Source organism: Bufo bufo, chromosome 5 (assembly GCF_905171765.1).
Source record: "Bufo bufo chromosome 5, aBufBuf1.1, whole genome shotgun sequence".
Taxonomy (NCBI): Eukaryota; Metazoa; Chordata; class Amphibia; order Anura; family Bufonidae; genus Bufo; species Bufo bufo.
Window position 1 is genome coordinate 419,571,555 of NC_053393.1, and position 72,089 is coordinate 419,643,643.

Sequence of the window (72,089 nt, forward strand, 5' to 3'; positions counted from 1 at the left end):
TGACTGGCACAAACCACTCATCGGTCTGTTGTTCAAGGCCCGTCCACAGCTCCTGCGTGGTGTGGGGTTTGTCCCCCAAACAGATAAGTTTTAAAACTGCCTGCTGTCGTTTACCCCTGGCTGTGCTGAAGTTGGTGGTGAAGGTGTTATGCTGACCGGATGAGGAGCTGGTAGAGGATGAGGAAGCAAAGTAGGAGGAGGAAGCAACAGGAAGCAAACTGAAGGGCCCTGCAATCCTCGGTGGTAGAAGGACATGCGCCAAACTGCTATCTGCCTCAGGCCCTGCCGCCACTGCATTTACACAGTGTGCTGTTATGGAGATATAACGGTCCTGACCGTGCTTACTGGTCCACATATCCGTAGTCAGGTGCACCTTGCCACAGATGGCGTTGCGCAGTGCACACCTGATTTTGTCCCCTACTTGGTTGTTAATGGAAGGGATGGCTCGCATTGAAAAGTAGTGGCGGCTGGGCACGACGTACTGTGGGACAGCCACCGCCATAAGGCCTTTAAAACTATCTGTCTCCACCAGACGGAATGACAGCATTTTAAAGGCAAGTAATTTAGAAATGCTGGCATTCAGGGCTAGGGATCGCGGGTGGGTAGGGGGGGTACTTCCTCTTCCTCTCCAGCGTTTGGGATATGGAGAGCTGAACGCTTCCGTGGGACATTGTGGAGATGCTTGGTGACCCAGGTGTTGGTGTTGCTGGCAGATCCTCTGTTTGTGGGGTGCCAGGTGGCACTGTCACTCCAGAGGTGGATGAAGAGGCAGTGACTGTAGCAGAAGAGGAAGCAGGAGGAGCCAGAAACCTTTCTTGGTTTTTGAGGTGTCTTCACTGCAGCTCGTGCTTTGCACTTAAATGCCTGGTCATGCAGGTTGAGATTGCTCGGGTTGAGAACGTTTATGCCTCGCTTCAGGCTCTGATTGCACAGCGTGCAAACCACTCGTGTCTTGTCGTCAGCACATTGTCTGAAGAACTGCCATGCCAGGGAACTCCTTGGAGCTGGCTTTGGTGTGCTCGGTCCCTTGCTGCATTGGGCAGTAGGAGGTGTACTGTCTAGAGGACGGCCGCTCCGCTTTTGCACCCTGCTCCCTCTTCTGCTGTGCTGGTGGCTCTGTGGGACCACCGCCTCTTCCTCCGAACTACATCGGTCACTTGCATGACCTTGATTCCATGTGGGGTCGAGGACCTCATCGTCCTCCACATCATCTTCCACCCAGTCTTCACCCCTGACTTCCTTGTCGGTTTGCACACTTTCGAAAGCCCCAGCAGTTGGTACCTGTGTTTCGTCATCATCCGAGACGTGCTGCGATGGTCCTCCCATGTACTCATCTTGAAAAATTAGTGGTTGGGCATCGGTGCACTCAATCTCTTCCACTTCTGGGGCAGGGCTAGGTGGATGGCCCTGGGAAACCCTGCTAACAGAGTCATCAAAAAGCAGAAGAGACTGCTGCATGACTTGGGGCTCAGACTGCTTGGCTGATTTGCAAGGGGGTGAGGTGAAAGACTGATGGACATCGGCTGCAGGTGCCAACTGTGGTCTTTCAGCAGGAGACTGGGTGGGAGAAAATGTGAAGGAACTGGATTCACTCTCAGCAACCCAATCTACTATCGCCTGTACTTGTTCAGGCCTCACCATTCGTAGAGCTGCATTAGGCCCGACCAAATACCGCTGCAGGTTTTGTCGCCTACTCGTACCTGAGGAAGGGGTTTTACTTGTGCGTGTAGCTGGCACAGATCGACAATGTCCTCTCCCTGCAACAGGAGTTCCACCAGCAACACCACGACCTGGGCCACGTCACTTAATTGACGCTCTCCTCATATTTTTCAAATTTAGGATCTTACCCTAAATGGGTGTTAAATTAATAGTATAATAGAACGACAGTATCTCAAACGGTCTGAACCAGTGAAGGCCTAAATTAAATATTTCTTTGCCCAAAATGGCTGTATTTCAAATGGCTGTATTTTTCAAATGCCTGATTCAAACCTCTGTATGTAGAGGGGGTATCTCACAGGGTCTGAAGCAGTGTAAGCCTAAATTAAATATTTCTTTACACAAAATGGATGTATTTCAAATGGCTGTATTTCAAATGCCTGCATCAAACCCCTGTATGTAGAGGGAGTATCTCACAGGGCATGAACCAGTGTAGGCCTGAAGTAAATATTTCTTTGCCCAAAATGGCTGTATTTTAAATGGCTGTATTTCAAATCCCTGATTCAAACCCCTGTATTTAGAGGGGGTATCTCACACAGTCTGAACCAGTGTAGGCCTGAAATAAATAAATCTATGCACAAAAAGGCTGTATTTCAAATGGCTGTATTTCAAATCCCTAATTCAAACCCCTGTATCTCACGGTCTGAACCAGTGTAGGCCTGAAGTAAATATATATTTGCACAAAATGGCTGTATTTCAAATCCCTGAATCAAACCCCTGTATGTAGAATGAGTATCTCACATGGTCTAAACCAGTGTAGGCCTGAAGTAAATATATCTTTGCACAAAATGGCTGTATTTCAAATGGCTGTATTTCAAATGCCTGATTCAAACCCCTGTATGTAGGGGGGTATCTTACACGGTCTGAAGCAGTGTATGCCTGAAGTAAATATATCTTTGCACAAAAAGGCTGTATTTCAAATGTCTGTATTTCAAATGCCTGATTCAAACCCCTGCATGTAGAGGAAGTATCTCACAGGGCATGAACCACTGTAGGCCTGAACTAAATATTTATTTGCCCAAAATGGCAGTATTTTAAATGGCTGTATTTGAAATCCCTGAATCAAACCCCTGTATGTAGAATGACTATCTTACACGGTCTGAACCAGTGTAGGCCTGAAGTAAATATATCTTTGCACAAAATGGCTGTATTTCAAATGGCTGTATTTCAAATGCCTAATTCAAACCCCTGCATGTAGGGGGGTATCTTACACGGTCTGAACCAGTGTAGGCCTGAAGTAAATATATATTTGCACAAAATGGCTGTATTTCAAATGGCTGTATTTCAAATCCCTGATTCAAACCCCTGTATGTAGGGGGGCATCTCACATGGTCTGAACCAGTGTAGGCCTGAAGAAAATATATCTTTGCACAAAATGGCTGTATTTCAAATGGCTGTATTTCAAATGCCTGATTCAAACCCCTGCATGTAGGGGGGTATCTTACACGATCTGAACCAATGTAGGCCTGAAGTAAATATATCTTTGCACAAAATGGCTGTATTTCAAATGGCTGTATTTCAAATGCCTGATTCAAACCCCTGTATGTAGAGGGGGTATCTCAAAGGGCCTGAACCACTGTAGGCCTGAAGTAAATATTTCTTTGCCCAAAATGGCTTTATTTTAAATGGCTGTATTTTAAATCCCTGATTCAAACCCCTGTATGTAGAGGGGGTATCTCACACGGTCTGAACCACTGTAGGGCTGAAGTAAATATATCTTTGCCCAAAATGGCTGTATTTTAAATGGCTGTATTTCTAATGCCTGATTCAAACCCCTGTATGTAGGGGGGGTATCTCACACGGTCTGAACCAGTGTAGGCCTGAAGTAAATATATCTTTGCACAAAATGGCTGTATTTCAAATGGCTGTATTTCAAATGGCTGTATTTCAAATCCCTGATTCAAACCCCTGTATGTAGAGGGGGTATCTCACACGGTCTGAACCAGTGTAGGCCTGAAGTAAATATATATTTGCACAAAATGGCTGTATTTCAAATGGCTGTATTTCAAATGCCTGATTCAAACCCCTGTATGTAGGGGGGTATCTTACACGATCTGAACCAGTGTAGGCCTGAAGTAAATATATCTTTGCACAAAATGGCTGTATTTCAAATGCCTGATTCAAACCCCTGTATGTAGAGGGGGTATCTCACAGGGCCTGAACCACTGTAGGCCTGAAGTAAATATTTCTTTGCCCAAAATGGCTTTATTTTAAATGGCTGTATTTTAAATCCCTGATTCAAACCCCTGTATGTAGAAGGGGTATCTCACACGGTCTGAACCAGTGTAGGCCTGAAGTAAATATATATTTTTGCACAAAATGGCTGTATTTCAAATGGCTGTATTTCAAATCCCTGATTCAAACCCCTGTATGTAGGGGGGCATCTCACTCGGTCTGAACCAGTGTAGGCCTGAAGAAAATATATCTTCGCACAAAATGGCTGTATTTCAAATGGCTGTATTTCAAATGCCTGATTCAAACGCCTGTATGTAGGGGGGTATCTTACACGATCTGAACCAGTGTAGGCCTGAAGTAAATATATCTTTGCACAAAATGGCTGTATTTCAAATGGCTGTATTTCAAATGCCTGATTCAAACCCCTGTATGTAGAGGTGGTATCTCACAGGGCCTGAACCAGTGTAGGCCTGAATTCAATATTGGTGCACTAAATGGCGGTATTTAAAATCTCTGAAAGTAACCCAAATGTATTAAGGGTGTATCTCACAATGACATCTGCAACAAAGGCTGCCAATTAAATTTTTTGTGCCCAAACGAGTGTTTGTTTAATAACTGAATTTGACAGCAGAAAATGATGGGTGTATTTCTAGCTTAAATTACACACTGACTAATCAAGATGTTGTAGATTGCCAAAATTGTGTTTTTTTGGTAACAGAAATATGAAAGATGTATATATTACACTTGAATTTAACACTTGCAGATCTGGAAAATACTGTTTTTTTTAAAAAAAGGTGTGTTTTTCATACCCCAGAAAATGATGGGTGTATTTCTACCTTAAATTGCACACTGACTAAGGCCTAGTTCACACGAATGTATGGCTTTTATAGTTTGTTGCGGTCCGTTTTTCACGGATCTGTTGTTCCGTTTTTTGTTTCCGTTGTGTTTCCGTTTCAATTCTGTTTTTCCGTTCCGTTTTTCTGTATGGCATATACAGTATACAGCAAGAAAATTTAGACTAGAACTTTCAGAATAACAGGTGCATATCCATGAAGTAAACATAATTACAAAAAACAAAATGGCTGCACACCGTTATATATACAAACAATAGAGCTAAGAAATGGGGGTCATTCTAGATAAAAGTTGTACAATACCGACTATAAATGAATAATGGAAGCTCTTAGTGCACATACGTGTCTGGCCCATCTACCAGGCGTCAAGGTGGCTTCCTCAGATGGGTCCCTAACACTAAATATACTGCCTCACTTTGGACTTACTTAAGCCTACAATATTCAGGGCAGTGTAGGAACCAGCTACAAACGTTCTCTGCTCAGAAGTCCCAGGTAGATGGGCGTGTGCAGTCTAAAAGAGGTGCTACCCTCAATATATTGCAAGAAAATTTAGACTAGAACCTTCAGAATCACAGGTGCATATCTATGAAGCAAACATAATTACAAAAAACAAAATAGCTGCACACCGTTATATATAAAAACAATAAAGCTAAGAAATGGGGGTCATTCCAGATAAAAGTGGTTCAATACTGACTATAAATGAATAATGGAAGCTCTTAGCGCACAGCTAACAGCTTCCATTATTCATTTATAGTCGGTATTGTACCACTTTTATCTAGAATGACCCCCATTTCTTAGCTTTATTGTTTTTATATATAACGGTGTGGAGCTATTTTGCTTTTTGTAATTATGTTTGCTTCATAGATATGCACCTGTGATTCTGAAGGTTCTAGTCTAAATTTCCTTGCAATATATTGAGGGTAGCACCTCTTTTAGACTGAACACGCCCATCTACCTGGGACTTCTGAGCAGAGATCGTTTGTAGCTGGTTCCTACACTGCCCTGAATATTGTAGACTTAAGTAAGTCCAAAGTGAGGCAGTATATTTAGTGTTAGGGACTAGGGATGAGCGAACCCGAACTGTATAGTTCGGGTTCGTACCGAATTTTGGGGTGTCCGTGACACGGACCCGAACCCGAACATTTTCGTAAAAGTCTGGGTTCGGGTTCGGTGTTCGGCGCTTTCTTGGCGCTTTTTGAAAGGCTGCAAAGCAGCCAATCAACAAGCGTCATACTACTTGTCCCAAGAGGCCATCACAGCCATGCCTACTATTGGCATGGCTGTGATTGGCCAGTGCACCATGTGACCCAGCCTCAATTTAAGCTGGAGTCACGTAGCGCCGCACGTCACTCTGCTATGATCAGTATAGGGAGAGGTTGCAGCTGCGACGTTAGGGCGAGATTAGGCAGATTAACTCCTCCAAAAGACTTCATTCTGTGATCGATCTGCAGCTGTGGATCATTGAAGTGCTATTATTGACTTGCTCACTTTTTTGAGGCTGCCCAGAGTGTTTTTAGATCACTTTTTTTCTGGGGTGATCGGCGGCCATTTTGTGACTTGTGGTGCGCCAGCACGAGCTATCACCAAGTGTATTTAACCATCGATAGTGTGGTTATTTTGTGCTATATCCTACATCAGCTGCAGGCTGAGCCTGTGTCACGGAAGTGCATTTAACCATCAACAGTCTGGTTATTTTTTGGCCATATACTACATTAGCTGCAGGCTGAGCCTGTGTCAAAGAAGTGCATTTAACCATCAACAGTCTGGTTATTTTTTGGCCGTATACTACATCTGGTGCAGGTTGAGCCTGTGTCACCCAAGTGCATTTAACCATCAACAGTGTGGTTATTTTTTGGCCATATATTACATCAGGGGCAAGTTGAGCCTGTCACCCAGCGCCTAAAAAATAGACCTGACATTTCTATTCAACCAAATCTGCACAGTTTTAGCTGGTCAAGTTATTTGTAGTGACCGTAAAAGCAGACTTTTTGTTCTGGGTTGAAAAAGCATTCCCAAATTTGCCATTCTCAAAAGAACTAGTTTGTGGTATTTGAGGCCTACTTGAAATCTATCCCAAAAAGAAAATCTTACATTGAAGGTATTGATAGTGTCATTCAGAAAAACCTAAGACACACGCTAGCGTGCTGATAGAAGTGTCATTCTGTGATTAAACCTATAACTGTCACACAGCGCAAAAAAAAACAGGTCTCACATCTCTATTCAACCAAATCTGCACAGTTTTAGCTGGTCAAGTTATTTGTAGTGACCGTAAAAGCAGACTTTTTGTTCTGGGTTGAAAAAGCATTCCCAAATTTCCCATTCTCAAAATAACTAGTTTCTGGTATTTGAGGCCTACTTGAAATCTATCCCAAAAAGAAAATCTTACATTGAAGGTATTGATAGTGTCATTCAGAAAAACCTAAGACACACGCTAGCGTGCTGATAGAAGTGTCATTCTGTGATTAAACCTATAACTGTCACACAGCGCAAAAAAAAACAGGTCTCACATCTCTATTCAACCAAATCTGCACAGTTTTAGCTGGTCAAGTTATGTGTAGTGACCGTAAAAGCAGACTTTTTGTTCTGGGTTGAAAAAGCATTCCCAAATTTCCCATTCTCAAAATAACTAGTTTCTGGTATTTGAGGCCTACTTGAAATCTATCCCAAAAAGAAAATCTTACATTGAAGGTATTGATAGTGTCATTCAGAAAAACCTAAGACACACGCTAGCGTGCTGATAGAAGTGTCATTCTGTGATTAAACCTATAACTGTCACACAGCGCAAAAAAAAACAGGTCTCACATCTCCATTCAACCAAATCTGCACAGTTTTAGCTGGTCAAGTTATTTGTAGTGACCGTAAAAGCAGACTTTTTGTTCTGGGTTGAAAAAGCATTCCCAAATTTCCCATTCTCAAAATAACTAGTTTCTGGTATTTGAGGCCTACTTGAAATCTATCCCAAAAAGAAAATCTTACATTAAAGGTATTGATAGTGTCATTCAGAAAAACCTAAGACACACGCTAGCGTGCTGATAGAAGTGTCATTTTGTGATTAAATTTATACCTGTCACATAGCGCAAAAAAAAAACAGGTCTCACATCTCTATTCAACCAAATCTGCACTGTTTTTGCTGGTCAAGTTATTTGTAGTGACCGTAAAAGCAGACTTTTTGTTCTGGGTTGAAAAAGCATTCCCAAATTTCCCATTCTCAAAATAACTAGTTTCTGGTATTTGAGGCCTACTTGAAATCTATCCCAAAAAGAAAATCTTACATTGAAGGTATTGATAGTGTCATTCAGAAAAACCTAAGACACACGCTAGCGTGCTGATAGAAGTGTCATTCTGTGATTAAACCTATAACTGTCACACAGCGCAAAAAAAAACAGGTCTCACATCTCCATTCAACCAAATCTGCACCGTTTTAGCTGGTCAAGTTATTTGTAGTGACCGTAAAAGCAGACTTTTTGTTCTGGGTTGAAAAAGCATTCCCAAATTTCCCATTCTCAAAATAACTAGTTTCTGGTATTTGAGGCCTACTTGAAATCTATCCCAAAAAGAAAATCTTACATTGAAGGTATTGATAGTGTCATTCAGAAAAACCTAAGACACACGCTAGCGTGCTGATAGAAGTGTCATTCTGTGATTAAACCTATACCTGTCACACAGAGCAAAAAAAAAACAGGTCTCACATCTCTATTCAACCAAATCTGCACTGTTTTTGCTGGTCAAGTTATTTGTAGTGACCGTAAAAGCAGACTTTTTGTTCTGGGTTGAAAAAGCATTCCCAAATTTCCCATTCTCAAAATAACTAGTTTCTGGTATTTGAGGCCTACTTGAAATCTATCCCAAAAAAGAAAATCTTACATTGAAGGTATTGATAGTGTCATTCAGAAAAACCTAAGACACACGCTAGCGTGCTGATAGAAGTGTCATTCTGTGATTAAACCTATACCTGTCACACAGCGCAAAAAATAACAGGCCTCACATCTCTATTTAACCAAATCTGTACTGTTTTAGCTGGTCAAATTATTTGTAGTGACCGTAAAAGCAGACTTTTTGTTCTGGGTTGAAAAAGCATTCCCAAATTTCCCATTCTGAAAATAACTAGTTTCTGGTATTTGAGGCCTACTTGAAATCTATCCCAAAAAGAAAATCTTACATTGAAGGTATTGATAGTGTCATTCAGAAAAACCTAAGACACACGCTAGCGTGCTGATAGAAGTGTCATTCTGTGATTAAACCTATACCTGTCACACAGCGCAAAAAAAAACAGGCCTCACATGTCTATTTAACCAAATCTGTACTGTTTTAGCTGGTCAAGTTATTTGTAGTGACCGTAAAAGCACACTTTTTGTTCTGGGTTGAAAAACCATTCCCAAATTTGCCATTCTCAAAATAACTAGATTCTGGTATTTGAGGCCTACTTGAAATCTATCCCAAAAAGGATATCTTACATTGAAGGTACTGATAGTGTCATTCAGAAAAACCTAAGACACACGCTACCGTGCAGATAGAAGTCAGATTCTGAGATTAAACCTTAACCTGTCACACAGTGCAAAAAAAAACAGTTCTCCCATTTCTATTCAAGCAAATCTGTACTGTTTAATCTGGTCAAGTTATTTGTAGCGACCGTAAAAGCCCTATTTTTTTTCTGGGTTGAAAAACTATTCCCAAATTTGCCATTCTCAAAATAACTAGTTTCTGGTATTTGAGGCCTACTTGAAATCTATCCCAAAAAGGATATCTTACATTGAAGTTACTGAAAGTGTCATTCAGAAAAACCTAAGACACACGCTACCGTGCAGATAGAAGTCTGATTCTGTGATTAAACCTTAACCTGTCACACAGTGCAAAAAAAAAACAGGTCTCACATTTCTATTCAATGGTCTGCCGGGTGTTCACTCCAAGGTCATGGAAGTCACGCCTGCGGCCACCCCGTTCTCCGAGGGATATGTCCTGAAATCCAGCTGAAAGCTGCAGAACATCAGTCGGAGGTCTCTCCACTACTGGCGGGCCTCTCTGGTGCCCTCTTCCCACAAGCAAAGGCTCGGCTGGTGGCTGCTGGGGTCTTTCAATGCGTCTAGGTTCTTGAGCCTCTTGCTCCTGTCCAGGCTGTCCTTGGCTGGGCTGCCCCCTGGCACGTGCTCTTCCGCGGGCTCTGGCTCGTCCACTCATCTTCTATTCCTGAGAGGATATAAACCGCTAATAAGGTCAATCTGCCGCCTAGCAGCTCCGCCGTGGCACAATCACCTCAGAACTCGCACACTGGTGACTTTAGGTATCTTCACTGGTCACTTTGAGCAGAATGATGACATCCGAGTCACGGCACCAAATGTAACCCTCTTTTCCTTGCACCATCTGCGACACCTCCAGCTTTCACACTCACTCGGTCACCAGCTCCTCCAGGCATAAACTCTAAGTGGACTCTAAGGGACGACACTCAGGTCTTCTGTGGTTTAAAGCTTTATTGAGGTGTAGTGCACTTGGCTGGAGCCTGTAATACAACAGGGAAAAACTGCCACTATGTGGTATACAGCCAGGTCACCAGCCCACCTATATCATAACAGGCATTCATTATATTACATTCCCACATACATGTTACAGGATATAACAAAGCATACAGAAAAATGAACAAGAGAAAATCATTTACAAAGATATTGCAGCAGGGTGACCTGGAATACAGCATGTCTTGCAGCCATTTTAGGAAGAACACATGTCTCTTTAACTGTACATCATCTACTCAGCCTAGCATGTGCTGCAGGGTTTAAAGGCTGCTAAAAAACATACAGTCACCTCTTTACATTCTACAGAACTATTATGGGTATATATTATAACTTTTTACAATAGATAAATGAACTTTAGCTTTAGAGAACTTAGACAGAGATCCTACCTACTTCACAGTAAATGTCTTCACTGAGGAGACCAAACCAAGTAGCAGAATACACAGGGGGCTTTCTGGAAGAGTCCACTGTAAAGACTCTGTCTGTTAAAACTTTCCTCAGTTATCTAATAGCACATTTGAAGAGGTTTATTTAGCATGTCCTGACTCTCTGCTAACAGCTTATGAATATATGGAACTATATTTAACAAGTGATCATTGCTGCAGCTCCTGTATATTGGTATGACCCTATTGCAAACCTGCAGACTGGATATTTGGTGAAACTTCATGTGGTTCATATCGACTGTACTACACCACTGACTTGGTGCCTGGGCCTAAATATGTGACAGTGGCCTGTTCCAGTGGTGGATGACGTGATGCCTGATTCTCTGCTATGACATGAAGACATATTCTGTGCTGACATAAGGCCAGATTCTCTGTTACGGGACCTCTCTCCTCTGCCTGGGTGCCTGGGCCTAAATGTGTGACAGTGGCCTGTTCCAGTGGTGGGTGACGTGAAGCCTGATTCTCTGCTATGACATGAAGACAGATTCTGTGCTGACATAAGGCCAGATTCTCTGTTACGGGACCTCTCTCCTCTGCCTGGGTGCCTGGGCCTAAATGTGTGACAGTGGCCTGTTCCAGTGGTGGGTGACGTGATGCCTGATTCTCTGCTATGACATGAAGACAGATTCTGTGCTGACATAAGGCCAGATTCTCTGTTACGGGACCTCTCTCCTCAGCCTGGGTGCCTGGGCCTAAATGTGTGACAGTGGCCTGTTCCAGTGGTGGGTGACGTGATGCCTGATTCTCTGCTATGACATGAAGACAGATTCTGTGCTGACATAAGGCCAGATTCTCTGTTACGGGACCTATCTCCTCTGCCTGGGTGCCTGGGCCTAAATGTGTGACAGTGGCCTGTTCCAGTGGTGGGTGACGTGAAGCCTGATTCTCTGCTATGACATGAAGACTGATTCTGCGCTGACATAAGGCCAGATTCTCTGTTACGGGACCTCTCTCCTCTGCCTGGGTGCCTGGGCCTAAATGTGTGACAGTGGCCTGTTCCAGTGGTGGGTGACGTGAAGCCTGATTCTCTGCTATGACATGAAGACAGATTCTGTGCTGACATAAGGCCAGATTCTCTGTTACGGGACCTCTCTCCTCTGCCTGGGTGCCTGGGACTAAATGTGTGACAGTGTCCTGTTCCAGTGGTGGGTGACGTGAAGCCTGATTCTCTGCTATGACATGAAGACAGATTCTGCGCTGACATAAGGCCAGATTCTCTGTTACGGGACCTCTCTCCTCTGCTTGGGTGCCTAGGCCTAAATGTGTGACAGTGGCCTGTTCCAGTGGTGGGTGACGTGAAGCCTGATTCTCTGCTATGACATGAAGACAGATTCTGCGCTGATATATGGCCAGATTCTCTGTTACGGGACCGCTCTCCTCTGTCTGGGTGCCGGGGCCTAAATTTGTGACAGTGGCCTGTTCCAGTGGTGGGTGACGTGAAGCCTGATTCTCTGCTATGAGATGAATACAGATTCTGCGCTGACATAAGGCCAGATTCTCTGTTACGGGACCGCTCTCCTCTGTCTGAGTGCCGTGGCCTAAATGTGTGACAGTGGCCTGTTCCAGTGGTGGGTGACGTGAAGCCTGATTCTCTGCTATGACATGAAGACAGATTCTGCGCTGACATAAGGCCAGATTCTCTGTTACGGGACCGCTCTCCTCTGTCTGGGTGCCGGGGCCTAAATGTGTGACAGTGGCCTGTTCCAGTGGTGGGTGACGTGAAGCCTGATTCTCTGCTATGACATGAATACAGATTCTGCGCTGACATAAGGCCAGATTCTCTGTTACGGGACCGCTCTCCTCTGTCTGGGTGCCGGGGCCTAAATGTGTGACAGTGGCCTGTTCCAGTGGTGGGTGACGTGAAGCCTGATTCTCTGCTATGACATGAATACAGATTCTGCGCTGACATAAGGCCAGATTCTCTGTTACGGGACCGCTCTCCTCTGTCTGAGTGCCGTGGCCTAAATGTGTGACAGTGGCCTGTTCCAGTGGTGGGTGACGTGAAGCCTGATTCTCTGCTATGACATGAAGACAGATTCTGCGCTGACATAAGGCCAGATTCTCTGTTACGGGACCGCTCTCCTCTGTCTGGGTGCCGGGGCCTAAATGTGTGACAGTGGCCTGTTCCAGTGGTGGGTGACGTGAAGCCTGATTCTCTGCTATGACATGAAGACTGATTCTGCGCTGACATAAGGCCAGATTCTCTGTTACGGGACCGCTCTCCTCTGTCTGGGTGCCGGGGCCTAAATGTGTGACAGTGGCCTGTTCCAGTGGTGGGTGACGTGAAGCCTGATTCTATGCTATGACATGAAGACTGATTCTGCGCTGACATGAAGCCAGATTCTCTGCTATGGCATGAAGAGACTGATTCTCTGCTGACATGAAGCCAGATTCTTTGCTATGGCATGAAGAGACTGATTCTCTGCTGACGTGAAGCCCGATTCTCTGCTATGGGACCTCTGTCCAATTGATATTGGTTCATTTTTATTTTTTTAATTTTAATTTTAATTCATTTCCCTATCCACATTTGTTTGCAGGGGATTTACCTACATGTTGCTGCCTTTTGCAGCCCTCTAGCTCTTTCCTGGGCTGTTTTACAGCCTTTTTAGTGCCCAAAAGTTCGGGTCCCCATTGACTTCAATGGGGTTCGGGTTCAGGACGAAGTTCGGTTCGGGTTCGGATCCCGAACCCGAACATTTACGGGAAGTTCGGCCGAACTTCTCGAACCCGAACATCCAGGTGTTCGCTCAACTCTATTAGAGACCCCTCTGAGGAAGCCACCTTGACGCCTGGTAGATGGGCCAGACACGTATGTGCACTAAGAGCTTCCATTATTCATTTATAGTCGGTATTGTACCACTTTTATCTAGAATGACCCCCATTTCTTAGCTCTATTGTTTGCATATACAGTAAACAGTAATTACATAGAAAAAATTGGGCTGGGCATAACATTTTCAATAGATAGTTCCGCAAAAACAGAACGGATACGGAAGACATACGGATGCATTTCCGTATGTGTTACGTTTTTTTGGCGGACCCATTGACTTGAATGGAGCCACGGAACGTGATTTGCGGGCAATAATAGGACATGTTCTATCTTTCAACGGAATGGAAAAACGGAAATACGGAAACGGAATGCTTACGGAACACATTCCGTTTTTAATGCGGAACCATTGAAATGAATGGTTCCGTATAAGGACCGTATACAGAACACAAAAAAACGACCCGTACACTCGTAAAAAAAACAAACGTGTGAACTAGGCCTAATACAGATGTTGTAGATTGCCAAAAAAGTCTTTTTTTTGCTAACAGAATATGAAAGCTGTATATATTAAACTTGAATTTAACACTTGCAGATCTGGAAAATACTGTTTTTTGGAAAAAAAAATGTTTGTTTTTCAAACCTCAGAAAATGATGGGTGTATTTCTACCTAAATTGCACACTGACTAATCCAGATTTTGTAGTTTTCCCCCAAAAAATGGTGATTTGTAATGTCCCAAAAGCTCAGATGAAGTGCTGGTGCACTGAGCATGCATAAAATGGCCGCTGCCGCCACCCAGAATTATAAAATATATATTTTTTTTTTGTCAATGGCCTTGGGCAGGGTAAAACGATTGTGTCCTGCACCCACACAACTATTTCTAGGTAGATCACTGAGTTAGATTCTCTCCTATTCTCTCCCTGAAATCACAAGTCCAGCAGCATCCTCTCCCTACACTTGTAACAGCAGAGTGACGTGCAGCGCTATGTGACTCAAGCTTATATAGAGCCTGGGTCACATGCTGCTCTGGCCAATCATAGCCATGCCATTAGTAGGCATGGCTGTGATGGCCTCTTGTGGCAAGTAGTATGACGCTTGTTGATTGGCTGCTGTGCAGCCTTTCAAAAAGCGCCAAGACAGCGCCGAACACCGAACATGAACTTTTACGAAAATGTTCGGGGTCCAAAAATCCTAAAGTTCGGTACGAACCCGAACTTTACAGTTCGGGTTCGCTCAACCCTAGACATGACTTATGAAATACATTGGTCAAAAGTATCCAGAAAGTGGCCAACATATTTAGGTACCCTTACATTAAATATAATCAACTTTTTGTCTGTTCTGCCCAGTTAGTTTGTCCAGGTCAGTATTTTTCAGTGCTCCTCATTAGTGTTGAGCAAATTGAAACATCCAAAGTGGAATTTGATCTGAAGTTTAGGATAAATCCAATTTGCAATTGATCAGAATTTCCTTGTGCTTTGTGGTGATAAAATATTTTTTCTTAAATTGACGTCTACACATATTACAAAGTGAAAGTAAGAAGCCTGGTAATGTGATATGACCCATAAGTCTATGCAGCCAGCCAATCAGTAAATGTCACAACCCATTAAAAGCCTCATCCCGCACGATCTTGCCATTTCACTGTAATCTGAGCATAGGAAGAGACATGACAAGTGCTAGAGACAGTGTTCAATAAGACTTTAATTGTTTAATATTGGATAGGGACACTGCAGGGACAGTGCAGGGACAGTGTAGGGAGAGTTTTTACACACTGTAGTGTGAGCATGCAGAGAGCATATGGAGACTGCAGAGACAGTGCAGGGACAGTGAAGGCTCTGTAATCTAAAGCTGAACGGATTCATAGGAGACAGCCCCCATTTGTAGGATACAGAGCTATCTAATTGAACAGTGTCCACCTTGTTTAATAGATAAGCAACTCTATTAGGCCTTGATTCTCAAATTGAGGTGAATAACCTGTCTAATTTTACTGTTATTGGGGTGCCCACCTTGTTAAATAGATAAGCAATTCTATTACTCCTTGATTCTCAAACTGGAGTGAATAAGCTGTCTAATACTACTGTCATTGAGGTGTCCACCTTGTTTAATAGATATGCAATTCTATTATGCCTTGATTGTTAAATTGGGGTAAATAAACAGTGTAATTTAACTGTTATTGGGATGCTCACCTAGTTTAATAGATAAGCAATTCTATTAAGCCTTGATTCTCAAATTGGGGTGAAAAAGCTGTCTAATTTTACTGTTATTGGAGTGTCCACCTTGTTAAATAGATAAACAATTCTATTAGGCCTTGATTCTCAAATTGGAGTAAATAAGCTGAGTAATTTAACTGTTATTTGGGTGTCCACCTTGTTATGTAGATAAGTAATTCTATTATACCTTCTTTTTCAAATTGGGGTGAATAAAATGTCTAATACTACTGTTATTGCGGTGTTCATCTGCCTGTCAGAGTAACTGTTCCACTACCAGAAAGTACTAGCTATGCATGTTGCTGCAGTGCACATTGATATACACTGAGATACACTATCCCTGAAGGCAGGGATATACACTCACCTAAAGAATTATTAGGAACACCTGTTCAATTTCTCATTAATGCAATTATCTAGTCAACCAATCACATGGCAGTTGCTTCAATGCATTTAGGGATGTGCTCCTGGTCAAGACAATCTCCTGAACTCCAAACTGAATGTCAGAATGGGAAAGAAAGGTGATTTAAGCAATTTTGAGCGTGGCATGGTTGTTGCTGCCAGACGGCCGGTCTGAGTATTTCACAATCTGTTCAGTTACTGGGATTTTCACGCACAACCATTTCTAGGGTTTACAAAGAATGGTGTGAAAAGGGAAAAACATCCAGTATGCGGCAGTCCTGTGGGCAAAAATGCCTTGTGGATGCTAGAGGTCAGAGGAGAATGGGCCGACTGATTCAAGCTGATAGAAGAGCAACGTTGACTGAAATAACCACTCGTTACAACCGAGGTATGCAGCAAAGCATTTGTGAAGCCACAACACGCACAACCTTGAGGCGGATGGGCTACAACAGCAGAAGACCCCACCGGGTACCACTCATCTTCACTACAAATAGGAAAAAGAGGCTACAATTTGCACGAGCTCACCAAAATTGGACTGTTGAAGACTGGAAAAATGTTGCCTGGTCTGATGAGTCTCGATTTCTGTTGAGACATTCAAATGGTAGAGTCCTAATTTGGCGTAAACAGAATGAGAACATGTATCCATCCTCTGATGGCTACTTCCAGCAGGATAATGCACCATGTCACAAAGCTCGAATCATTTCAAATTGGTTTCTTGAACATGACAATGAGTTCACTGTACTAAAATGGCCCCCACAGTCACCAGATCTCAACCCAATAGAGCATCTTTGGGATGTGGTGGAACGGGAGCTTCGTGCCCTGGATGTGCATCCCTCAAATCTCCATCAACTGCAAGATGCTATCCTATCAATATGGGGCAACATTTCTAAAAAATGCTATCAGCACCTTGTGGAATCAATGCCACGTAGAATTAAGGCAGTTCTTAAGGCAAAAGGGGGTCCAACACCGTATTAGTATGGTGTTCCTAATAATTCTTTAGGTGGGTGTAGCTGATTTAACGTGATTCATGACGCATTAATTTGGAACAAAGCAAATTTTTTCGAAAAATTTGTCAAAGCAAAAACGTTGCTCATCTCTACTCCTTAGTCTGATTCTCCCTACTCAAACAAATTACACCAAAGTACAAGCAACCACAAACTCATTAACACAGTGCAAGTAGCCCCCTAAAGACCTTATCCTTTGGGTTATATGAGCTATACATTGAGAACCTAGTAGTTTGAGCCCTTCAGATATTTCTCACATTGTCTAGTGAATATATGAGGAACTTATGAGGACTAGTTGCAACAATGAATCCATGAATTGTACAAGAAGCCAGTCTACTCAAGTAATTCCTTGGTTTTCCCATCTATGTGCTATCCAGGCTGCACCTGCATAGCACATAGACCCATTCAAGTAAATGTTGCAATTTACATATCCTTTTGTATATGCCAAAAAAACTCACAGCGTGTACCATTTTTCTACCTTTTCTGGGAGTTATTCATTCAAATGGAGCGCCCAGGAAAAATAAAATAAAAAAAATCATTGCATCCATACGGAAAATCATGACTCCACATGGATGTCCACATAAATCCATGTTTTGTGGATGGAAATCAGAATGTGCTCCTGAATCAGTCCTTAATAAAATAAGATGCTGCACTTGGCTGTACATCTTTGTATCAGATCAGCCCTTAACCAACCTTGTGGCCTGTGGGTGAAAAGCTTGCTTATTCACACATTTGAGTCTTGCAATTCATTGGGCAAGGTACCGTACAAAGAGATCCTACAGGACAGGTGGGGGTTCCGTACAATCACAATTTTTGCACTTATAAAAGGTTTCATATTGTTGCTGATAAATTACTGCAGTTGAAGTTGTTACACTATGTGCCATCCACGCTATCCCTGCTGCTCTCACAACAATGACTGATGACACATATATAACCGCCTCTTCTAAAAACAGACCATAGGTTTTTGTCACTCAGAAAAAAAGCTTTCAATCTGAGATAGAAACATAAGAATACAAAAAACTATTTAAAAAAAGTCTGCTCAGATAGAAATTCCAGAAAAAATGTAATGAAAAATATATATTTTTATTGGATTATTACTACTTTAATGCATTTTACTCTTTTTCAGCTCAACATTTCTTGAAATTGCTCTGTTTTCTGCTGCTGGGCAAATCGGTCTGTACATGTCATATATGATGAATTATACTAGTTATGACATACACTGCATGCTCCAACGTGACATGACCACTTATACTGACTTTGAACAAATACAGAATTTGAACTCTTATATTAACTGATTTTAATGAAAACAGCAGAATATGTCAAGCAACGGGTTTACCTTAATGCACAGTCAACATTTTCATTCCAATGGATAATGAATAAAATATGAAATAAACTTTTTAATAAAAAAGACATACAAAAAAAGAAAAATCAAAACTACTGTATAGTAGGTTAACCCAAAGAACTGCTGATTGCAAAAGCTTTAATGATAGGACTAGAATCAAAATTATTTGCTACCTAATGATGCCAAGCTCAATATTCAAAATATTCGAGGTACTACAGTTATTTGACATTGTGGAGCAGGCTCTGTGGGTAAGTGGGTAAGTTGACAACTCTCCATTTGTGTAGCCTTCCAGAGACCACAGGTCCTGACTGGATCAGACCACAAACAATTGCATGGAGATGTCCATTAGAGATGGCCTTGCGGTTCGCCCGGCGGTCATTTTGCGGCGAACTTTGCATGTTCACGATTCACCGAACATGCGAACATATGGAGAAATTTGCTCCCACCATATTCTTTTACATTGCGAAGAACTTTGACCCATGACACATCCATCAGGTGGTACAGGACAGCCAATTGAGACATTTCAGCACATGGACATACCCCCTACCTTATAAATAAACCTGATCTGACCGCCATTTTACATTCAGTGTTTTGCCAGTGTAGGGAGAGGTTGCTGTGTGGAGCAGGGACAGGCTGTTAGGGACACCAAACGCTAGCTAATAGGGCCACAAAAGTCATTTTAAGGACTAGTATAGGTGTGCTATCGATAGGTGTGATACACAGAGGGGTGCGATATACTTATAATATACTTTTATAATGAGTCAAAAACACATAGATCTATATAGTGATCACCTGGAAGTCAAGGGCCTAGGGGCTAGGGGCTTACTAGGGCCATTTTTATATAGGGTAAGGTTCCGGACAGGGTTGCTCTTATTAGGGAGGGTGGTCTTTGGTTAGGCTATCAGGGCCAGAATAGCCCCCTCTGTAGGGCAATATCAGTGACAGTTCCTTGCCCACCCTGTCCTTCAATACCACATCATCATCTAGCCCAGGGATGGATGTTTTTTTTTTATTTCCCTCCTGGATTCATCGATGTGCACTGGAACACCCTGGATTGTGGTAGGACATATGGTATCTGATTGGTGCCTCCGAGCACCTGATTTAGAGCACTTGCTATTGCCTACCACATCTATGCTTTTTGCTTTTTGCTTAACTTTAATAATTTAATTTATTTTCATTTTGAGGGATATCTTTTCTATTCACACGTCCACAAAATGGGTCCGCATCCGTTCCGCAATTTTGCGGAACGGGTGCAGATCCATTTATTTTCAATGGGTCTGGAATGTGCTGTCCGCATCTGCATTTGCGGATCCGCACTTTCGCATCTGTGCTTCCGTTTCCGCCAAAAAAATAGAACATGTGTTATTCTTGTCCGCAATTGCAGACAAGATTAGGCATTTTCTATTATAGTGCCGGCGATGTGCGGTCCACAAATTGCGGAATGCACATTGCCGTTGTCCGTGTTTTGCGGATCCGCAAAACACTTACGGACGTGTGAATGGACCCTCATAGTAAAATTATTAAAGGTTACGTTTTATCTTCATGTATATTCTAATGGATTGCCTTCCTTGTACAATATTATAATATACTTTCTCTGTTAGAAAGTATATTATAGTGCATTTGTATTGTGCGGCAGTTGTGTGCGGTTCTGCTGCGATACTGCAGGTATATAGAGGGACAAGCGTTATTGGAACAAAAAATTTCTACTGGTGTGATATACCAGTCCCCCCAAAAAATACAGATTGAAGCGGGGTGTTATATACCAATATACTTTCTTTATAGTGCATTTGGGTACTGTATAGTGCATTTGCGCATGCGCGTACGCAAAAATTATATTGCCAATATTTTGCGTAAAAAAAAAACGAATGGAGATCGCAAATTTGAATAATACATGTGGTATGTCACTGTCCATGTTGTGGGACTATTTGTGCACTTCTAGTAATTATTTCTTTGCTGCAAATATGAGCTGAAGGTTTTTCAGGTTTGCCTACCATTAAAATGAATAGGACCCGCCGCAAACTTGCGGTTCGGGAACATTTGATCACGTTTGTGCGATCGCGTTCGCGAACCGTCCCAGCAGATGTTCGTCAATCACTAATGTCCATTAATGTCAAGTGTGCCAGGTTTCTGCAGAAAAAAGGTTGCATACTATAAAAACGATCTGTTGATTGCATAGTAAATTCTTCTAGTATTACTCATACAGCTTCCTGCCTGTGAGATCCAGGGGGCTGGATCTCACAGGCTCTTCACCGGAAGGCAGCGCCGATGCCTAAGGAAGGCATAGCGCTGCATTCCATGCCATCGGGTCCTCATTACAGCCGCACGGGGACCCAATGGGACCGCTGCCCACCCGCCGCAACGACCCATAAATGCCGCAAACCTCAGGTCGAAATTGACTTGCGGTTTGCGGTGATCGCCGATACGGGGGGTCCCAGGGTGCCTGCTGATTTCAGCAGGCACCCAGTTCCGATCACCGCTCGCCGGCTCGCTCTCTCGCCGGCTCATAGCCTGGGGACTCCCAGGCTATGAGCTGTGCGCTACGATTGGTCAGCGCTGCAGCAAGGGACAACCCTAATACAAAAACTCTGCCCCGTACAACAGAGGGAGCTGCACACACCGGAGCCTATACCGGGCGAACGGAGCGGTGCCCAGACATACTAGTAAGTGCAGGGGGACCCCTGGGCGCCGCTCTGCCCACTGATATAGTTAGTTTTTAGTTGTTAAACTAGTGAAAGGTCCTATTTAAGTACCAGGAGATCATGCCGTACCGGTACGACATATGTCCCCAAGAGGTTAAATAACATAAAAAAAAATATAATAAAAAAAATATAATATATATATATATATATATATATATATATACATACAGTCAGGTCAATAAATATTGGGACATGGACACAATTCTAACATTTTTGGCTCTATACACCACCACAATGGATTTTAAATGAAACGGACATGATGTGCCTTACCTGCAGACTGTCAGCTTTAATTTGAGGGTATTTACATCCAAATCAGGTGAACGGTGTAGGAATTACAACAGTTTGCATATGTGCCTCCCACTTATTAAGGGACCAAAAGTATTGGGACAATTGGCTTCTCGGCTGTTCCATGGCCAGGTGTGTGTTATTCCCTCATTATCCCAATTACAATGAGCAGATAAAAGGTCCAGAGTTCATTTCCAGTCTGCTATTTGCATTTGGAATCTGTTGCTGTCAACTCTCAAGATGAGATCCAAAGAGCTGTCTCTATCAGTGAAGCAAGCCATCATTAGGCTGAAAAAAACACAACAAACCCATCAGAGAGATAGCAAAAACATTAAGCGTGGCCAAAACATCTGTTTGGAACATTCTTAAAAAGAAGGAACGCACCGGTGAGCTCAGCAACACCAAAAGACCCAGAAGACCATGGAAAACAACTGTGGTGGATGACCGAAGAATTCTTTCCCTGGTGGAGAAAACACCCTTTACAACAGTTGGCCAGATCAAGAACACTCTACAGGAGGTAGGTGTATGTGTGTCAAAGTCAACAATCAAGAGAAGACTTCACCAGAGTGAATACAGAGGGTTCACCACAAGATGTAAACCATTGGTGAGCCTCTTAAACAGGAAGGCCAGATTAGAGTTTGCCAAACGACATCTAAAAAAGCCTTGACAGTTCTGGAACAACATCCTATGTACAGATGAGACCAAGATCAACTTGTACCAGAGTGATGGGAAGAGAAGAGTATGGAGAAGGAAAGGAACTGCTCATGATCCTAAGCATACGACCTCATCAGTGAAGCATGGTGGTGGTAGTGTCATGGCGTGGGCATGTATGGCTGCCAATGGAACTGCTTCTCTTGTATTTATTGATGATGTGACTGCTGACAAAAGCAGCAGGATGAATTCTGAAGTGTTTCGGGCAATATTATCTGCTCATATTCAGCCTAAGGCTTCAGAACTCATTGGACGGCTCTTCACAGTGCAGATGGACAATGACCCAAAGCATACTGCAAAAGCAACCAAAGAGTTTTTTAAGGGAAAGAAGTGGAATGTTATGCAATGGCCAAGTCAATCACCTGACCTGAATCCGATTGAGCATGCATTTCACTTGCTGAAGACGAAACTGAAGGGAAAATGCCCCAAGAACAAGCAGGAACTGAAGACAGTTGCAGTAGAGGCCTGGCAGAGCATCACCAGGGATGAAACCCAGCGTCTGGCGATGTCTATGCGTTCCAGACTTCAGGCTGTAATTGACTGCAAAGGATTTGCAACCAAGTATTAAAAAGTGAAAGTTTGATTTATGATTATTATTCTGTCCCATTACTTTTGGTCCCTTAACAAGTGGGAGGCACATATGCAAACTGTTGTAATTCCTGCACCGTTCACCTGATTTGGATGTAAATACCCTCAAATTAAAGCTGACAGTCTGCAGGTATAGCACATCTTGTTTGTTTCATTTCAAATCCATTGTGGTGGTGTATAGAGCCAAAAATTTTAGAATTGTGTCCATGTCCCAAAATTTATGGACCTGACTGTGTGTGTGTATATATATATATATATATATATATATATACAGTACAGACCAAAAGTTTGGACACACCTTCTCATTCAAAGAGTTTTCTTTATTTTCATGACTATGAAGGCATCAAAACTATGAATTAACACATGTGGAATTATATACATAACAAACAAGTGTGAAACAACTGAAAATATGTAATATTCTAGGTTCTTCAAAGTAGCCACCTTTTGCTTTGATTACTGCTTTGCACACTCTTGGCATTCTCTTGATGAGCTTCAAGAGGTAGTCCCCTGAAATGGTCTTCCAACAGTCTTGAAGGAGTTCCCAGAGATGCTTAGCACTTGTTGGCCCTTTTGCCTTCACTCTGCGGTCCAGCTCACCCCAAACCATCTCGATTGGGTTCAGGTCCGGTGACTGTGGAGGCCAGGTCATCTGGCGCAGCACCCCATCACTCTCCTTTATGGTCAAAAAGCCTTACTTTCAAAGTTTTCCCAATTTTTCGGCTGACTGACTGACCTTCATTTCTTAAAGTAATGATGGCCACTCGTTTTTCTTTACTTAGCTGCTTTTTCTTGCCATAATACAAATTCTAACAGTCAACTCAGTAGGACTATCAGCTGTGTATCCACCTGACTTCTCCTCAATGCAACTGATGGTCCCAACCCCATTTATAAGGCAAGAAATCCCACTTATTAAACCTGACAGGGCACAACTGTGAAGTGAAAACCATTTCAGGGGACTACCTCTTGAATCTCATCAAGAGAATGCCAAGAGTGTGCAAAGCAGTAATATAAGCAAAAGGTGGATACTTTGAAGAACCTAGAATATGACATATTTTCAGTTGTTTCACACTTGTTTGTTATGTATATAATTCCACATGTTCATAGTTCATACTTTTGATGCCTTCAGTGTGAATCTACAATTTTCATAGTCATGAAAATAAAGAAAACTCTTTGAATGAGAAGGTGTGTCCAAACTTTTGGTCTGTACTGTATATAACAAAACATGCAATGCAACAGCTCTCTGCAGAGAGTTGTTGCATTGCATGTTTTGTTTTACAGTGTTGTTCTCAGCCATAGCAACGTGCCCCGTGTGCTGACTGATCCCCTTTTTCTTTGCAGTTTGTACTGGAGGTGTGGCTGACACCTCAGTCGTGCACTCCTGACCAGCTCGTCTGCCCCATAGGCTGATTTTAATTAGTGTGAGTATATAGCTTGGCCTGCTCCCCCTCACTCACTGGAAGCCATTTGGCACCAGGAGAGATATAGTTGTGGACTCTCATTGCATTCTTTGGAGGCCATTTGGCACCAGGAGTGGTGTGGAGTGGGCCCGGCATGCATGTTGGTACCTGCATTCCTTGGATATAATGAAGGCCATTTTGGCACCAAAAATGACAGAAATTAAAGCAGGCCCAGCATGCATGTGGAACCTACACTCCCTGAATTGTATGGTAGCCGTAATGTCACATAACAGGTAGAATTAAGTGTTAGGAACCTGTCTTACAGAGATCGCCTTGACGTGCGGGAGACGGCTCAAATAATTTTGTACAAAATGATTTGCCAAGCATCTCGAATTTATAAGTATACCACTAGCAATTATTATGCATTTTTGTACTTTATTTGGTTTGCAGAGAGCTGTTGCATTGCATGTTTTGTTTTACAGTCAGGGCCGTCTTTGCCGCAGGGCAAAAGGGGCAGCTGCCCCGGGCCCAGTTGCTCCTGGGGGCTCAAGGGAGCTCCGTTTCCCGACTCCCATTCACTAGTGACTGCATCACTAGATTAAAACATTCGGGGCCTGGGCCCCTGATGTTTTGTCCCATGCCCCGAATGTCCTGCCTGCCTGCTAGATACAACTGTATTGCCGTACACAGAACGGCAATACAATTGAATCTAATACACTGGGTGTAGAGGTGAAGGACCTGTGGTGACATCACAGGTCATGTGATCAGCAAAACAGGCTGTGATAGGATGACCTGGATGATGTCACCATCATGTGACCAGTGCAGGATTGGACCGGAGTGAAGAGGGGAAGGAGCCTAATGCTGATGTCTGTATATGAGGAGAGGTAAGTGAAGGGACAGGGAGAGGCAGAGCAATGCTGGGAGTTGTAGTTATTTAACTGGGATGTATGTTAGGGCTGAAGGGAGGGATGTTATTGACATGGAACTGTGTGCTTGAGGTGGCTGGGGGAGGGAGTGATGTTATTTACATGGGACTGTATGTTGAAAGTGGATGGTGGGGGGGAATGATGTTTATGTACATGGGACTTAATGTTTAGGCTACGGTCACACTTGCGTTTGGGGATCCGCTTGTGAGATCCGTTTCAAGGCTCTCACAAGCAGCCCCAAATGGATCAGTTTAACCCCAATGCATTCTGAAAGCATTCGTTCGGCTCTGTACAGCCCCCCGTTCCGTTTTGGAGGCGGACCCCAAAATGCTGCAAGCAGCGTTTTTGTGTCCGCATGGCCTTGCGGAGCCAAACGGATCCGTCCTGACTTACAATGTAAGTAAATGGGGACGGATCCCTTTGCATTGACACAAAATGGTGCAATTGTAAACGGATCCGTCCCCCATTGACTTTCAATGTAAGTCAGGATGGATCCGTATTGGGACTTAGAAATTCAAATCTAATACAAACGAATCGGTCCTGAACGGATGCATTTGTTTGTATTATCGGTGCGGATCCGTCCTGTACAAGTACAGGACAGATCCGCACGAACGCAAGTGTGAAAGTAGCCTTAGGGGGTGATGCTTACATGGGATTGTGCGTTGGAGGCGGCTGGGGAGGAGGTGATGTTATTTACATGGGACTGTATGGTGGAGGGAGGATTATAACTACAGGGGGCACTGCAGATCCAGGGGACATTATAGGCGGTCTTATTACTACTGGGGGCTCTATAGGAGGGTCTTATAGATCCGCCTTATTTCTACTAAGCGCACTATGGGTGCCTTATTACTACTGAGGGGTCTGTAGGGAGCTTTATTACCACTGGGGGAACAATAGGGGGCCTTATTTCTACTGGGGACTCTGTGAGGATATTATTAATATGGGAGGGCTCTTCTAATAATGGGGGCATTGTTGAGGAGCATTATCACGGTTGGGGCAGTGTTACTAATGAGGGCATTCTAGAAGGGAATTACTATTGGTGGGACTATGAGGAGCACTATTACTATGGGGGGCAGTAATATTTCTTCAGGATATTATTTGGGGGTATTGGGAGGGGGGGGCAGGGGCGTAACTAAAGGATCATGGGCTCCGGTGCAAGAGTTCAGCTTGGGCGCCCCTTCCCTTAGTGCTTTGTGTGTCTTCTTATGCGGCACAAGTGTCTTTGGGCCCCTTCATGCTCCTGGGCCCGGTAGCGGCTTCTACCTCTGCACCCCCTATAGCTACACCCCTGGGGGGGCACAGCAAGCAGCAGGATAACACTGTGGGGACTACAGTTGGGGGATAATGATAAAATGTGAGGAAGCTAAGATGTCTGTGAGTCACACTCTGCAGAGACGAGGCGGCTGAGAGAAGTTGTCCAGACCGAGTGGAGAAGATGATGAGAGAGAAGATCTACAGAGAAGATGATGACAGAGAGGAGACGTCACCTGGAGGCCCTGGACGTGACAGGTAAGTGCTGCTGTATAGCAAGTACAGCAAAGTGGGGGGTGGCGGGATTCAGGGGGCCCAAGTAAATTCTTGCCCAGGGTCCAATCAACATTAAAGACGGCCCTGTTTACAGTGTTGTTCTCAGCCATAGCAACGTGCCCCTGCGCATTGGGATGTGCTGACTGATCCCCTTTTTCTTTGTGCTATATATATATATATATATATATATATATATATACAGTACAGACCAAAAGTTTGGACACACCTTCTCATTCAAAGAGTTTTCTTTATTTTCATGACTATGAAGGCATCAAAACTATGAATTAACACATGTGGAATTATATACATAACAAACAAGTGTGAAACAACTGAAAATATGTCATATTCTAGGTTCTTCAAAGTAGCCACCTTTTGCTTTGATTACTGCATTGCACACTCTTGGCATTCTCTTGATGAGCTTCAAGAGGAAGTCACCTGAAATGGTCTTCCAACAGTCTTGAAGGAGTTCCCAGAGATGCTTAGCACTTGTTGGCCCTTTTGCCTTCACTCTGCGGTCCAGCTCACCCCAAACCATCTCGATTGGGTTCAGGTCCGGTGATTGTGGAGGCCAGGTCATCTGGCGCAGCACCCCATCACTCTCCTTCATGGTCAAATAGCCCTTACTTTCAAAGTTTTCCCAATTTTTCGGCTGACTGACTGACCTTCATTTCTTAAAGTAATGATGGCCACTCGTTTTTCTTTACTTAGCTGCGTTTTTCTTGCCATGATACAAATTCTAACAGTCTATTCAGTAGGACTATCAGCTGTGTATCCACCTGACTTCTCCTCAACGCAACTGATGGTCCCAACCCCATTTTTAAGGCAAGAAATCCCACTTATCAAACCTGACAGGGCACACCTGTGAAGTGAAAACCATTTCAGGGGACTACCTCTTGAAGCTCATCAAGAGAATGCCATGGAGTGTGTAAAGCAGTAATCAAAGCAAAAGGTGGCTACTTTGAAGAACCTAGAATATGACATATTTTCAGTTGTTTCACACTTGTTTGTTATGTATATAATTCCACATGTGTTAATTCATAGTTTTGATGCCTTCAGTGTGAATCTACAATTTTCATAGTCATGAAAATAAAGAAAACTGTTTGAATGAGAAGGTGTGTCCAAACTTTTGGTCTGTACTGTATATATATATATAATGTAAACAATATAACCAGTGTTGCTGTCCAAAAAAACAAAAATGAGATGTGAAAGTTATGGGTCTCAGAATATACTGACACATGAATGTAAAAGTACTTTACTATTGCACTTTTTTGCATTCCACTGCACCAAAATGTTCTAAAAAGTTTCTTACTATACAGATATGCAATATACCTTTTAGTTTCTCTTATTTTGGGATGACATTTTGGGATTTTGGAACCAATTAATACTGTTCTATAGAGTAATGGACTCTACTTGCAATATTTTAAACTTACAATGGTCATCCAGGAACTGTCACGCCCTGCCCTGTGGGTGTTCTGAGGAGATCTGTCAGAGTTACTACACGTGACTCGATCTGACAGTTTGTTTTGTTGTGGGTTTGAGCAGAATCCTCCTCCCAGGTTTTGTTCTTTAGGTAATTGGTGAGGCTATTTATTCCTCCTTCTCCCTATAGCCTTTGCGGGTTATAGTTCTGCCTTGTGTGAGCTCTGGAAGTTTGGTGGATCATCTGCTCCAACACATCTCTAGATAAGTCCTTTTCCCTTTTTCCTTTTGTGTCTGTTTTGACTAGGCCTCTAGGGTGACGCTAGCTCCTTCGGTTGTTGAAGGAGCTGGGTGTCTCTTTCCCTCTTCCCTGCAGCTGGGAGTTTGGTTCAGTGTGCTTTAGTCTTAGGTACGTGGGCATGTGCATATCTACCATCGAGATATGCACATGGGCATAGCAGCTTAGGGAAAGTGTTTTAGGGATTGCTAGGAGGTGACCCCTTTGTTCCCTAGCATTTGGGACCTAGTCAGTTGTTTTCTTTGCTTTGCCGTGTTCTGTTTCCTTCCCTTATCTTACCTACTGTGACAATATAACCCGCCCTACCGTAATTTTTTCCCTTGCTGTTTGCAAAATGGAAACTATTGATGCTTGGTTGATTGCATGCAGGGATTTTCTTTGGAGGTAGCTGACTTCCGCAATTCGGTTGCACATTGTCAGAGTACTTTTGGCGTACTTTCCAGGTCTGCCTGGAACCTAAGGTCGCTCTCCCTGATAGGTTTTCCAGGGGAAGTGATAACTTTGTTCGTTTCAGGGAGTCCTGTAAATTGTATTTTTGTCTGGGTCCGATTTCATGGGTCTTGATAGATGTCTTAGGGAGAGGTGCAAGGTTCCCTTCGGGCAGGGGGTGCTGTCTGGTGGGGAATCAGTCCCTCCTGTCCCTCGGGGTACTATGACACTTCAATTAGGGACTGGAGAGGAGCCTATGCAATTGGGTAAGGTTACTTCTTGCTCTGGTCATTTTAGGAAGCTGAATAGACTGTGTTACTTCTGTGGTAAAGAAAGTCATTTCGTTAATGTGTGCCCTTTTATTAAACCTGAAAGTGGTAATGAAAAACAAATAGGGGATTCCTTCAAAGGAAAAAAAAAACTCCCTTACTCTTGGTAGTGTGAATGGGAAGTCAGAGCTGGCATATTCGTATCCTACCTGCCGTACCCGATTCCTCCTGCCTGCCCCTCACCGAGAGTATGATTGTCCGGTCAATCTTATCCCCGGAGCAAAATTGCCAAAATCTCGGTTATATAATGTTTCTCAACCCGAAAGAGTAGCTATGCGGGAGTATATTGCCGAGAGTTTGGCAAAGGGACATATTAGACCATCTAAGTCTCCTATGGCCGCAGGCTTCTTTTTCGTAAAGAAGAAGGACGGATCCCTTAGACCGTACCTAGATTATCGGGAACTGAATCTCATTACTGTCCATGATCCTTATCCCCTTCCCCTGATTCCGGATCTATTTGATCAGATTGTTGGTGCCAAGGTGTTTTCTAAGTTGGATTTAAGAGGAGCTTATAATCTGATCAGAATCAGGGAAGGAGATGAATGGAAAATGGCCTTCAATACCCCCGAGGGTCATTTCGAGAAGCTAGTCATGCCCTTTGGTTTAACTAATGCTCCAGCAGTCTTTCAGCGCTTTATCAATGACATTTTTCATCATTTGGTGGAGAGGTTCGTTGTTATTTACCTCGATGACATACTAATTTACTCACCCGATATGAAGACTCATCAGGATCATTTGAGACAAGTGTTATTGATCCTTCGGGAGAATAAATTGCATGCTAAGTTGGAAAAATGTGTGTTTGCTGTTCAGGAGCTGCCGTTTTTGGGGTACTTGGTTTCTGCCTCCGGTTTTCGTATGGATCCCGAAAAGGTTTGTGCGGTACTGGAATGGGACCGGCCGTAGAATCATAAAGCCCTGCTGCGGTTTTTAGGATTTACTAATTACTACAGAAAATTCATCCTGAATTATTCCACCATTGTCAAACCTTTTAAAGATATGACTAGGAAGGGCGCTGACTTCTCTGTCTGGTCGGATGAGGCATTACAGGCTTTTTCTGCTATTAAGAAATGTTTTGCTTCTGCTCCCATTCTGATGCAACCTGATGTGTCTCAACCCTTCATTGTGGAGGTTGATGCATCAGATGTGGGAGTCAGAGCAGTCTTGTCGCAGGGTCCCTCTCCTAGCAAATGGCGCCTGTGTGCTTTTTTCTCCAAGAAACTCTTGGCCGCCAAAAGAAATTATGATGTTGGGAATAGAGAGTTGTTGGCCATCAAATTGGCCTTTGAAGAGTGGCGTCATTGGCTAGAAGGGGCAATTCATCTGATTACGGTATTTACTGACCATAAGAATCTGGCTTACCAGCAATCTGCAAAGCGTTTAAATCCTAGGCAGGCTAGATGATCATTGTTTTTTACCAGGTTCAATTTTGTGGTCACCTATCGCCCTGGGATTAAAAACGTCAAAGCGGATGCGTTGTCACGTAGCGTTCCTGAGGGGGGGATTCGGAGGATCCCGCTCCGATTTTGGCTGATGGGGCGGTGATTTCCGCTCATTACTCCGAGCTGGAGACGGAAGTGTTGGGGGCTCAAGAGGAGGCACCTGATTCTTGTCCTCCAGGTAAGTTGTTTGTTCCTTCTGAACTGCGATACAAAGTGTTCAAGGAACATCATGATACTGTCCTTGTGGGACATCCTGGAAGTAGATCCACTGTAGATCTTATTTCCCGGAGATTCTGGTGTTCTCATCTTGGTATTTAGTTATCTTTCTCTTCGGCTTTTGATCCTCAGTCGAATGGTCAACCTGAGCGCACTAACCAAAACCTGGAGACCTATTTGAGGTGTTTTGTCGCTGAGAATCAGGATTAGTGGTCCTCGTTCTTACCTTTAGCTGAGTTTGCCTTGAATAACCGTAGGCAGGTGTCAACTGAGGAGTCGCCATTTTTTGGTGCATATGGTTTTCACACTCAGTTTGGTACTTTTTCTGGGACCGAATCTTCTGGGATACTGGAAGAGGAGAGATTCTCTTTCTCTTTGTCATCTATCTTGCGGAAGATTCACGTTAATTTAAAAAAAATGGGTGAGATATATAAACGGATGACTGACAAGAGACGTATGACTGGTGTGGTTGTCCACTAAAAACATTAAGCTGAAGGTACCCTCTTGGAAATTGGGTCCAATATTTATTGGCCCTTACAAAATCTCGGCCATTGTCAATCCGATGGCGTTTCGTCTGGAACTTCCGCAGGCCTGGAAGATCCATAATGTGTTTCACAGGTCCTTGTTGAAGAAATATGTGGAACCTGAGGAACCATCTCCTTTGCCTCCTCCTCCTGTTTTGGTTGATGGTAATCTGGAGTTTCAGATCTCTAGAATTCTCAACTCAAGTGTTCTTCGGGGTTCCCTTCAGTACCTGGTGCATTGGAGGGGATGCGGTCCCGAAGGAAAGAATGTGGGTTCCGGCTAGTAATGTTAATGCTAGCTGTCTTGTGAATGCCTTTCATAGGGCACACCCGGATAAAGTTGGGCCTGGGAGGGTACTGTCACGCCCTGCCCTGTGGGTGTTCTGAGCAGATCTGTCAGAGTTGCTGCACGTGACTCAATCTGACAGTTTGTTTTGTTGTGGGTTTGAGCAGAATCCCACCTCCTCCCAGGTGTTGTTCTTTAGGTAATTGGTGAGGCTATTCATTCCTCCCTCTCCCTATAGCCTTTGCAGGTTATAGTTCTGCCTTGTGTGAGCTCTGGAAGTTTGGTGGATCATCTGCTCCAACACATCTCTAGATAAGTCCTTTTCCCTTTTTCCTTTTGTGTCTGTTTTGACTAGGCCTTTTAGGGTGACGCTAGCTCCTTCGGTTGTTGAAGGAGCTGAGTGTCTCTTTCCCTCTTCCCTACAGCTGGGGGTTTGGTTCAGTGTGTTATAGTCTTAGGTACGTGGGCATGTGCATATCTACCATTGAGATATGCACATGGGAATAGCAGCTTAGGGAAAGTGTTTTATGGATTGCTAGGAGGTGACCCCTTTATTCCCTAGCATTTGGGGCCTAGTCAGTTGTTTTGTTTGCTTTGCCGTGTTCTGTTTTCTTTACTTATCTTACCTACCATGACAGGAACAAATTAATATTGTTACTCGTGGAACTACTGTATGGTGTAGTCCATTAAATGGTGCCATTAAAAATCCCTTATATGGTTGTTTTAATTGAACATTTTTAAAAAGTTATGGTTTTTGCAAGGTTGGAATGAAAACTTAATGATGAAAAATCAAAGACTAGAAGTAGCACTTATGGGTTAAGAGAATCCACGTGTCATGCACCTCCACCTCAGGCCCTGTACAAGGCATAACACGGTGTATCAATTTTGCCTGGAGTGTCCCTTTAAGATGTTCCTTGTATACAGTAGATATGGTAGTATATAATTACTCATCTACTGTCAGTCAAGAATGATTCTTTCCATGACACTTGGTTGAAATTGCTACCGCAGCAGCTATGGCTACTGTATGCAAAACTATGTGGCTGCACTACATTTATACACAGCATTGAACTGAAAAGGAATTTCCTTAATACATTATGTTGATATAATGACGATGAATGTTGAATATGTGTCATACCTCTTCATCCTGGCATTGTTACAAATGAATCTAACCAATTAATTGATTAATTTAACTTTTGGCTAAGAAGAATGATTTTAAAGGGAACCTGTCACTTCAAAAACGCATATAAAATCGCCAGCATTACCTTATAGTAGCTCCAGTCTGTTATTAATCATGTGTTTGATCTGGTAATCTGATGCTCTATACATGACAAAAAGATGTTTTAAGCACCATCAGCTCTATCTTGCCGGTCAGCCTGAAGTCAAGGGGGCACCGGCCTCCTTCCTTCAAGTCAAGATAAGCACACCCCCTAACTGTCCCCTCTTGTGTGTGATTGACATCCTGCAGTGTGGCCTGGGATCGCGTTAGTCTCGTGCATGCGCGGTGCACTCCTTGTTACTGCGCAATCCCGTCTTCGGCAGTTAGCCAGGTTTTATCAGCACACCGTGCATGTGCGAGACTTATGCGATCCCAGGCAGCACTGCAGGATTTCAATCACACACAAGAGGGGACGGTCAGGGGGCGTGCTTATCTTGACTTGAAGTAAGGAGGCCGCTGACCCCTTGACTTCAGGCTGACCGACAAGGTAGCGCTGATAGCGCTTAAAACATTGTTTTTGTCATGTATGGATCATCAGATTACCAGATCAAACACATGATTAATAACAGACTGGGGGCTTGGGGGCTACTATAAGGTAATGCTGGTGGTTTTATATGTGTTTTTGAGGTGACAGGTTCACTTGAATTTATTCTGGAAAATGTAGCTGTAGCAATATCAAACAGAATATTATATATACATACTGTATATATATATAAAAGAAGGAAAAACAAACAGCAGCACTCTATAGGTATGGCAGGTGCAAATTCCGCAATAGTTCCCGGACCAGGAACAATAAACTAGAAATGATGAAAGGAGGGCAGCACTCCGGTCTTGTGGTGAAGAAAAGGTGATGTTTATTACACCCAAAAGCAATGCGGCATTTCAGCTCTCTCAATGGAGCCTTTGTCAAGCTAGTGAACATAGTGCTCTCAACGTATTAAATAGGTGACTTTCATTAATGTCACTACAAATATGCAGTGGAAAACACAATTAACATCAATACAGTATAGTACATGTGCACAAAACGCAGTATTATTACATAGTGTTCATGATTACAATAAATAATTATCCCATGTCTATGATTTAGTGTTACATTCATAATTACCACTAATCCAAACATAAAGTGCATCTGTGGTAGATCATAAATCAATTAAAAAAAAGGACAAACCCACGTCATGAATTCTCACATGTGTGACCCAACTTCAGCGTCCCTTGTCAGATACTGTGCAGGCGCCGGCGTATATCCCAGGCACGCAAGATTTCCTCACGTCCCGCGCATGCGCACCGCACGCCCTCACTGGATATGTCAATCTGTGTGGCATTCAGCCACTGCACATGACCAGAGGATCGGGATCTGATGTTGTTGTCATCCTGTGACCATAGTAACCATTATCATGTGAGGCAAAGAGAAACAAGAGGTCATATGAGACAGGAGGATGTCCGTAACCGGACACACACTAAGCGTTAGCCTAAGTGCATGAACCCCGTCGTGGTAAGGGATCAGGGGCAAGCCATTGTCCCCGTTCCCAACCACTACATCCTCCAATGTCATATAAATATGTGGGGGTAGTGTAAGGTCGTGAATGCTCCACACCGGCGCGTGTAACCCATTTCTGGGTGCAAGTGCCAGTGGAGAACCGAGGACAGGGGCACCATCTCTCCTCCGCTCCCTCATCCATTGACCAATGCACGTCCCCTAAGTCCAGTTCACATAACATTGCCATACCACACAATGGAAAATTAATATATCAATGTCAAATCCCCTTGTTCTCTGGTCAATTGCATATTAATAATATATAAAGACAATACGTATAGGGAGAAATAAAAAGCCCCCTTACATGGGTACATTATCACATGGAGGTTTTATGTTAGGCGATGTCCTCTTGATCAAGACAATATTTTCCATCAAGATATCCTGAAATAAAGAGAAAAACAATGAGTGGAGAGCACCAATCTCAACACATACACCCAGATATTAGGTTAGGACCCCGCAGGCACATGATCATACCACCCTAAAATCAACATTTAATCCATTAGGTTTTAAAGTCTGCAGTTGGTAAATCCAGTAAAGTTTACGCTGTTTCAGCATGATTGACCTATCGCCACCCCGGCGTGGCATGGCGACCTGGTCAATGACCCTGAAACGTAAATCCCTCTGAGTGTGTATAGCTTCCCTAAAGTGTTTAGACACTGGTAAGTCTAATTTCTTTTTCCTAATAGTCTATCTATGTTGGTTCACTCTTGTCTTTACATCCCATGTGGTTTCGCCTGCATAAAGGAGATGACACGGGCATTCAAGTAGATACACAACGTAGGAGGAGTCACAAGTCAGGTAATGTTTGATCATATATTCATCCCCTATCCGTGGATGTGTGAAAGTGGCACTCCTTAACATCAATGGGCAATTCACTCATCCATGGCAGGGAAAGCAACCTTTTCTTGACGCGCCACAGTATGCACTAAACGAGACCTTACTTGTACCAATGTCCGCCAGCACCAACTGGTCCTTGATGTTACGTGTGCGTCTATAGGACATCATTGGGGGGTTGACAAACTCGGGGATATGTCTAAAGTTACTGCCCAGAATGGGCCAATGTCCCTTCAAGATACCGCTGATTCTATCACTCAAAGGTGAAAACCGTGTAACAAAGGGAATGCGTTTGGTATCATCCACCTTGGTTACCTCTTTTTCTAATAGAGCCTTTCTGGATTGCATCATAGCCCTCACTGTATGTTGTTGTACAAGTTTCCTAGGGTAACCTCTCCTAATGAATTTTGTGCCCATTTCTGTAAGCCTATCCACAACTTCCTCCTCCCCTTGAACTATCCTCTTGACTCTGAGCAACTGGCTATACGGTAATGACCTGACCATGCTCATGGGGTGGCAACTGTCATACCTGAGCAATGTGTTTTTGTCAGTCAACTTGGTGAATAGATCAGTATGTAAATGATCACCTGATCTACTCACTGTCACGTCCAGATATAGAATTTCTGTCTCCGAGGCAACAAGTGTGAACTTGACTTCTGGGTCAATGCCATTGAGGAAATCACCAAACTGGTGTAATTCCCCAATAGAACCTGTCCATAGGAGGAAGATGTCATCTATGTAAAGGCACCACCCCAGGACAAGTCTGAAGTGCTGGCTAACACAGACGTACATCTCCTCCAATTGAGTCATAAAAATGTTAGCATAATTTGGCGCTACATTTGAGCCCATTGCGGTCCCGCGTAATTGAATAAAATACTCATCAAAAAATAAAATAGTTACAAGTGAGCACAATCTGTAAGAGTGTAATCAAGAACTCTCTACACTGCATGGAGTAAGGTGAGTCAAGTAGACACTCTCTCACCGCATCAATGCCCCTGACATGTGAAATGGATGTATATAAACTGACTACATCAAATGATGCCAGAATGACTGACGTGTGCTGGGAGTTGTACCTTACTGACCTCATTAAGAAAATGTGTCGTGTCCCTTATGTATGACTTGGCCCTCTGTACATATGGTAATTGCTATTTTTTTTAGACAAAATTCTATTTGAGAAAAAGGAGATCCAATGCCCGATACTATGGGGCGGCCTGGTGGGGACACAAGTGACTTGTGGATTTTTGGTAATATATATATCACCGGAGTTCTTTGTCAATCCACATAAAGAAAGGAGTGCAATTTGTCATCAATTACACCCTCCTCTTTAGCAGAATCCAAAATCGTTTGAATCTTCCTCAGAAATTCAAACTTAGGGTCACCTGGTAACTTACGGTATACATTTCCATCATTCAATTGACGGTTAATTTCGTCCACATAGTCAGTTGTGTCCATAACAACCACAGCTCCACCCTTGTCTGCTGGTTTAATGGTCAGACAAGGGTTATTGGAGAGTTCCTTTAGGGCATTGATCTCTTTTAGTGTCATATTCCTTTTCAAATACATCCCATCATATCCAGACATCTTTAGGGCATCCAAATCTAGTCTAACCGCATTCACAAAAGTGTCAAGAGCAACATGATTAACAGATGGTGTAAAATCACTTTTCAAGTGTAACTGAACATTATTAAGCGTGAGCTCTGAACCCCTAGTAGGCCCTGCTGTAATGACCTCAGTGGATTGCTTATCAAACCATATTTTCAACTTAATAGCTCAAAAAAATCTATGTAAGTCAAGCTCCAGTTGGAACCAATCAATTTTCCTGAATAGACAAAATGACAGTCCTCTTTCTAAAACAGACAGTTGTGCAGGAGTTAATATAGCGGATGATATATTTACCACTATTGTCTCTCCACATGGTTCTTTGTGGGATCCGGATCCCGACCTAAAAAATTTGTAGTGGGGGTGGATACATTATTGTTGGATGTTGTGGCTGTATCCAAAGGGGCATCCATTGTTGGAATTGTCGAGTTGTCCCTTTGACTAAAGAGTCTCATTCCTTTATTCCTGGGGGAAGTCCGTTCCATTTTCTTAAAACCCTTTTTAGTATTTCTCTGTTCTCCTTGCCAGCAGTATATAAATCCAGTGGTGTAATCCTCCATATCCCTCTGCCATTTCTTCCTTTTCGTTGACTACAGGTCATGTTTAAGTTTCTCCAGATGCGTATTACAATTAGTAAGGTACTTTTCCATATCCTCTGATGTTAATAATGACTTAAGTTCCCCCTCCGTTTGTTCCAAACTTAATCTCAGATTATGGATCTCTTTTTGCAAATATTCCACATTTAACAGGATGATATCCAAAGAATATTTATTTGATATCTGCGCAAACCGCGCACAAAAATCTACATTGTTAGTAAAAAAATCAGGTCTCAATATATATATACAGTGGATATAAAAAGTCTACACACCCCTGTTAAAATGTCAGGTTTCTGTGTTGTAAAAAAAATGAGACAAAGATAAATCATTTCAGAACTTTTTCCACCTTTAATGGGACCTATAAACTGTACAACTCAATTGAAAAACAAACTAAAATCTTTTAGGTAGAGGGAAGAAAAAATATAAAAATAAAATAATATGGTTGCATAAGTGTGCACACCCTTAAACTAATACTTTGTTGAAGCACCTTTTGATTTTATTACAGCACTCAGTTTTTTGGGGTAAGAGTAGGGTTGAGCGAACCCGAACTGTAAAGTTCGGGTTCGTACCAAACTTTAGGATTTTTGGACCCCGGACCCGAACCCGAACATTTAAGTAAAAGTTCGGGTTGAATGTTCGGCGCTTTTTGAAAGGCTGCAGCCAATCAACAAGTGTTTAACTCTGTGCCCTTGGAAGCCATCACAGCCATGCCTACTAATGGCATGGCTGTGATTGGCCAGTGCAGCATGTGACGCAGCCTCTATATAAGCTGGAGTCATGTAGCGCTGCACGTCACTCTGCTGTTACTAAATGTCACTGGGGCACCTCTACATAGGTGACAGGAACATAAATAAAAAAAAAATCATTAATTACATTGTCAGGTGACATTTTTAAAATCCTAAAGTGTAGGGAGAGGATGCTGCTGGTGATTTCAGGGAGAGTATAGGAGAGAATCTTTGGTTTAGAACGTGAATCTAACTCAGCGATCGACATACATTTAGTTGTGTGGGTGCAGGGCACAATCTTTTTACCCTGCCCTGAGCCCAGTGACCGAAAAAAAATAACTTTTATCCATCTGTTAGTTAGGTGGGCGGCGGCGGTGGCCATTTTATGCAAGCTCATTGCACGAGCACTGCATCTGAGCTTTTGTGACATTGAAATCCAATCTTGGAAAAAAATAAAACATTTTCAGTTTAAATTTCGTGTGAAATTCTCAAATTCTTGGGTGTGAAGTACCACTGCTATACCTATTAGACCGGTCAAAAAAATAAATAAAATTGTCAGTTACATTTTCTGGTGAAATTCACGAATTTTTGGGTGTGATGTACCACTCCTATACCTATTAGACCGGTAAAAAAAAAAATTGTCAGCTATATTTTCGGTTGAAATTAAACAATTTTTGGGTGTGATGTACCACTGCTATACCTAGTTGATAGCTTAAAAAATTTCAATAATTTTTCTTTTACATTTTCGGGTGAGAATAAACAATTTTTTTCTGTCATAGACCCCTGCTCTACCAAGTAGACAGGTTAATAAATTTCTGTAATTTTTCTGTTACATTCTTGAGTTGACATTTTACAGTTTTAGACGTAAATAACCCCTGCTCTGCGTAGGTAACAGGGAATAAAATTTCAGAAATTCTTCTTTAATTGATGCGCGCCACCTCCTTTCATTCAATGTTTAAACTTTAACAAATTGTCCCACATTTGCGCTTCAATAATTTGTCCCACATTTCCGCTTTACTAATTTGTACAACATTTGCGCTTCAATAACTTTTCCCACATTTGTGCTTCTGTAACTTGTCCCACATTTGCGCCTCAATAACTTTTCCCATATTTCCGCTCGATCCCAAAAAATTTTAATACATTTATCTCCCTTAAATGTGGTCTCTCTTTCTAATGCTCCCTCTCCGGCGTGGAACCCTGATTGGCCGATAACCGTGATCAACATGGTAGGCTCAGAAAAGAATATCGAAAGTTGATAGAGAAGATATCCAAATGGATGGTGGATGTCACTGGGGCACCTCTACATAGGTGACAGGAACATAAATAAAATAAAAATCATTAATTACATTGTCAGGTGACATTTTTCAAATTTTGCCGGATAGAAACCCTTGCTCTGCATAGTTGACAGGGAATAAAATTTAAGAAATTCTTAATTAATTGATGCGAGCCACATCCTTTCATTCAATGCTTAAACTTTAAAAAGTTGTCCCACTTTTACGCTTTAATACTTTGTCCCATATTTCCGCTCTATAATCTTAAATTTAAAAAAAATTAATCCTCCCTTGGATGTGGTCTCTCTTTCTCACGGCGTGGAACCCTGATTCGCCGATAACCGTGATCAGCATGGTAAGCTCAGAAAAGAACATCGAAACTTGATATAGAAGATATCCAAATGGATGGTGGACGTCACAGGGACGTGCGATCAGGTAGAAGTTAGCTAGAGTCAACAAAGCGGCAGCAGGGCCTCTCCTGGCTAACGTTTACAAATCCAAAATACCCCAGTGACATTCCCTATAATTTTTTATTAATCATTCCAATAACAGGACCTCCCTTGCATGTGGCATACTTTTTCTCAGACTTCCTCTCTGGCCTGGAACCCTGATTCCCCGCCACCCGTGATCACCATGGTAGGCGCATAAAAGAACATCGAAAGTTGATAGAGCAGATATCAAATGGGATCGTGAACATCACGGGGACGTGCGACATGGTGGGGCAGTAAGTGTGCACACGCCTACACGAACTGACTCACAGGGGTCAGCCCCTGCAACTTCTGGGTCTCCAAATTGGGCACATGGCCTGAGCTTGCCCTTTACCCCTTGGAGATGCTGGCCTGCCCTGCAGCCAGTGTATTGTCTGAACGTGTGTTTAGCACGACTGGATGGGGTTATCTGTCCTCAGAGTTTAAACTGGAAGGTGTGGATGCTAGAAGCTGTGTCCTACACCTGCTTGCAAAGGTGCCTGGGAAGCCATTAAGTATGGCTGTTTGCTATCCTTTGACTTGAAATACATATAATAATTAGAGTTGAGCGAACACCTGGATGTTCTGGTTCGAGAAGTTCGGCCGAACTTCCCGGAAATGTTCGGGTTCGGGATCCTAACCCGACCCGAACTTCGTCCCGAACCCGAACCCCATTGAAGTCAATGGGGACCCGAACTTTTCGGCACTAAAAAGGCTGTAAAACAGCCCAGGAAAGAGCTAGAGGGCTGCAAAAGGCAGCAACATGTAGGTAAATCCCCTGCAAACAAATGTGGATAGGGAAATGAATTAAAATAAAAATAAAAAAAATAAAAATTAACCAATATCAATTGGACAGAGGTCCCATAGCAGAGAATCTGGCTTCACGTCAGCAGAGAATCAGTCTCTTCATGCCATAGCAGAGAATCTGGCTTCATGTCAGCAGAGAATCAGTCTTCATGTCATAGCAGAGAATCAGGCTTCACGTCACCCACCACTGGAACAGGCCACTGTCACATATTTAGGCCCAGGCACCCAGGCAGAGGAGAGAGGTCCCGTAACAGAGAATCTGGCTTCATGTCAGCAGAGAATCAGTCTTCATGTCATAGCAGAGAATCAGGCTTCACGTCACCCACCACTGTAACAGGCCACTGTCACATATTTAGGCCCAGGCACCCAGGCAGAGGAGAGAGGTCCCGTAACAGAGAATCTGGCTTCATGTCAGCACAGAATCAGTCTTCATGTCATAGCAGAGAATCAGGCTTCACGTCACCCACCACTGGAACAGGCCACTGTCACACATTTAGGCCCAGGCACCCAGGCAGAGGAGAGAGGTCCCGTAACAGAGAATCTGGCCTTATGTCAGCACAGAATCTGTCTTCATGTCATAGCAGAGAATCAGGCTTCACGTCACCCACCACTGGAACAGGCCACTGTCACATATTTAGGCCCAGGCACCCAGGCAGAGGAGAGAGGTCCCGTAACAGAGAATCTGGCCTTATGTCAGCACAGAATCTGTCTTCATGTCATAGCAGAGAATCAGGCTTCACGTCACCCACCACTGGAACAGGCCACTGTCACATATTTAGGCCCAGGCACCCAGGCAGAGGAGAGAGGTCCCGTAACAGAGAATCTGGCCTTATGTCAGCGCAGAATCAGTCTTCATGTCATAGCAGAGAATCAGGCTTCACGTCACCCACCACTGGAACAGGCCACTGTCACACATTTAGGCCCCGGCACCCAGGCAGAGGAGAGAGGTCCCGTAACAGAGAATCTGGCCTTATGTCAGCGCAGAATCAGTCTTCATGTCATAGCAGAGAATCAGGCATCACGTCACCCACCACTGGAACAGGCCACTGTCACACATTTAGGCCCAGGCACCCAGGCAGAGGAGAGAGGTCCCGTAACAGAGAATCTGGCCTTATGTCAGCGCAGAATCAGTCTTCATGTCATAGCAGAGAATCAGGCTTCACGTCACCCACCACTGGAACAGGCCACTGTCACACATTTAGGCCCCGGCACCCAGGCAGAGGAGAGAGGTCCCGTAACAGAGAATCTGGCCTTATGTCAGCGCAGAATCAGTCTTCATGTCATAGCAGAGAATCAGGCATCACGTCACCCACCACTGGAACAGGCCACTGTCACACATTTAGGCCCAGGCACCCAGGCAGAGGAGAGAGGTCCCGTAACAGAGAATCTGGCCTTATGTCAGCGCAGAATCAGTCTTCATGTCATAGCAGAGAATCAGGCTTCACGTCACCCACCACTGGAACAGGCCACTGTCACACATTTAGGCCCAGGCACCCAGGCAGAGGAGAGAGGTCCCGTAACAGAGAATCTGGCCTTATGTCAGCACAGAATCAGTCTTCATGTCATAGCAGAGAATCAGGCTTCACGTCTACCACCACTGGAACAGGCCACTGTCACACATTTAGGCCCCGGCACCCAGACAGAGGAGAGGTTCATTCAACTTTGGGTTGCCCCGCAATATAATGGTAAAATGAAAATAAAAATAGTATTAAATGAGGAAGTGCCCTGGAGTAGAATAATATATTGTTAAGGGGAGGTAGTTAATATCTAATCTGCACAAGGGATGGACAGGTCCTGTGGGATCCATGCCTGGTTAATTTTTATGAACGTCAGCTTGTCCACATTGGCTGTAAACAGGCGGCTGCGTTTGTCTGTAATGACGCCCCCTGCCGTGCTGAATACACGTTCAGACAAAACGCTGGCCGCCGGGCAGGTTAGCACCTCCAAGGCATAAAAGGCTAGCTCTGGCCACGTGGACAATTTGGAGACCCAGAAGTTGAATGGGGCCGTACCATCAGTCAGTACGTGGAGGGGTGTGCACAGGTACTGTTCCACCATGTTAGTTAAATGTTGCCTCCTGCTAACACGTTCCGTATCAGGTGGTGGTGCAGTTAGCTGTGGCGTGGTGACAAAACTTTTCCACATCTCTGCCATGCTAAGCCTGCCCTCAGAGGAGCTGGCCGTGACACAGCTGCGTTGGTGACCTCTTGCTCCTCCTCTGCCTTCGCCTTGGGCTTCCACTGGTTCCCCTGTGACATTTGGGAATGCTCTCAGTAGCGCCTCTACCAACGTGCGCTTGTACTCGCGCATCTTCCTATCACGCTGCAGTGTAGGAAGTAAGGTGGGCACATTGTCTTTGTACCGGGGATCCAGCAGGGTGGCAACCCAGTAGTCCGCACACGTTAAAAGGTGGGCAACTCTGCTGTCGTTGCGCAGGCACTTCAGCATGTAGTCGCTCATGTGTGCCAGGCTGCCCAGAGGTAAGGACAAGCTGTCCTCTGTGGGAGGCGTATCGTCATCGTCCTGTGTTTCCCCCCAGCCACGCACCAGTGATGGGCCCGAGCTGCTTTGGGTGCCACCCCGCTGTGAACATGCTTCATCCTCATCCTCCTCCTCCTCATCCTCGTCCTCCTCGTCCTCCAGTAGTGGGCCCTGTCTGGCCACATTTGTACCTGGCCTCTGGTGTTGCAAAAAAACTCCCTCTGAGTCACTTCGAAGAGACTGGCCTGAAAGTGCTAAAAATGACCCCTCTTCCTCCTCTTCCTCCTGGGCCACCTCCTCTTCCATCATCGCCCTAAGTGTTTTCTCAAGGAGACATAGAAGTGGTATTGTAACGCTGATAACGGCGTCATCGCCACTGGCCATGTTGGTGGAGTACTCGAAACAGCGCAACAGGGCACACAGGTCTCACATGGAGGCCCAGTCATTGGTGGTGAAGTGGGTCTGATCCGCAGTGCGACTGACCCGTGCGTGCTGCAGCTGAAACTCCACTATGGCCTGCTGCTGCTCGCACAGTCTGTCCAGCATATGCAAGGTGGAGTTCCACCTGGTGGGCACGTCGCATATGAGGCGGTGAGCGGGAAGGCCGAAGTTACGCTGTAGCGCAGACAGGCGAGCAGCGGCAGGGTGTGAACGCCGGAAGCGAGAACAGACGGCCCGCACTTTATGCAGCAGCTCTGACATGTCGGGGTAGCGAATGAACTTCTGCACCACCAAATTCAGCACATGCGCCAGGCAAGGGATGTCAAACCGGCTAGTCCCAGAGCTGCAACGAGATTTCGCCCATTATCGCATACCACCAGGCCGGGCTTGAGGCTCACCGGCAGCAACCACTCGTCGGTCTGTTGTTCTATACCCCCCCACAACTCCTGTGCGGTGTGGGGCCTGTCCCCCAAACATATGAGTTTCAGAATGGCCTGCTGACGTTTACCCCGGGCTGTGCTGAAGTTGGTGGTGAAGGTGTGTGGCTGACTGGATGAGCAGGTGGAAGAAGAGGAGGAGGAAGCTGAGTAGGAGGAGGAGGAGACAGGAGGCAAAGAATGTTGCCCTGCGATCCTTGGCGGCGGAAGGACGTGCGCCAAACAGCTCTCCGCCTGGGGCCCAGCCGCCACTACATTTACCCAGTGTGCAGTTAGGGAGATATAGCGTCCCTGGCCGTGCTTACTGGTCCACGTATCTGTGGTTAGGTGGACCTTGCCACAGATGGCGTTGCGCAGTGCACACTTGATTTTATCGGACACTTGGTTGTGCAGGGAAGGCACGGCTATCTTGGAGAAGTAGTGCCGGCTGGGAACAACATACTGTGGGACAGCAAGCGACATGAGCTGTTTGAAGCTGTGTGTATCCACCAGCCTAAATGACAGCATTTCATAGGCCAGTAGTTTAGAAATGCTGGCATTCAGGGCCAGGGATCGAGGGTGGCTAGGTGGGAATTTACGCTTTCTCTCAAATGTTTGTGAGATGGAGAGCTGAACGCTGCCATGTGACATGGTTGAGATGCTTGGTGACGCAGGTGGTGGTGTTGGTGGTACATCCCATGTTTGCTGGGCGGCAGGTGCCAACGTTCCTCCAGAGGCGGAGGAAGAGGCCGAGGCGGCGGCAGCAGCAGAAGAGGCCGAGACGGCAGCAGCAGAAGAGGTAGCAGGGGGAGCCTGAGTGACTTCCTTGTTTTTAAGGTGTTTACTCCACTGCAGTTCATGCTTTGCATGCAGGTGCCTGGTCATGCAGGTTGTGCTAAGGTTCAGAACGTTAATGCCTCGCTTCAGGCTCTGAAGGCACAGCGTGCAAACCACTCGGGTCTTGTCGTCAGCACATTGTTTGAAGAAGTGCCATGCCAGGGAACTCCTTGAAGCTGCCTTTGGGGTGCTCGGTCCCAGATGGCGGCGGTCAGTAGCAGGCGGAGTCTCTTGGCGGCGGGTGTTCTGATTTTGCCCACGGCTCCCTCTTTTGCTACGCTGTTGGCTCGGTCTCACCACTGCCTCTTCCTCCGAACTGTGAAAGTCAGTGGCACGACCTTCATTCCATGTGGGGTCTAGGACCTCATCGTCCCCTGCATCGTCTTCCACCCAGTCTTGATCCCTGACCTCCTGTTCAGTCTGCACACTGCAGAAAGACGCAGCAGTTGGCACCTGTGTTTCGTCATCATCAGAGACGTGCTGAGGTGGTATTCCCATGTCCTCATCATCAGGAAACATAAGTGGTTGTGCGTTAGTGCATTCTATCTCTTCCACCCCTGGGGAAGGGCTAGGTGGATGCCCTTGGGAAACCCTGGCAGCAGAGTCTTCAAACAGCATAAGAGACTGCTGCATAACTTGAGGCTCAGACAGTTTCCCTGATATGCATGGGGGTGATGTGACAGACTGATGGGCTTGGTTTTCATGCGCCATCTGTGCACTTTCTGCAGAAGACTGGGTGGGAGATAATGTGAACGTGCTGGATGCACTGTCGGCCACCCAATTGACTAATGCCTGTAACTGCTCAGGCCTTACCATCCTTAGAACAGCATTGGGCCCCACCAAATATGGCTGTAAATTCTGGCGGCTACTGGGACCTTAGGTAGTTGGTACACTAGGACGTGTGGCTGTGGCAGAACGGCCACGTCCTCTCCCAGCACCAGAGGGTCCACTAACACCACCACGACCATGTCCACGTCCGCGTCCCTTACTAGATGTTTTCCTCATTGTTACCGTTCACCACAATAAGAAAAATATTATTCGGGCCAATGTATTGAATTAAAATTCAGGCCTTTTTTTACAGACACCTAACACTGTCTGGCTATCTATTTAGGTACCGTATTACACTAATACAGGCACACAAGTAATGACAGATTTGGTTGAATATAAATGTGAGGCCTATTTTTTACGCGCTGTGTGACAGATATAACTTTAATCACAGAACTAGACTTGTATCTGCACGGTAGCGTGTGTGTTAAGTTTTTCAGAATGACACTATCAGCACCTTGAATCTAAGATATCCTTTTTGGGATAGATTTAAAGTAGGCCTGATATAGCAGAAACTACTTATTTATGAGAATGGCAAATTTGGGAATAGTTTTTCAACCCAGAACAAAAACTGTGCTTTTACGGTCACTAAATATAACTTGACCAGCTAAAACAGTACAGATTTGGTTGAATATAAATGTGAGGCCTATTTTTTACGCGCTGTGTGACAGATATACCTTTAATCACAGAATTAGACTTGTATCTGCACGGTAGCGTGTGTGTTAAGTTTTTCAGAATGACACTATCAGCACCTTGAATCTAAGATATCCTTTTTGGGATAGATTTAAAGTAGGCCTGATATAGCAGAAACTACTTATTTATGAGAATGGCAAATTTGGGAATAGTTTTTCAACCCAGAACAAAAACTGTGCTTTTACGGTCACTACAAATAATTTGACCAGCTAAAACAGTACAGATTTGGTTGAATATAAATGTCAGGCCTATTTTTTAGGCGCTGGGTGACAGGCTCAACTTGCCCCTGATGTAGTATATGGCCAAAAAATAACCACACTATTGATGGTTAAATGCACTTGGGTGACACAAGCTCAGCCTGTACCTGATGTAGTATATGGCCAAAAAATAACCACACTGTTGATGGTTAAATGCACTTGGGTGACACAGGCTCAGCCTGCACCTGATGTAGTATATGGCCAAAAAATAACCACACTGTTGATGGTTAAATGCACTTGGGTGACACAGGCTCAGCCTGCACCTGATGTAGTATATGGCCAAAAAATATCCACACTGTTGATGGTTAAATGCACTTGGGTGACACAGGCTCAGCCTGCACCTGATGTAGTATATGGCCAAAAAATATCCACACTGTTGATGGTTAAATGCACTTGGTTGACACAGGCTCAGCCTGCACCTGATGTAGCATATAGCACAAAATAAGCACACTATTGATGGTTAAATGCACTTGGTGATAGCTTGTGCTGGCGCACCACAAGCCACAAATTGGCCGCCGATAACCCCAGAAAAAAGTGATATAAAAACGCTCTGGGCAGCCTAAAAAAAGTGAGCAATTGAATATCAGCACTTCAAAGATTCACAGCTGGAGATCGATCACTGAATTAAGTCTTTTGGAGGAGTTAATCTGCCTAATCTCGCCCTAACGTCGCAGCAGCAACCTCTCCCTATGCTTGAATCAGCAGAGTGACGTGCAGCGCTACGTGACCCAAGCTTATATAGAGGCTGGGTCACATGCTGCACTGGCCAATCACAGCCATGCCAATAGTAGGCAAGGCTGTGATGGCCTCTTGGGGCAAGTAGTATGACGCTTGTTGATTGGCTGCTTTTCAGCCTTTCAAAAAGCGCCAAGAAAGCGCTGATCACCGAACCCGGACTTTTACGAAAATGTTCGGGTTCGGGTCCGTGTCACTGACACCCCAAAATTCGGTACGAACCCGAACTATACAGTTCGGGTTCGCTCATCCCTAGTTAAGGCCTCTTTCACACTACCGTATGGCTATTTCAGTGTTTTGCGATCCGTTTTTCACGGATCCGTTGTTCCGTTTTTTGGTTTCCATTGTGTTTCCGTTTTTCCGTATGGCATATACAGTATACAGTTATTACATTAAAAAAATTGGGCTAGGCATAACATTTTCTATAGATGGTTCCACAAAAACGGATACGGAAGACATATGGATGCATTTCCGTATGTGTTACGTTTTTTTTGCGGACCCATTGACTTGAATGGAGCCACGGAACGTGATTTGCGGGCAATAATAGGACATGTTCTATTTTTCAACGGAACGGAAAAACGGAAATACGGAAACGGAATGCATACGGAGTACATTCAGTTTCTTTTGCGGAACCATTGAAATGAATGGTTCCGCATACGGACCGTATACGGACCGTATACGGAACGCAAAAAATGGCTCGCAAAATGGAGAAAAAAAACGGTAGTGTGAAAGAGGCCTAAACTGTCTTGATGTCATTCCGACATATATTAGATTGCATGGACAAGTAGCCCAATAAACTACCCCAATGTATCACGATACATGTTATAGGATATGCTATTTTGTACTCCTTGTCACATGTGGAGTTCCAAAAAGTCAACGCTCTGTCCATATTTCCACAGGCAACACATTTGCCACATGCTTTGTTGCCACAACGTATCCCCTTTGTCCAAAAATGGCTGGTGTTTTCCAAACGTAATGACTCTGAATCAACCGGTCCCTCAAATTTCCATAAGTTATTGAGGAATTGGGGGGGCAAAATGTGTTGTAAATGGGGATCAATCCTAAGAACCTCCCAAAATTTTCACAAGGCTGAACGTACCTCTCTCCATTGGGTATTAAAACCAGTGAAGAATCTAAAAGTATGCGAATCCGATCTTCTGATTTCTTTATGGAGGAGGTCTCGCCATTTTGATTTTCAGGCTCTTACATATGCCCTCTCAATGCTTATTCTTCAGTAGCCCCCAAACATTAGGCATTCACCGGACAGAAAAAGCTTTTTATGCCACTGTATTTACCTAAGACAGGGACCATTATTTGTTCTGGGTGGTGGCAAATATTTGTGGGCTGTCATGCGCAAATTCAATTAAACGTGGTCGTCACAGGTGTTGAATTCCTCCAAGATCCATGCCTCATTAATTTTCTGAAATGTGAGGTAGTCCACACTGTCGTGAGCTAGGCGAGTGCGCTTATCGTTCACGATCCCCCCTGCTGCGCTGAACGTCTTTTCAGACAGGACACTAGACGAGTGGCAAGCCAAGAGTTCCATGGAAAATTGTGCCAGCTCTGGCCACAGGTCAAGCCTGCACACCCAATAGTCCAGGGGTTCCTCGCTTCTCGTTAACCCGATGTCAGAAACCTGTCAGTCTAGGCGTTCCCTGAGGCTGGATCCGGAGGGCTGCTGTCGATGGGTTGGCTGCAAGAATGATCTCATAACTCCGAAGTGACCAACACATCTTTAAACCGCCCTCTTCTTGCATGCGCTGTAGGATTGGTACTCGCAACAGTTTCTCTGTGGGTGGAAATTCCTCTGACAGTGCCCACAACAGCAGAATGCAGCATCTCTCGCAGCAAGGCCTGAAAATGCTGCTTTCTGACCGCCCTCTGTGATGCTGGTAACATGTCCACCATTTTGTGTTTGTACAGGAGGTCTAAGTACGTTGCCACCCAGTACTGGTCCTTTCCGGGTTTTTTTCTTTTTCTTTTTTTTTATTGTTTTAAAATATCTGTACAATAAATGATTGTAAACATTTTACAGCTAAGTGTAGGACATTAAACGCTTGTAGTACAATCATAGCATTTGATTATGAGTTTTTTGTTGACATCAATTACAGATATATTTTTAAATATAGAACAAAACATGAGAAATAAATGCGGGAACACAAGGGTATAAAGTATCGAAAATTAAGCAAAATTTCTATATGTTTTCCATAAAGACCATATATGGAGGAAGGTACTTCTGGATTTTAGATCCCAATGAGAGAGCTCCTCGAGGCGATAGAATTGGTCAACCTTAGCTGTCCACTGATCTATAGTGGGAACGTCTGGAGTACGCCAATATGTGGGAATAAGAAGACGAGCTGCTGAAATCAGGAAGGAGAAAAGGATTTTTTTGTGAGTGTCTACCCCCTGGATGCCAAAAGATAGTAGGGCGATTTCGGGGGAGCTAGGGAAGTTGGTGTTGCATATAGCATTGCTTACGTTGAATATTTTTCTCCACCAGGGGATTAACAAAGGACATTCCCACCAAATATGAAAGTAAGAACCTTTGCTCTTTTCACATCTCCAACATTTATCTGAGACATTGGGATAGTACAGGGATATTTTGTCTGGTGTTCTATACCATCTAGATAAAACCTTGTAACCATTTTCTTGCACTCGGACACAGCGTGAGAGTTTGTGGGAGATATTAAAAAGTTTGGTTATGTCTGTGTGAGAAAATTGTCTTCCCAAGTCTCTTTCCCATAAACCTATTACTGCCGGTTTGACATTCGAAGGGGAGAGGATAAGTTTTTTTGTATAGAGCGGATATCAACTTAGAGTGGTAGTTAGTGGAAGTTAACAGATTCTCAAACCAATCAGAGGGTTTGTGCAGATTCAGGGATTTGGCACTAAGGGTGATTTCTTTTTTAAGAAAAGTGAGAAATAGGGCATGTGAGGAAGTAATATCTAAACTTTCTTTAAAAAACGATTCAGAGAGGGCATAACCATCCTTGTCTAACAAATCTGTTACTAGCTTAGTAGATGATCTAATCTCTAGAGGGCAGGTGTCCTTCAGCTCTTTTGGAGCTAGTGAAATGATATCCCTTACCTGAAGGAGAGGTGAAGGCAGGGACAGGGCACAATAGCTGGAGGAGAACTACTCCCACACCTTCATAGTAGTGCGAATTATGGGGTTCGGAATAGAGGAAATGGCGGGGAGTGGTCTGTCCGACAGCAACAGGGCCCTGATAGTGGAGGGAATTTTTTTTTTTCTAACAGTAGCCATTGTTTGTGTTGTCTGAGACAATCAATCATTCTAGTTAGATGAATAGCTTTCATGTATAGTTCAGGGTCAGGTAGACCTATCCCGCCAAGGTGTTTAGGTATCGTTAGGGTAGAGAAGGATATTCTAGGCTTCTTACGCTGGGATTTTTGAGGGTTAATTTTAAAGTTTGAGAGGAGACCAAATCTTTTTAGGAGGGATATTGTAAGGGGCATAGACTTAGTGGGGTTTGTTGTGAAAATTAACAGGTCGTCAGCAAAAGCAGCTAATTTAAATTCTCGTGGGCCTATTTTTAATCCAGTGATGCCCTCTTCCTGTCTCAAGGCCTGCAAAAGGGTTTCCATTACTAAGACAAATATGAGGGGAGAGAGAGGACACCCCTGACGTGTACCGTTTTTGATTGAAAAACGAGCAGATACAAGGTTATTGACCAAGACTGAAGCTGAGGAGTTTGTGTACATTGCAAAAACCGCATTGATGTAAGGGGTGGGAAAATGGAATTTGTGCAGGGTATGCCTTATATATGACCAATCTATTTGGTCAAATGCTTTTTCAGCATCAGTGCCAAGTAGAACCATGGGCAATTTCTTGTGAGAGGCATAGAAGAGGGCATCTAGAACTTTAGTAGTATTATCTTTTCCTTCCCGCCCTTTCACAAATCCCACCTGGTCAGGATGAATCAGGTTAGGAAGAAGGGATTGGAGTCTGGTGGCCAACATTTTCACTAAGATCTTTAAATCTGCATTTACTAAGGATATGGGACGGTAGTTAGCGCAAGAGGTGGGGTCTTTGCCTTCTTTAGGTATTATTGTGATTAATGCGTTAGTCATATCAACTGATAAAGGTTGGTTGTGGAGGGAAAGATTGTAGACAGGAAGGAAATAAGGGATTAAGGAGTCTTGGAAAGAGGTATAATAAGCAGCTGGGAAGCCGTCTGGGCCCGGGCATTTATCTTTTGGGGAGGCTTTAAGGGCTGTAGTAAGTTCGGCAAGTGTGAAAGGTTTTTCTAGGGTATCTCGTTGATTTGGGGACAGCGTAAGGAGATTCAGTGTGTCCAGAAAGGCTTTAACGGATGCATCCCTATTTAGAGTGATTGGGTCCCCAGTAGGGGGAGGTAAGTTGTATAAAGAGTCTAAACTGTTCAGCGATAGCCTCTGCGGAGTAAAGTTGTTGGCCCTGAGGAGATTTAATAGAAGGTACATGCCTGGCTAGTTTTCTACGTTTAATGCGTTGCATCATGAACTTTGAGGCCTTATTACCGTGAGCAAAAAACTTATGTTGGGAGGATAGGTAATATTTAGCGGCTTTAGCGTTCAGAAGATTTTTGTGCTCCGTTCTAAGAGCGGTGAGGTCTGATAAGTGTTGGGCAGCAAGGGATCTCTTATGGAGCGACTCTAAAGCGTGATTCTGATCCAGAAGAGAGGAGAAATGCTTGTCTGCATGCTTCTTTAGAAAGGAACATTTGCTAATGAAGTGACCTCTCATAAAAACTTTGTGGGTATCCCAGAGGGTCTGGGGGGAAATATCGGGATTGTTATTGAGGGAAAAATATTCATCTAAGTGATTTGAAATGTTTTTTAAGGCCATTGTTGCTCAGCACAGATTCATTAAGTCTCCATATAGGAGTCCTACCTGGTTCAGAGGATGGGCGTAAAGGTACAGAAGACAGGGGAGTGGTCAGAGATGGTGATGTTACCAATGTTTGCGTCCGTGAAAGAGGAGATTTGGTCCTTCGGTACAAATATGTAGTCTATCCTGCTATAGGAGTGTCCTGGTGCAGAATAAAAGGAATAGTCAGTGCAATTCAGATTGAGGCACCTCCATATATTTACAAGTTTAAGAACGTATAGTTTAGAGTTCAGCTTTTTTAGAGATTTAGCAGAGAGGGAAGATCTCTTGGAAGATGTATCAACGAAGGGTTGCAGAGCGACATTGAAGTCACCTGCCAAGACAAGGGTTCCCTCCCGCAAGTCCTCCACCAAGGTCAAGAGAGACAATAACCAATCAATCTGATCAGAGTTAGGAGCATAAATGTTAACAAAAGTATACATTTTGTGACCAATAAGGCCCTTTAGAATGATGTATCTGCCATCAGGATCTTGTGTGTGTGCAGAATAAGTGAAGGGAACATTTTTTTTGAATCCTATACTCACTCCCCTAGAAGCCGCACCATTTGCCCCACAATGGTACCTGTGACGCTTTGCGATCCACAGCGATACTAGGAAATCGCAAATGCGCCATATTTCGCAATCACAGAGACACCAGAGCCTTTACTAAAAATCTTCTCTTTTCACTAAAGGAGTAATTCACAGAGCAGAGGTGCCATTATCACCACCTTGTGACAAACCTTTCCTGCCCAGGCCAAGTTGAGTAGCCATCAATCTAGTTCTCTTATGACAGAACCTCATAAACCTGGTCTTTCTGCAGCCATAGTGTCTCCAATACCAGCAGGGGTCTCACACCTTTAGCCTGGACAGCAAGCTTCAGAAGAAAAGGACAGATCCTTATCACACAGCTGGTTGGTACAGGAAGGAAGATGACCTGAAAGTCCCCTTCCATCCATAAGCTTCATATTTTTCCCATATTTTCCTAATATTTCATGGGTTATGGAAATGTGAAAGGAACCATCTTTTCAGAGATGGTTTTGGTTCTTCTAACCCACCTTCTAGGAAACCCGCGGGCAAATCAGAGATTCCCGCTCTGAGTTATAAAGGTTCTCAGGCACCCTGTATTATCTTTTAGTCGTATTTGTTATCAGATGATGCGTAAAATTGTACTGATTATCAATATCAACTATATTTCTTGATTGGACTTATGGGATATGGAGAAATGGGCAAAGCAAAGATTCTGCCAGATTTTCTCCCTATGGGGCAAAGGACTGCCCCTGTTCCAATTACACAAGGCTGGACCTGAACGTGTCATAACCACTCCCCGCTTCAGAGTGGGTAAAAACAGTGACACACTCAGGTCCTGCGTCCTTCTTCTACCATCTGACGTCGACTAACATCACGACCGCCCACTGGACACGGGCACACCCCCCCATCCTGGATTATTCTACAAAGACTTTGCCTTTTACTGGACTATACCACGGTAATTCTGAACTTACAGACATTCTATTCCCTTCCACCTCTTACCTATTTCTATCCAAACCAATCTGTTCAACTGGCAGGTATATTTATCTGTCAGCTTTAATATATATATTTTTGTGTATAGTTTTAGAATAAAACTAACGATTTCATCGTTCCCGTTTTGCCCTTGTTACTTGATGAACTGATCTATGCTAAGAACTCTGTCCTCAGAAGACATACTACCAAATTGTTTTATTTTTATAAATTGTTAATTTACTAGCTAGGTTGCAAATAACCGTTTCGTCCCTTTAGGATTAGCTAGCCGGGGTCTCTTCGCCCCGATTCAATACGAAGAGTGGTGGCAGCAAATTAAGTTGATTTCCAGCGTGAAATCAGTAATTTTATTTTTACCGATTGTACATACAATCGTGATTGTATCCTGTCTGGGCCCACCAACCAATCTTAAACGTTTTTTGTGCTCACAGTGGATTCGCCTCCAGAAGTCTCTAGGGGAGACCTGTATGGCAACTGTGGCTTAGTACGACGGGATTGGCGGGTGGTTGTCACATTGGTGGCAGCTAGTGGGATAGCAGAACCCAAAACCAGGCAGAAGTCAGCTTTTGGGAGATCAGAGCACAAAGAAATGACAAGTGCAGCTTTTTGAGCAATCATAACAATAGGACAGCGGTTACTTAGTATCCTGTCCTGCGGAACTTGAGTTCCGGGCGCAAAACGGTACACATTGATAGGAATAGATTGGTTTACATTTCTCCACCTTTTCTTTGCTATATCATATTCTTTTTCTGTTCTTTTCTGAATGTCTGATTCAGTTCCAAATTACCTAAGTTGGTCTGTCGCCGACTTACAAGCCGTGTGTGAGTCGTATGGCATTGCCATTCTACACAAAAATCGATCACAGCTGATTGAAGCTTTGACGGAGAGAGACGGCCAAGCGATGGAGAATTCCAATCCCATGCGGGAGGCTTCGCTGCCCCTTCGTTCAACGTCACCCAGCATCACCAGCTATGGGAGTGCTGAGGTTGCTACTTCAGCTCCGGGTGATGCAGGTACCCTGGAGAACAGCATGTCCACCGCTCCTGCTAACCCTCAGCAAGGAACAAGCAGCTCTGGACTGAACTTCACTGCCTTGGGCCCTATGAGCCAGCAGTTGTTACCGGGCCTGACTGGCGCGGATTTGCGTTTATACCTGGAGATGCAGCAACAGCAGCAAATAGAGGAGCGGCAGCAGCAAAGAGAGGAGCGGCAGTTCCAGCTTCAGATGCAGCTCGAAAGAGAGGAGCGACAGCAGCAGTTCCAGCTTCAGAGAGAAGCGCTGCAACACCAGCGTGCACTAGAACTGTCCCAAATGAGACAGGCCGAGCGGTCTTCCTCTCCTAACACTCCTGCTGCAGGAGGCATTCCTCTACCCGTGGTCCCCAAAGCAAGGTTTCCAGTTATGGAAAAAAAACGGGGACATTGATTTATATTTACGCTCGTTTGAGAGAGCGTGCCGCCAGTTCTGCATCCCGGAGGATCAGTGGGCTCTACACCTGACGCCTCAGCTGACTGGTAAAGCGCTGGATGCTTTTGCGGAACTACCCACAGACCAAGATTGCGATTATCAGACTATCAAGGATGCCATAATTGCTAAGTTCCAGTTAACCCCTGAGGTTTACCGGAGAAAGTTCCGTGCCATCCAGAAAGGATCCACAGACACTTACGCGGATGTGGCTAGCCGCTTATGCACCACATTCCGCCAATGGACTAGAATTCTTAAAGAAAAGACTTATGCTCACCTTGAGGATTTGATGATCCATGACCAACTCCTTGCGATATGCTCTACAGATGTGAGACAGTTTGTGCTGGAGCGCAAGCCCCAGTCTGTGAAAGAAGCTGCTGAGCTGGCAGACATGTTTGTCGCAACCCGGGTACCGGACATTCGCAAACCTGTGATGACGGACATCCGCAGGCCGGTGGTATCAGACATCCGCAAACCCCTGGTACCTGACAGCCGCAAAACTCCAGTACCCAACCAGGACAGAGCCATGTCCCAGAACTGGAGAGAAGGCAGGCCCGCTGGCCCTGTGAACCGTGAGACAACCAGGCCCTGGTGTGAGCTGTGTCGCAGGCCCGGTCACACCAAGCAAACCTGTTACGCAGGGAAGCCGGCCCAACCTCCTAGCACCACGACGACGCCAAGCCCTAAAGGGGCCAACGCTTCCACACCTACCTCGTCTGCTGTATTGCTGGTCGGAGGACCCAAGGTGCACAGCGTATCCCAGAATCACCAGCCTGTCACTGTGAACAGCCAGACTGTCATCGGATTCCGTGATACCGGTGCAGATGTCACCTTGGTCCGTTCACATCTTGTTACGGAGAAGGATATCCTTCCAGGAAAGTACCTCGCTCTGACCGGAGTTGGGGGCACTCGCACTCATGTGGCCCAAGCCCAAGTCACCATTGATTGGGGAATGGGACGGCAAAAGCGGGTTGTTGGGGTCCTGGATGATATTCCCGTTGCCACAGTGCTTGGCACTGATTTGGGCACCCTTGTTTCCCATTACGAATACCCTGCAAGCGTGCAGGAGGCCCAAGCAGGAATCCCTGACCAAAACCAGGTACTGTACCGCCCTTTGGGGAAACAGGGAGACGGGGACACTTTGCCTGCTATTTTTACTGTCCCTAACGCACCTAGGGAGGTATCAGATTTAAATGTACAAGCAACCGAATGTCATTTGCCTACTTCTGCACCTGTCATTTTTGATCCGAATGCATGTGTTAGTGGTAGCAATGGTGATATAAATGATGCTGTACCTGTTCTGGCCATTACACGTTCCATGGCCAGCCGCCTGAACTCAGAACCGACCGAAGGGACCCCCTCGGGCGATTCTGACCCTCAGGCGGATGACAATGCGAGAACGACCTTCTCATGTGATGATGATGATTGTGTCACTGCGCTGGTAGACACTTCCAGTGTCGCCAGTAACCTGGGCTCAGATAGGGCTGCGGGGACAGAACCAGCCGTCCCTCCCCCCACCTCTGACCCCAGCATTGAAGGTAACTCTCCACAGCTGACTTCATATGTCACTGGTCAGCTGGAGGAGACCGGTGGCGCTGCATTCGTGCAGGCCTTGAAGGGTGACCCTAGTCTGGAGGCCCTTAGGGCCCGAGCCGGCCAGCCTCCAGGTGAGGGCACTCCATATAAAATCTATTGGGAGAACAACCGACTGTACTGTGAAGCTGTGCAGCCTACAAAAGGTGGCGCAGGTGAGAACACGAGACAGCTGGTAGTCCCTAGGGAATTTCGGGCACAGGTGCTCAAAGCAGCCCACGACATTCCACTTGCAGGACATTTGGGTATCAGAAAGACCCACAAACGTGTTCAGAACCATTTTTACTGGCCCACGATGGGAACGGACATAACTAAGTACTGCCGATCGTGTACCACTTGCCAGAGGGTTAAGAAGGCTGGAGGACCCCGCAAAGCTCCTTTGCAGCCACTGCCCGTGATCACAGAGCCCTTCCAGAGAGTGGCAGTGGATATAATTGGTCCCCTTCCCATTCCTAGCAGTTCTGGCAAGCGCTACATCTTAACGGTCGTGGACTATGCCACCCGTTATCCAGAGGCGGTAGCACTGTCTTCCCTTAGGTCGGCCACGGTGGCGGACGCCTTGATCGGGATTTTCTCGCGTGTAGGTTTCCCCGCCGAGATGATCTCTGATCAGGGCTCTTGCTTCATGTCGGAGTTAATGGAAGCCCTCTGTGAGAGGATGCAAATCAAGCACACCACTTCCAGTGCGTATCACCCGCAAACCAACGGCCTTTGCGAACGTTTCAACGGAACGTTAAAGCAAATGCTGGCCACGTTCGTGGAATCGCAGGGGAAGGACTGGGAGCGGCACCTGCCTCATTTGCTGTTCTCTTACAGAGAAGTGCCACAGGAGTCCACTGGGTTCTCACCCTTTGAACTCCTATATGGACGAGACGTCCGAGGGCCCTTAAAACTGATTCGGGAGACCTGGGAGGGAAAAGGTGACCCCTCAGAAGTCTCCGTGGTTGAATGTGTCCTAAAATTTCGGGACAAGATGGAGTCCCTCATGACCATAGTGACGGAAAACCTCGCAAAGGCACAGGCCAAACAGAAGGCTTGGTATGATCAGCATGCCAGAGAGCGGTCATACCAAGCAGGTCAGAAGGTATACGCCCTACTCCCTGTCAGGCAGAACAAATTGCAGGCTGCCTGGGACGGGCCATACACCATTCTGAAACAGGTGAACCCAGTCACTTACCTAGTGAGTCTCGGGGGTAAGCGACAGAAACTGTTCCACGTGAACATGTTAAAAGCACACGAGGAAAGAGAGCAGTATGTATTAGCAGTGTGTAGCCAGCTAGAACCCGAAGAGCCAGATCCACTGATAGACTTGCTAGCAGAGCTACGAGACGTGGCAGATGATTGGAACATCAACCCCCACCTCTCGTACCCACAGAAGCTTCAGCTCACCACTCTCCTGAGTGCGCACAGCGCCACATTCTCAGGCATCCCTGGCCAAACCAACCTAGCAGCTCACCGAGTTGACACAGGGACCCACCAGCCCTTACGACAGGGCCCCTATCGCACCTCACCCGAAGTGCAGGCTGAGATCAAACGAGAGATTGATGAGATGCTACAGTTAATGGTCATCCAGAAATCCTCTAGTCCATGGGCCGCCCCGGTTGTTTTAGTCCCCAAAAAGGACAAGACAACCCGGTTCTGTGTCGACTATCGGAGACTGAATGACATCACCATAACCGATGCGTATCCCATGCCTCGAATTGATGAATTGCTGGATCAGCTGGCGTCCGCCAGCTATCTAACAATCATGGACTTGAGCCGTGGATACTGGCAGATTCCGCTTGCGCCAGAGGCGAGAGCGAAATCCGCATTCATCAACCCTTTTGGCCTCTATGAGTTTACTCGTATGCCCTTTGGGATGAAGAATGCGCCCGCCACATTTCAGCGGGCCATGAATGAACTGTTGGAAGGAATGCAAGGTTATGCCCTAGCATATCTGGACGATATAGCTATATATAGTCCAACCTGGGAAGATCACCTTGACCATCTGTCACAGGTATTGGGAAGACTGTCCGCTGCCAATCTGACCGTTAAGCCCAACAAATGTCAGATTGCCATGACAGAGGTTCAGTACCTTGGACACAGAGTAGGCAGCCAGACCCTGAAACCTCAGATAGGGAAGGTCGATGCCATTGTAGCATGGCCACGGCCTAACACCAAAAAACAAATACAGGCATTTTTGGGAACGGCAGGGTACTATAGGAAGTTTATTCCATCCTATAGTACTCTGGCTAAACTGCTGACCGATGCAACGGGCAAAAAACAACCCAACACGGTCACATGGAACTCGGAACTAGAACAGGCATTTCGGGCCCTGAAGGAGGCGCTAGCTAGCGCTCCTGTCCTTCAAGCTCCCGACTTCTCCCGTCAGTTCCTAGTACAAACTGACGCCTCAGACCACGGTCTGGGAGCCGTCCTTAGTCAGGTGGACACAACCGGGAATGAGCACCCTGTCCTCTACCTGAGCCGAAAACTACTTCCGTGGGAAACCGCATACTGCACCACTGAGAAAGAGTGCCTAGCGATCGTATGGGCCCTACAGAAATTACAGTCGTACCTATATGGACGATCCTTCATGGTCATCACAGATCACAACCCTCTCAGCTGGCTGAAACGTACTTCTGGTACCAGCGGAAAACTTCTCCGCTGGAGCTTAGCGCTCCAACAGTATGATTTCACGATTCAGCACAAACCGGGAAGTCGCCATCAGAATGCGGACGGACTTTCTCGCTGTAACGAGCTCAAATAGGGAGTTGGGATTGCTTCAGTCCCAGTCTTGCTGACCACTCCTTCCCCAATCTTCCAAAGGGGGGAGGTGTGACGCTTTGCGATCCACAGCGATACTAGGAAATCGCAAATGCGCCATATTTCGCAATCACAGAGACACCAGAGCCTTTACTAAAAATCTTCTCTTTTCACTAAAGGAGTAATTCACAGAGCAGAGGTGCCATTATCCCCACCTTGTGACAAACCTTTCCTGCCCAGGCCAAGTTGAGTAGCCATCAATCTAGTTCTCTTATGACAGAACCTCATAAACCTGGTCTTTCTGCAGCCATAGTGTCTCCAATACCAGCAGGGGTCTCACACCTTTAGCCTGGACAGCAAGCTTCAGAAGAAAAGGACAGATCCTTATCACACAGCTGGTTGGTACAGGAAGGAAGATGACCTGAAAGTCCCCTTCCATCCATAAGCTTCATATTTTTCCCATATTTTCCTAATATTTCATGGGTTATGGAAATGTGAAAGGAACCATCTTTTCAGAGATGGTTTTGGTTCTTCTAACCCACCTTCTAGGAAACCCGCGGGCAAATCAGAGATTCCCGCTCTGAGTTATAAAGGTTCTCAGGCACCCTGTATTATCTTTTAGTCGTATTTGTTATCAGATGATGCGTAAAATTGTACTGATTATCAATATCAACTATATTTCTTGATTGGACTTATGGGATATGGAGAAATGGGCAAAGCAAAGATTCTGCCAGATTTTCTCCCTATGGGGCAAAGGACTGCCCCTGTTCCAATTACACAAGGCTGGACCTGAACGTGTCATAACCACTCCCCGCTTCAGAGTGGGTAAAAACAGTGACACACTCAGGTCCTGCGTCCTTCTTCTACCATCTGACGTCGACTAACATCACGACCGCCCACTGGACTCCGTGGTATAGTCCAGTAAAAGGCAAAGTCTTTGTAGAATAATCCAAGATGGGGGATCTTGGATTATTCTACAAAGACTTTGCCTTTTACTGGACTATACCACGGTAATTCTGAACTTACAGACATTCTATTCCCTTCCACCTCTTACCTATTTCTATCCAAACCAATCTGTTCAACTGGCAGGTATATTTATCTGTCAGCTTTAATATATATATTTTTGTGTATAGTTTTAGAATAAAACTAACGATTTCATCGTTCCCGTTTTGCACTTGTTACTTGATGAACTGATCTATGCTAAGAACTCTGTCCTCAGAAGACATACTACCAAATTGTTTTATTTTTATAAATTGTTAATTTACTAGCTAGGTTGCAAATAACCGTTTCGTCCCTTTAGGATTAGCTAGCCGGGGTCTCTTCGCCCCGATTCAATACGAAGAGTGGTGGCAGCAAATTAAGTTGATTTCCAGCGTGAAATCAGTAATTTTATTTTTACCGATTGTACATACAATCGTGATTGTATCATGTATGGGCACACCAACCAATCTTAAACGTCTTCTGTGCTCACAGTGGATTCGCCTCCAGAAGTCTCTAGTGGAGACCTGTATGGCAACTGTGGCATAGTACGACGGGATTGGCGGGTGGTTGTCACAGTACCAATTCGGAAACTTGGAGAAGGAAAGATCAGGGTAATTGCCATGTTTATAGTGAGTTTTCTGTAAGAATATTACAGAGCATCTTTCCTTCCAAAGGAGGGAGAAAATTTGGGATCTTTTAGATCGTGATCTAAGGCCCTTTACATTAAAGGACACTAATTTAAGGTCATTCATCACTAGATGAATGGGGTTTATTGGCGGCCTCCAGAGAAACGAGTACTCTCTCTACACTTAACCCATTGTAGTACAGATAATATCCAAGTGTTCCACAAATACAAAAACATAAAAGGTAAACAAAAACATTAATAAAACAGTTAGGCGGCTGTAAAGGATCAAATTGCCGCATTAAGAACAACATGAAGCTTGATGGCTTCTTCAGAGAGGGGGGGAGAAATGGGGTTAACCCAAGTTCAAGGTCTTGGTAGTAATGGGGTTAAATAAGATAATAGACATAGACTCCAGATAAGGAGGGGGATGGGAAGAGGAGAGGTGAGGGGGGGAGGGAAGGGGAAAGAGAAATTAAAGAGGTATGATGAAGACAAATAACAAGGGAGAAGGAGGAAGGAGGACTAAGTAAAGTATAGAGACAGGGACATTGCATATAATGTGTTATCAATGTTAAGGAGAGAGAATTAAGATGTAGATCCAGTTATCCTCCTAGGGGTCAGGTTGCCACTTCGGTGCTTCAAACAATGTCGCTTAGGAGTTGAGGTTTTCTCCCAGGGGATCATCTTCGGAAGATCTTGTAAGGAGGAGATCTCAGATACTGCGTCCCAACTTGCTATGTCCATTGGAGGAATGTCCATAGAAGAAAGTGTGTCCTGTAAGTCCATATAGGTAGAGATCTTGATCTGTTTCCCTGCGTACTTGAAGGTCAAACCGAAGAGAAAGGTCCACCTATATGGGATATTCTTGCTGCGAAGATGGTCTGTGAGAGGTTTCAGAGTTTTCCTCTTGTTTAAGGTAACAGGAGAAAGGTCTTGGAATACTGTAATAGATGATTTGCCGAAAGAGATGGCATTTGAAGCTCTAGTGGCATTGAAGATTCTTTCCTTGTCTGCAAAGTTTAAAAAACGGCAGATAATGTCTCTGGGTGGTTCAGAGTCTTTTGGCTTCTGTCTGAGGGCTCTATGAGCTCTCTCTATGATCATGTCATCAGCGACGCCATTTCCCAAGAGGGATTCAGCTATTTGTTTAATGGTGGACACGAGTTCATCATTAGGCACCGTCTCTGGTATGCCTCTGAACCGGAGGTTGTTCCTCCTGCTCCGATTTTCTTGATCCTCCATGGCTGCATGCAGGTGGTTTATATGCTGCTGGCATGAGGAGAGGGATTGAGAGACAGCAGAGCTGTGTTCCAGGGTGGCCTGCTGGATGTTTTCCAGGGATTCGACCCTGTGGCCTATGTGATGAATCTCCTGGGTAAGTACGGAGATCTCTTGTTTAAGAGGAGAGAGGGCTTCAGCCAGGGCTTGTTTGATGAAACGCCTGGACACCGGTAGGGTGCGGGAGCATACAAACTCACCCCCGTCACTTTCACCCTCGGACATGCCTCCTTCAGCGTCTGCTTCAGTGCGCTCGTCTGCCGGCGTCATCTTAGATTCTTTAGCTGCAGGCGTAACGGTCTGTTTCTTTAGGAATTTCGCCATTCCCGCTCCCGGATTAGGACCTCTCGGGATTACAGCATGATCTGTGGTCTTTTGTCCTCCTATTTTCACCATTTTGGAGTATGTCAGCTAACTTAAGCAGGTCCCTTAGCAAGAAGATAAGCGGAGCTCAGCAGAGCATGTCTTCACAGCTCAGACGTTGGCTCCGCCCCCCGGACCGCATTACTGGTCCTTTCCCTTTATGCTTTTTATACGGGGTCCCTCTTCAAACACTGGAGCATGAAGGCCCCCATTTGCACTAAATTGGAAGCAGTGGAGCGCTCTGGCTCCTGCTCATCGCCCAGGAGAATGTCATCCTCGATCACCTCCCCCCATCCACGGACAACACCAGGGATCCCAGAAAAGTTTAAAGCGTGCTCTTCTTGCTCCTCCTCCTCCTCCCCCCAGGAACCATCCTCCTCTGACTCCTCTTGAGACTCCTGCTGACGTGTCTCAGATGGAGTAGCCCCCCTGGGAATTCATTCAGCATTGCGAATTCCTCATCTTCCTGCTCCTGGATGGCTTGATCAATGACACGATGCAATGCACGCTCCAGAAAGAAAGCGTAAGGTACAATGGCTGCGCCCTGGCTGCGACTGACCAGTTTGATGATCTCATCAAATAGTCGCAGAAGTCTGTATGCGTCGCGCATAAGCAGCCACTAGCGCGGTAAAAAAAAAAAACAAGCTCACTAGAACCTGTTCTGCCGTAGAGTTCGTACAGGTAGTCGTTAAAGTCACGTTTCTGCTAGAGCAGCCTATCAAGCATATAAAAGGTGGAGTTCCAGCGTGTCGGGCAGTCACAAATCAGACGTGTGATGGGCAAGTGGTGTCGCCTCTGAACATCAGCAAGGTGAGCCATGGCCGTGCAAGAGCTTCTAAAATGGCCAGAGATTTTCCTGGCCTGCCGCAAGACGTCCTGGACCCCGGGGTATTTGGCAATGAATCGCTGCACAACTAAGTTCAGAACGTGTGCCATGCACGGCGCGTGTGTCATTTTGTCCTGTTTCAGTGCGCTCAGCAGATTGGCACCGTTGTCGAACACTACTTTACCAACTGTCAAATTGAGCGGGGTTAGCCACTGATCGGCCTGTGACCGCAGTGGCTCTTAGCTTCCTGGCACAACAGCTGCAGCACAGCATGGCAACGTCTCACCAGGCACGTCAAATGTGGCTTTGTGGGTTCTGACGGCATTGCTTCCACTGGGCTCGGTGATGGGAGGCCAGGTACCTTTTAAATCGCTGCACAACTAAGTTCAGAACGTGTGCCATGCACAGCGCGTGTGTCATTTTGTCCTGTTTCAGTGCGCTCAGCAGATTGGCACCGTTGTCGAACACTACTTTACCAACTGTCAAATTGAGCGGGGTTAGCCACTGATCGGCTTGTGACCGCAGTGGCTCTTAGCTTCCTGGAACAACAGCTGCAGCACAGCATGGCAACGTCTCACCTGGCACGTCAAATGTGGCTTTGTGGGTTCTGACGGCATTGCTCCCACTGGGCTCGGTGATGGGAGGCCAGGTGCCTTTTTAAAGGCGGTCGTCCCTAAGTGAGTGTTGGGCTTACCGCGACTTATGTGTTGACAGCACAAGCTGCAGATGGCAACACTATTATCAGCAGCTGACAAGCAGCTGACTGCGGAGCCATGTGCCGGTGTCCTGGGAGCGCAAGATGTGACCGTGCATGGTGGATGGCTCGCTCCAGATACATTTGCAGTCTGCTTTTTGCCTCCTGTGCACTGCGAGGTCTGCCTGCTTCTCCTCCTTCTCCTCCCTATCTGCTACCCAGGGTCAGGCCAAACGCTATTGGAACAACTAATTGCATATTATGTGATATACCAGTTGCCCCCCCCAAAAATCTGATTGAGGCAGAGGTGTGATATACCTATAATATAATTTCTATATAGTGCATTTGTATTGTGCTGCATTTGTCTGCGGTTCTGCTGAGATACCGCAGCTATACAGAGGGACAAACTTAATTGGAACAACTAATTGCAACTGGTGAGATATACCAGTTGCCCCACAAAAAAATCTGATTGAGGCAGGGGTGCAATATACCTAGAATATAATTTCTATATAGTGCATTTGAATTGTGCAGCATTTGTGTGCGGTTCTGTTGAGATGCCATAGCTATACAGAGGGACAAACGACATTGGAACAACTAATTGCAACTGGTGTGATATACCAGTGGCCTTCAAAAAAATCTGATTAAGGCAGAGGTGCAATATACCTAGAATATAATTTCTATATAGTGCATTTTTATTGTGCAGCATTTGTTTGCGGTTCTGCTGAGATACCACAGTTATACAGAGGGACAAATGCTACTGGAACAACTAATTGCAACTGATGTGACATACCAGTTACCCCCCAAAAAATCTGATTGAGGCAGGGGTGCAATATACCTAGAATATAATTTCTATATAGTGCATTTGTATTGTGCAGCGTTTGTGTGTGGTTCTGCTGAGATACCGTAGCTATACAGAGGGACAAACGACATTGGAACAACTAATTTCAACTGGTGTGATATACCAGTTGCCCCCCAAAAAATCTGATTGAGGCAGGGGTGCGATATACCTAGAATATAATTTGTATATAGTGCATTTGTACTGTGCAGCATTTGTGTGCGGTTCTGCTGAGATACCGTAGCTATACAGAGGGACAAACGCCATTGGAACAACTAATTGCAACTGGTGTGATATACCAGTTGCCACCCAAAAAAAACTTATTAAGGGATTCTATATACCTGCTTCCACAAATACTGCTCTTCTATATGGACTCTGTCACAGGGTCATTTTGAAAATGACAGGCAAAGGAAGAGGCAGGCCATTCCGCAGGGGTGGTAGGTTTCGGGCAGGGGCACCAGGCCGGAGCCTAAGTGGGAAGTTCCAGAAGGTGCGTGTGATTACGTCAAAGGACGGACCAGAGTTGGTTAAGTGGCTCACTCAGCCTTCCGCTTCTGCACCCTCCTCATCCTCTCTATCTGCACCATCTTCACTCTCTGCTGTGTGCACCCCCAAAGACACCACCACCACCATATCTCCTCCGCTCAAGTCAGAGGAATTATTTTCCCATCCATTCCAAGACCATACCGATGCGCAGCCATTCTTGGCATCAGATCAGGAGGAGGAGGTATCAACGGCCGCCACCCAGCAGTCTGACGACACAACCCAGATCAGCCCAAGGAGGGTGGTCCCCACTGTTGCTGCCTACTCCGAGATCTCTAATGTCAGTGGTGGTGAAGGTGACGATGATGACGTGTCGATGGACGTCACGTGGGTGCCCACAAGACAGGAAGAGGAGGGGAGTTCAGAGTGAGAGATGGAGCAGCAGATAGGGAGGAGAAGCAGGCAGAACTTACAGTGCACAGGAGGCAAAAAGTAGACTGCTAATGTATCTGGAACGAGCCATTCACCATGCACGGTCACATCTGACACTCCCAGGACGCCGGCACATGGCTCTGTAGTGTGGGCTTTTTTTAACTTGTCCGCTGCTGACAATAGTGTTGCTGTCTGCAGCCTGTGCTGTCAACACATAAGTCACGGTAAGCCCAACACTCACCTAGGGAGGACCACCTTAAGAAGGCACCTGGCCTTCCATCACCAAGCCCAGTGGGAGCAACACCATCAGAGCCCACAAACCCACACTCCTTTGTTCTACGTCCTGCCTCTTCTCCTTCTCCTCTCTACTCCCATTTGTCCTCCACTCCACCTTCCACCGTGCCGTCGTCTTGTTCATCTGGCAAAAGGCGGGCTTCCGTGGCCTAAATGTTCGAGCGAAAAAAAGTTGATAACGCTGGATAACCCTCTTTCCCAACGGCTGATCGCTGGCATGTCAGAACTGCTAGCCCTCCAACTACTGCCATATAAACAGGTGGACTCAGGGGCCTTTAAAAAATTAGTGGCCATTGGCACACAGCAATGGAAGGTCCTGGGAAGGAAATATTTATCCCAGAAGAGCATCCCTGAACTATATGGCCACGTTTAGCGGCAAGTGAATGTATCTCTGGCACACTGTGTCGGTGCCAACATACATCTGACCACAGACACGTGGTCTAGCAAACACGGGCAGGGAAGATACATAACTTACTGCCCACTGGGGGAACTTTCTGATGGCCGTCAAGCATGCAACCCGTGGCATCCGTGTGGATTGGTGTTACCGCCATGGATTGCATGCAGGCCTGCCTCTTCTTCTCCTCCCCCTACTCTATCCTCCATCTCCTCCTCGGCTGACTCCTCCTTTTCCACTGCTACCGCCTCTTCCACTGCACCCCCCGAAGTTCCCCAGAACCTATTCGACGTGCCAGGTGAGACATTGACACGCTTTGCTACGGCTGTTGTGCCAGGAAGCCAAGAGCCACACCAGTCTTGCACCCCTTCCGCTTTGCGGTCACAGGCCTATCAGTGGCTAACCCCGCTCAATTTGACAGTTTGACAGTTGTTAAAGTGGTGTGTTAAACAGGGCAAAATAACACACGTCCCTTGCATGGCACATGTCCTAAACTTAGTCATGCAGCGATTCGTTTCCGAATACCCCGGGGTCCAGGATGTCTTGCGGCAGTCCAGGAAAATCTCTGGCCATTTTAGAAGATCTTACATGGCCATTGCTCGCCCTTGCTGAAGTTCAGCAGCGACACCACCTGCCCGTCAGACATCTGATTTGTGACTGCCCAACGCGATGGAACTCCACCTTGTATATGCTTGATAGGCTGCTCTAGCAGAAACGTGCAGTTAACGACTACTAGAGATGTCCCGAACTATTCGCCGGCAAACAGTTACCGGAGAACATAGCTTGTTCGCGTTCGCCGCGGCGGGCGAACATATGCGATGTTCGGTCCGCCCCCTATACATCATCATTGAGCAAACTTTGACCCTGTACCTCACAGTCAGCAGACACATTCCAGCCAATCAGCATACCTTCCCTCCCAGACCCTCAAACCTCCTATCAAAAAGCAAGGACAGCATCCATCTTAGATTCATTCTGAAGCTGCAGTGTCACAAATTTGACTAAGTTGTAATCGCAATGCGATTAATACAGGTTATATTAATCGCATTGCGAATTCAACTTAGAGCTGGGTTCCTAATGGTTGTATTGCTAGAATATAATGAAGATTGAGAAAATAGTGCTATATTCGTTATATTCGTCAATTCTAGCAATACAACCATTAGGAACTCAGATCTAAGTTGTAATCGCAATGCGATTAATACAGGTTATATTAATCGCATTGCGAATTCAACTTAGAGCTGGGTTTCTAATAGTTGTATTGCTAGAATATAACGAAGATTGAGAATATAGTGCTATATTCGTTATATTCGTCAATTCTAGCAATACAACCATTAGGAACTCAGATCTAAGTTGTAATCGCAATGCGATTAATACAGGTTATATTAATCGCATTGCGAATTCAACTTAGAGCTGGGTTCCTAATGGTTGTATTGCTAGAATATAACGAAGATTGAGAATATAGTGCTATATTCGTTATATTCGTCAATTCTAGCAATACAACCATTAGGAACTTAGCTCTAAGTTGAATTCGCAATGCGATTAATACAGGTTATATTAATCGCATTGCGAATTCAACTTAGAGCTGGGTTCCTAATGGTTGTATTGCTAGAATATAACGAAGATTGAGAATATAGTGCTATATTCGTTATATTCGTCAATTCTAGCAATACAACCATTAGGAACTCAGATCTAAGTTGTAATCGCAATGCGATTAATACAGGTTATATTAATCGCATTGCGAATTCAACTTAGAGCTGGGTTCCTAATGGTTGTATTGCTAGAATATAACGAAGATTGAAAATATAGTGCTATATTCGTTATATTCGTCAATTCTAGCAATACAACCATTAGGAACTTAGATCTAAGTTGAATTCGCAATGTGATTAATGCAGGTTATATTAATCGCATTGCGAATTCAACTTACCACACTCTGCGTCAACTACGTAATTTTTTTATGGGAGTTTTGCCATGGATCCCCCTCCGGCATGCCACAGTCCAGGTGTTAGTCCCCTTGAAACAACTTTTCCATCACTATTGTGTCCAGAAAGAGTCCCTGTGGGTTTTAAAATTCGCCTGTCTATTGAAGTCTATGGCGGTCCGCCCAGTTCGCCCGTTCGCGAACAGTTGCGGAAGCTCGCGTTTGCCGTTTGCGAACGGAAAATTTTATCTTCGCAACATCTCTAAAGACTACCTGTACGAACTCTACGGCAGGACAGGTTCTGGGAGCTTGTTTTTTTTTACCGCGCCAGTGGCTGCTCATGCGCGACGCATGCAGACTTCTGCGACCATTTGATGAGATCATCAAACTGGTCAGTCGCAGCCAGGGTGCCATCAGTGACATCGTACCTCACGCCTTATTTCTGGAGCGTGCATCGCGATGTGTCATTGATCGAGCCGTCGAGGAGCAGGAGCAGGAAGATGAGGATGTTACAATGCTGGATGAATTCCCAGGGGGGGCTACTCTATCTGAGACAAGTCAACAGGAGTCTGAAGAGGAGTCAGAGGAGGATGGTGCTGGGGCAGAGGAGGAGCAATAAGAGCACGCTTTAAACTTTTCCGGGATCCCTGGTGTTGTCCGTGGCTGGTGGGAGAAGACCGAGGACGACATTCTCCTGGATGAAGAGCAGGAGCCAGGCCACTCCACCGCTTCCAATTTAGTGCAAATGGTGGCCTTCATGCTCTACTGTTTGAAGAGTGTAAAAAAAGCATAAAGGGCAAGGACCAGTACTGGGTGGCGTGCATCGCGTTGTGTCATTGATCAAGCCGTCGAGGAGCAGAAGCAGGAAGATAAGTATGTCGCAATGCTGGATGAATTCCCAGGGGGGGCTACTCCATCTGAGACAAGTCAACAGGAGTCTGAAGAGGAGTCAAAGGAGGATGGTGCTGGGGCAGAGGAGGAGCAAGAAGAGCATGCTTTAAACTTTTCTGGGATCCCTGGTGTTGTCCGTGGCTGGTGGGAGAAGACTGAGGACGACATTTTCCTGGATGATGAGCAGGAGCCAGGCCACTCCACCGCTTCCAATTTAGTGCAAATGATGGCCTTCATGCTCTAATGTTTGAAGAGTGTAAAAAAAGCATAATTGGCAAGGACCAGTACTGGGTGGCAACGTACTTGGACCCCCTGTGCAAAAACAAAATGGTGGATATGTTACTAGCATCACAGAGGGCTGTCAGAATGCAGCACTTCCAGGCCTTGTGTCACGGCGGACGGGATCTCAGATACACAGATAAACCAACAAACAAGTTCCTAGGCGAGAAGCTGGGGAAAGGTCACCTCCTAGCACATCCCTGACTTCTCTCCCTACACTGCTAAGCCCGCATTCAGACCTTGAAGGTAGGAATAATGTGTCCTCGTGCCTGTGCAGAATATACCCTAGAATCCCTAAGATTGTGAAAGGGGAATAGGGACAGACGACACACAAACAGCCTAGACAGCAAACAACAAAAACAGAAACCAAACTTATCTTATCTGAGCTGGAACAGACAATCCTTCCTTCCTTACTTCCAAGGCCAGACTGATTTCTTCAACCCGCACAGAACACTGGGATTGAGTGAGATTTAAACCAATGACCCCACCCAGTGAACCTGAAAGGAGGCAGATCCAGCACGACTCCAAAACAAAACAAAAAACTAAACACGTGCTGCTATTCTGGCCGACCTCCGCACATAGTCAGAGCAGGGCATGACACCTTGCTTCTAGAAATGCTGTATTCTGCTTTTGTGGGCATTGGCAGAGGAATTTCCACTCACAGAGAAACAGTTGTGGGTACCAATCCAACAGCACATGCAAGAAGACGAGGGTTTGAAGATGTGTTGGTCACTTCGAATATGAGATCATTCTTGCAGCCAACCCATCGACAGCCGCCCTCCGGACACACACACTCTTAACTCAACCTTATTTAACTTATCTTGGACCATATCTACAGTTAGCTAATTGAGTATATTACTGGATGTACTAACAGCCCCACCACCACAGATATCAGCTCCTTTCTCTTCTTTTGTATATACAGAGCAAAGAAACCCATTTAGTAACTCTGCCTTTTTCTTATCTCCAGTGACTACCCCCCCCCCCCTTTACCATTATTTAGGGGACCTCCCTCGTCGGACCTTGGTTTTTTAGCATTTATATATTTAAAGAATTTTTGGGGATTTGTTTTGCTCTCTTTTGCCACCTGGTGTTCGTTTTGTATTTTTGTGAATTTTATTTACTTTTTAAAGATTTTGTTAAGCCCTTTGTAATCTTTAAACGCTACAGCTGACCCCTCAGATCTGTATTTTTTCCTCTTGACAATACCCCATAGATTATCTTTGGGGTTTAGATCAGGTGAGTTTGCTGGCCAATAAAGCACAGTGATACTGTAGTTATGAAACCAGGTATTCATACTTTTGACAGGTGTTGGCAAAATCAGCATCTCCATAAAGCTTGTCAGCAGAGAGAAGAATGAAGTGCTCTAAAATGTCCTAGGAGATTGCTGTGCTGACTTTGGACTTCATATACGGTAACTCAGTGGACCAACACCAGTTACACTTGACCTTAAGCAACATGGTTTGTGTGCCTCTCCACTCTACCTTCAGATTCTGGGACCTTGATTTCCAAATTAAATGCAAAATATACTTCCATCTAGAAACAGGACTTTGTACACCGAGCAACAGTCCAGTCCTTTTTTTTTCTTATACCAGGTAAGACGTTTTTGACGTCTCTGGGTCATGAGTGGCTTGACACAAGGGATGTGACACTTGTAGCCCATGTCCTAGATACATTTGTGTGGAGGCTCTTGAAGTACTGATTGCAACCCATAATCATCAACACTAAAATAAATAAACCCTTGAAATAGATCACTGTGTGTGTAATGAATCTATATATATTAGTTTGATTTTTTAAATTGAATTATCGAAATAAATTAACTTTTAGATAACATTCTAATTTATTGAGATGTACTAGCATATATTTACAGTAAAGACCAAAAGTTTGGACACACCTTCTCATTCAAAGAGTTTTCTTTATTTTCATGACTATGAAAATTGTAGATTCACACTGATGGCATCAAAACTATGAATTAACACATGTGGAATTATATACATAACAAACAAGTGTGAAACAACTGAAAATATGTCATATTCTAGGTTCTTCAAAGTAGCCACCTTTTGCTTTGATTACTGCTTTGCACACTCTTGGCATTCTCTTGATGAGCTTCAAGAGGTAGTCCCCTGAAATGGTTTTCACTTCACAGGGGTGCCCTGTCAGGTTTAATAAGTGGGATTTATTGCCTTATAAATGGGGTTGGGACCGTCAGTTGCGTTGAGGAGAAGTCAGGTGGATACACAGCTGATAGTCCTACTGAATAGACTGTTAGAATTTGTATTATGGCAAGAAAAAGCAGCTAAGCAAAGAAAAACGAGTGGCCATCATTACTTTAAGAAATGAAGGTCAGTCAGTCAGCCGAAATATTGGGAAAACTTTGAAAGTAAGGGCTATTTGACCATGAAGGAGAGTGA